Source organism: Carassius gibelio, chromosome B3, assembly GCF_023724105.1.
Source record: "Carassius gibelio isolate Cgi1373 ecotype wild population from Czech Republic chromosome B3, carGib1.2-hapl.c, whole genome shotgun sequence".
Classification (NCBI taxonomy): Eukaryota; Metazoa; Chordata; class Actinopteri; order Cypriniformes; family Cyprinidae; genus Carassius; species Carassius gibelio.
Window position 1 is genome coordinate 42,872,946 of NC_068398.1, and position 72,089 is coordinate 42,945,034.

The 72,089-nt window shown below is 39.8% G+C and overlaps 3 protein-coding genes across 5 annotated transcripts; 1 reads left to right on the plus strand and 2 right to left on the minus strand.

Annotated features, from left to right (window-relative positions):
• Nucleotides 1–17,932: 17,932 nt before the first annotated feature.
• Nucleotides 17,933–30,398, minus strand: LOC127952723 (interferon-induced protein 44-like). The gene is made up of 7 exons (XM_052551426.1): nt 30,182–30,398; nt 28,380–28,413; nt 28,079–28,283; nt 19,582–19,782; nt 19,273–19,438; nt 18,600–18,703; nt 17,933–18,425 (listed from the first exon to the last, which is right to left on the minus strand). The coding sequence occupies exons 1-7, from the start codon at nt 30,240–30,242 to the stop codon at nt 18,243–18,245; spliced, it is 954 nt and encodes a 317-aa protein (XP_052407386.1). The 5' UTR covers nt 30,243–30,398; the 3' UTR covers nt 17,933–18,242.
• Nucleotides 30,399–37,412: 7,014 nt separating this feature from the next.
• LOC127952726 (uncharacterized) lies at nt 37,413–42,138 on the minus strand. 3 transcript variants are annotated; one of them, XM_052551432.1, is made up of 3 exons: nt 41,709–42,077; nt 41,430–41,646; nt 39,779–41,351 (listed from the first exon to the last, which is right to left on the minus strand). In XM_052551432.1, the coding sequence occupies exons 1-3, from the start codon at nt 41,850–41,852 to the stop codon at nt 41,290–41,292; spliced, it is 423 nt and encodes a 140-aa protein (XP_052407392.1). In that variant the 5' UTR covers nt 41,853–42,077; the 3' UTR covers nt 39,779–41,289. The 3 variants fall into 3 exon arrangements, with proteins under 3 accessions (XP_052407390.1, XP_052407392.1, XP_052407391.1); XM_052551430.1 differs by adding an exon at nt 37,413–37,749 and having other exon boundaries at nt 40,962–42,138; XM_052551431.1 differs by having other exon boundaries at nt 41,430–42,070.
• Nucleotides 42,139–44,206: 2,068 nt separating this feature from the next.
• On the plus strand, nt 44,207–47,601 carry LOC127952728 (uncharacterized). The gene has a single exon (XM_052551433.1). The coding sequence runs from the start codon at nt 44,276–44,278 to the stop codon at nt 45,137–45,139; it is 864 nt and encodes a 287-aa protein (XP_052407393.1). The 5' UTR covers nt 44,207–44,275; the 3' UTR covers nt 45,140–47,601.
• The last annotated feature ends 24,488 nt before the right edge of the window (nt 47,602–72,089 follow it).

Genomic DNA, 72,089 nt, shown 5'->3' on the forward strand with positions numbered 1-72,089 from the left:
TAATACACAAAATAATCATGTTGATTAAAGCATTTAACATTTATGAATTAATTAAATGTTAGTAATGAACAAGATTGCACAAATTATAGCGATCACGAGTAAGGTCCGCGTACAGTAAAGTGGACAGTGTACAACATCCCATCAGTTAAATTCAGGTCAATAGTGCCACCTGCTGGCACAGATTTGTAACTTATTAGAGAAAATTAAGTCGTTATAACGAGAATTTTTTTTTCCGTTATGTCGAGATAACGAGAAAATTAAGTCGTTATAACGAGAAAACAAAAAGGAAAAAAATTATAAAGTATTGCCGCTTAGAACTTCCGTAGGAAAGAAAATTTCTGACACTGATAAATTTCAAAGTAAGCTGTGTAATAAAAGTGTTCTATTCTATGAGTTCAGTATAATGAAAGTGTGTAATATATTAAACTGATAAAGTAATTGTCAGGTAAAATACTATTACAAATATTATTACATTGTCAACCATGGCCTTTTTACGAGGAAGTAAAATACGAGGAAGTGACTGCATATTGGATAGACTACAGTATTCTATTTCTCTGCTTGAACACTGGTTTTTGTTATAGACCTAAACCATAAATATTTGACTGAAAGTCTATTAATATCTGTTTGCATGAACCTTAACTTTAAAATATTTTAACTGTTGCCCCACCTTCTACTTCTCAAACCTCTTATTTTCTATGATATGATATGATATTATTCTATGATATTATTTTCCAACCGTGAGCAAAACAGAGAAATTGAAAATCAGAGCAATAAGTAATTTTTTATGTTTGTTCAAAAATCAGACTCGGACCCAACAACCCAAGACTGTAGAATTGAAAATTAAACTGAGAAACAATTATCCATTTGTGATTTATTCCAAAGAAATGGAAAATGGAAATTTGATGGCAATTTTTCATTTGGTTAATTTTGATGGTGCAAATTGAACAAAGCACTGCAAAGCGTTACACGGACCATTGGAAGATTTAAATGACACAACATTTTTTTTGTTGTTCATAGAAATTCTGTAGAAAATGTATGTTCTTTAAAATAAAATGCAAAGAAAACACATCTTATAGCTGGTAGATGTCAGGAAGCATAAAACCAAGACATCAAGTAAATATGTTCCCTTTTTTTACAAAGCTTAAGTATTTCAAAGTATTCTAAAGTATTTAGATTAAGTTACTAAACCTGAGTAATCTAACAAAATACATTACAGGTTACTTTTTAAAGCTTGTATTTTGTAATCTGTAGTGAAATGCATTATAGAAGTAACCTTCCCGGCCCTGGTTAAACTTCCTCAGCTGGAGAAGAAAGTACAACCTTTGCTGGGCCTTTTTCACAATGGAGTCAATGTGATTGTCCCACTTCAGGTCCTGAGAGATGGTGGTGCCCAGGAATCTGAATGACTCCACTGCAGTCACAGTGCTGTTCATGATGGTGAGTGGGGGGAGTGCAGGAGGGTCTCTCCTAAAGTCACGATCATCTCCACTGTTTTGAGCGTGTTCAGCTCCAGGTTGTTGAGACTGCACCAGACAGCCAGCTCTTTTACCTCCTGTCTGTAAGCAGACTCGTCACCGTCCTGGATTGGACCGATGAGTGTGGTGTCGTCTGCAAACTTCAGGAGCTTGATGGTTTATTCACACATAACGCAAATTGAATTATCTATGCGAGTAGACTACATACAAAGTCAATGCAAAGACGTGAATAGAGGCGAGTTTGCACCACGCAATGCAAAATACGCAACATGTTTGCCTTAATCGTGTCTTTCGAGCAAGTTCAAAAATTTTAACTTGAGACGAAAATTTGCCTGACGCGTATTTATTGTCTCATTTGGTTGAATCAGAATATGGAGGAGCGCATTATTGTAGCTGTTTGCGGACAACACAAAATCTGATACAACTTCATTAGTTGATGAATGTTCAGCAGTGGAGTCCTAAAACAGCGCTGTTTGAATTGAATGAGCTACCGGCATGCTTCCCTCGCTTGTGTTGCCTGGAGAACTTGTATAGGAACACAGCTCCTCTGACTAAAATGTACAGTAAAACATCTGAATGCTCCAATGTCTGCATTAAAAAGTTATTTGGTGTGCTAATTCTGTTGTCCAGGAATTCATTCATAATAGAGCTGATCAGGAAAAATTTGCTTAAGACAGGAAAAACAAACAAAAAGTGTACAAGAACCAAGGACCGACAAACCAAGGCTGCAAGCTTTGCTGCCATCTTGAATCACATTGAAACAATTCTGAACTCGGCACAGTGAATAGTTCCTTTCAGAACAGGCTGTTTGGAGCATCTGATGCCCGTACATACATAAACACCATTTATCCTTACAAACTTTTCCAAAACATGCGAGCATCCATTGTGCAACACTTGCTGTATTCAACTACCTGAATATACTGATCTGTATTCATGCAGAAGCCACTACTTCAGATGTCATTTGCAATGTAGTGTTTATGGTCTTTTGGGGCAGGATAAGCTATATATTTAAATTAGTATTGGGCAGTGATTAATAAAAAAAAAAAAAAAAAGGATTAATCACATTATTGTCTGCGATTAATCACAATTAATCGCATTGTTATGCATTAAACTAATAATACATTCAAAAGTACTGTATTGTGCACTTTTTTCATTTTAAAGTAGTTGCATGAAGTGCCATAACATTTGGTTTGCAAATAACTTTAAACAAATAAGGTGTTTTTTACAGCGGTATTCCTTTTGCATAGTATCAGATAAAACATTTATTGTAAATCTTAACTTATAATTTAAATTAAATATAAAATAAGAAATTTTTCACAGCCAGATCATTAAATTAACGCTTTTATATAAAATATTTTATAGTTTGTTATAGAAAAACTATTTATGCTCAGAGCAGAGCCTCGATCATAACATTATAAAAGGCACCTTCCTATTAGAGACCTGCAGGATTCATACACAGGTACATTCATACACCTGAATATTAGCCTTTAGAGCTTAAAAGGGTTATTTCACCCAAAAATGAAAATTATGTCATTAATAACTCACCTTCATGTCGTTTCAAACCCGTAAGACCTCCGTTTATCTTCTGAACACAGTTTAAGATATTTTAGATTTAGTCCGAGAGCTCTCAGTCCCTCCATTGAAGCTGTGTGTACGGTCTACTGTCCATGTCCAGAAAGGTAAGAAAAACATCATCAAAGTAGTCCATGTGACATCAGAGGCTCAGTTAGAATATTCTGAAGCATCCAAAATACATTTTGGTCCAAAAATAGCAAAAACTACAACTTTATTCAGCATTGTCTTCTCTTCCGTGTCTGTGTGAGAGAAAGTTCAAATCAAAGCAGTCTGGATATCCGGTTCACGAACGATTCATTCAGTTCACCAAATCGAACTGAATCATTTTAAACGGTTCGCGTCTCTAATACGCATTAATCCACAAATGAATTAAGCTTTTAACTTTTTTTAATGTGGCTGACACTCCCTCTAAGTTCAAACAAACCAATATCCCGGAGTAATTCATGTACTCAAACGGTACAGCTGTTGAATGAGCTAAACTGTAGAACGATACTCATCTGCCTGTGTAAACCCGCAACTGAATCCACCCCGTTTCTCCTGACAGGTTTAGCTGCAGCGACGTGAATCATTGTTCTATGTTTAGGCCTATGTATGTTAACTACTGTAGTAAAGCCATGTTTATTTCCTATTTATTGCGAAGCTATTATGCTACAGCAGTCATATATAAGAAAATGTAACTGTGCTAAACCGTAACAAACAATAAATATCCACAGTTTTTGATGTAATAATCTGTTGAAGGAACATATTAGTCAATTTATTTTGGAGAATGCATGCCTGTTTTGTATTTTTTGCTTTGTTAATGTTGTATTCTGATAAATGTCAATTAAATATGTAATTACTGTTGAACATTACTTCCTAATTAAATACACATTTGAAATATTTGTTATAGAGTTAATCTCAGCAGGGACCACGTTCTCAAGAGCTCCCTGCAACATCTTCAGTATATGAAGCTGGATGTCAGATGTCAGACTCACCGAATCAGTCATCGATCACCGAAACAGTGCGCATACAGTTATCAGCAAAGATGCGATCAGTGGGCACACCACTTTCTGTTGGTACACAGAGGGATGTCCACTTAAGAAGCAAAGGTATGAAGTCTAGACATGAAATATCAGTAGTGGCACATTTAAATCATTATTAATTATAAGAATATTTTTTGCCTTGTAGGCATTCAGGCAACAGTTTCCAGTCATGATGTTGGCACTGAAACGATACTCGAGAGTATCTGAGATATATGTAGAGCCACATGACTCAACATTTCACCCAGAGTCTGTCGCTCAGATATCAGAATTGTCGTTAGTTTTAAATAGTATTTGAAACATTTTGACAGTAGTTAATGATTAATTTTGTTCACTAATAATAAAATTTGACATGTAATCAATTTTCTTATAAATGTCCATTCTATTGTTTTAGAACAGATCCTGTGTCCAGCTACAGTAACAAGAAGTACATTGTTTTTGAAAGCTGCCTTAGAGAGATTTTTGAGTCATGTCCAGTTTGTAAGGTGAAATGTGATGTCCACCTAAGACAAATCTGTACTTTTGTTTCATTCATCCAGCTTTGCGATAAATGTCTGCATTACTGACGGTGGCAGAGTCAGCCCATTGTAGGGAGTACCCCATTGGGGAACCTGCAACTGTGTGCTTCTACATATTTTTTGGGAGGGTCCTTTACAAAACTACAAAAGGTATTCCATTATTTGTTGTACTTGATTTAATACTACATTTAGTGTTATTATGTACGTTTTCTAAATGTTTTTTATCAATGTTATTTTCATAGATTTTCAAGGCCATGCAGCTCCAAACTGTGCAATATGGTACTTTCCGGAGACATGCAAGAAATTTAATAGAGCCTACCATCATCCACAAGTGGAAGAGAGATCAGCAACATGTTATTCAGCAGCTGAAAGAGAGGGGAAAACTTGCAATAGCAGGAGATATGCGTGCTGACTCACCAGGTAAATGTAGAGAACAAAATGTGTTTCACGAGTTAACATCCACGTATATTAATACAGTAATTTTATGCGTATTTGGTGTGCTGTCCGGGTGGAGGGCTCTGAGCTTGGGATGTGGCCCGAACCCAGAGTACTCACCCCAAAACAAGAGAGCAAAAGGACAGCCGCCGGACTACGAACCCCCCAAAACGCAGAGATTTGGCGGGCTGACGTTTTTAGAAGCATGGTTGTTTGACCAGGAGATCTCACGTTGCCTCTGGCAGAAGCAGAGGAGCAGGCAGGTCCTGTTGGTTAACAGTTGAGGAAGAAGTGGTTACGATGTCGGGAAGAAACCAGGGGAAACCAATAGATATTACTGCGTCCGCTGGGAGACTAGTGCTCGTTGGACAGGCAGGGAAAACTGATAGACATTTTATGTGTCCACTGGAAGACTAAGGCTAGCTGGCCAGACAGAGGAACAAAATAGATGTTTACTGCGTCCGCTGGGAGACTAAAGCTCGCTGGACAGGCAGGGGAACCAAATAGATATTTCTGCGTCCGCTGGGAGACTAGTGATCGCTGGACCGACAGAGGAGACAAATTGGTATTTTACTGCGTCCGCTGAGAGACTAGTGCTCGCTGGACGGATAAGGGAAACGAAAAGATATATATATATATATATATATATATAATTTTTTTTTTTTATATTATGTTTGAAAACGGCGGGTTATGCAGAGCTGAAAGATCGATTAGAAGTTCTGACCCCGGAATTATCCAAGTAGCCGCTCCAATGGCTAATGCAACGGGGAATGTGGGGCATCAAAGTTGATCATGAACCCTTGTTGAAATTCACGTCGCCTATTTGTGAACACTGAACAGCTTATTTCAGTGAAATGGCTTAACATAATGAAAATCAGAAAAATTGCCAACTTTGATGTGCATGATTTTTTTTTTTAATGGGGGGAGGTACAGAAAAGGCGGGAGCAGACGCTGCTGCGGCAGTGGGGAGATACGGAAAAGGCTTCCAGCGCTCAAAGAGAGCCCGGTCTTGATCGGATCGATCGTGGTGTCAAGCGAGGCGAGCTCGGGCTTTGCATGGTCTATTGGCCAAGACGTGTGGCTTGGCAAGAAGAGCAGCTGTCCTGATGACGTTTGATGGTGCTCAACGGCCGTGTTTAATGATCATAGGTGTAGCAGATCTGAAAAATCACCGGTATGGGTCTCCTTGCTGGAAGGAAAATGCGGTCTGTGATAAGATGACAGACAGAGCGAACCAGGAGGCGGAAAACTGTCAATGAACAGAGGTAGGTTCTGCTGTTATTTATACCTTGTCATAAGTTGATTACTGCGACTGCTCCTCCCGAACTTTGTTATGAAACAACATATATATACAGTACAGACCAAAAGTTTGGATACACCTTCTCATTCAAAGAGTTTTCTTTATTTTCATGACTATGAAAATTGTAGATTCACACTGAAGGCATCAAAACTATGAATGAACACATGTGGAATTATATATGGAATTATATACATAACAAAAAAGTGTGAAACAACTGAAAATATGTCATATTGTAGGTTCTTTCTAAGTAGCCACCTTTTGCTTTGATTACTGCTTTGCACACTCTTGCATTCTCTTGATGAGCTTCAAGAGGTAGTCACCTGAAATGGTCTTCAACAGTCTTGAAGGAGTTCCCCGAGAGATGCTTAGCACTTGTTGGCCCTTTTACCTTCTGTCTGCGGTCCAGCTCACACCTAAACCATCTCGATTGGGTTGGTCAAATAGCCCTTGATGCCTTCAGTGTGACTTTTGGTCTGTACTGTATGTATATACTGGTTATTTAATGTTTTTTTATAATATTTATAGTTCTGAAGTTCTCAACAATGTTATGTCTATGATTATTATTTTGTTTTACATAGGGCACATCCACAGCTGTAAATCCCGGTTTAGTTAGGAAGGTAAGGGTCCACTGAACGACATCTCATGAAGCACGTTTAGTCCAACGAAGCAATAACGTTGTAATATGGATCATAATTCCTTTTTTTACATTTAATTTCTTCAGCGACAGAATTGTTTGTGTCCGTTATGGAATAACTCACGGTCGGAAACTGCGTCTTGGTAGTAAAATCACGGCATGGTTTTGCAGCGTACAGTGTCACAAACAGAATGAGACGATCCACCGGAAAAAAGAATGAATGAAAAATAGGCGGAAGATAGTTTATTTGAATTTGGCGCTCCCTCCTTGGGACCATATGACGCGCTCTGACGCACCCGTCAGCTGATGGAGGCGGAACTTACAGCAATCGCCTTTTTGTTTGTTTGTTTTATTTTTCAACAGTTTTTATATATGTGAGAGTGTGTTTTATGTTGAATGTGAATATATCTGCATGATTACCATATGTTTGAGTGCAAATCAGCCCAAATCAGCTTGCTATTACTGAATGGTCACGGCTATCAAAGTGAACGCGTCTATATGAATAGAGAGAGTGGATTATTTACTTTGGCACATTTGGGTTATTACCATCTGTATAAGTGACCATCAGCACATCAGCACTTATTTGCATCGTAATTCATTGTAAATGATGCATTTCTAGCAATCTGAGGATGTTCTGTAATTGGAAAACAAAGTTAAATCTTTTTTTAGTTTTCTTATTATTCTTATTTTTCTTACTCAAATTATTCTTATTGTATTTTTCTAGTGCTCAAATAAATCACTAATATGATGTTTAAGTTTCTGTCTAGTGTTTTGTAATTGAAAAAAAACTATGCAGTGGTATTTTTACTGACTAAATAGTTTGTAGAAGCCTTCATTAATGTTGGGAAATATATGTTCTTATATTTGGGGGATGGAGGGTATAGACATAGTCTCATAAATAAATTAGCAGGAGTCTCATTTTTCATGATATTTTATTCAGATTTGAAATAGAAACTCATGAGACATGTGGCTTTCAACCCAATACTTTTCTAGATTGCTCCAAGACTCATTTCATGTATTTTTATATATAAAAAATATATATATATTTAAGAGTGGTAAAAAAAAAAAAACATTCAAGGCACTTCAATGTCTATAACTTTTAATATTTTTGAGCATTATCAAATCTGGTTGATAAAAAGTGAAGCCCAAAGGGTTTTCTTTCCAAAGACACCACAATTATGTTTGTAACACACTGAAGTAGGAAACTATTACAATTATAAGTTAGGTAGAACACTTTCAGCTGTGAGTCAATCATGTTTAAAATCTGTTAATCTGGATGTTAACTTGAACAAATATTTAGTCTGAGAACCTATCTGGGTACATTTTTCACAAGCTCGGAGATAAAGTCAGCGGGAGCAGGTGGAAGTGGACAAACATTGCGGGAGTGGGCAGGCCTGGTCATACATTCAGCGGGAGTGGGCGGGTTTAAGAAAACAGTCCAGCGCAGGGCTCTAATCCAAACATCCACTCTACTCAGAGATGTATAAAGTACTAGAGACCCATACTTGAGTAAAAGTACAAGTGCTCTATCAAAAAAGTGACTTGAGTAGAAGTTGAAGTGCTCTTTAAGCACCACACTTAAGTAGAAGTACTAAAGTATTCAAAAAATTTTGTACTTAAGTATTGCAAGTAGTCTATTTTCAAATTTACTACTCAAGTACTGAAAGTAAAAGTAGAAGTATTGTGTTATGTAGCTATTAAAAAAAGTAGTCAAACGTTTGAACATATTGTTTTTACTATTTCAAATGATTAACCTAAAGGACAATCACAATTCCTTTGACTGTAACTTCTTGTAAACAAAAAATGGTTACTAGGGTTAGTTCGTCCAATTTGCAAAATGATGTCATTAATAACTTACCCTCATGTTGTTTCAAACCCGTAAGACATCAGAGGGTCATTTAGAATTTTTTGAAGCACCGAAAATACATTTTGGTCAAAAAATAGCAAAAACTACTACTTTATTCAGCATTGTCTTCTCTTCAGTGTCTGTTGTAAGACAGCTAAAAACAAAGCAGTTTGTGATATCCGGTTCACGAACGAATCCGTAAACCGGATCTTTTTGAAACCGTTCACCAAATCGAACTGAATCATTTTAAACGGTTCACGTCTCCAATACGCATTAATCCACAAATGAATTAAGCTGTTAACTTGTTTAATGTGTCTGACACTCCCTCTGAGTTAAAACAAACCAATATCCCGGAGTAATTCATTGACTCAAACAGTACACTGACTGAACTGATGTGAAGAGAGAACTGAAGATGAAAACCGAGCCGAGCCAGATAATGACTCGTTCACGAGTCAAGAACCGTTTCTGTCAGACACGTCCGATTCGTGAACCGAGGAGCTGATGATACTGCGCATGTGTGATTTAGCGTGAAGCAAACCGACACACAGAGCGTCTGAACCGAACTGATTCTTTTGGTGATTGTTTCTGAACTGATTCTGTGTTAATGTTATGAGCCCAGGTGCAGTCAACGCCAATGACGCCTTTGCATCGCTCGCAAAAGAATCGGTGAACTGTTTTCTTCAACTGGTTTATTGAATTGAACAGTCAGAAAGAACTAACGTTACTGGTCATCTGAGAACCGATGCAACCTGTTCTTGACTCGTGAACGAGTCATTATCTGGCTCGGCTCAGTGTTCATTTCTCTCTTCACAGCAGTTCAGCATGCGCAGTCTTCTTAATCGCTTGATTCGCTCAATGATGTGCCAGCTTCTGCCATCTATAGTTCTGGCAGTGGTTTGTAATGGAATGATTCGTAACATTTTTATAATTGTAACGAGTAACAATGCAGCACATAAAAAAATATTGGAGTAAAAGTATTAAATTCAGCGAAAATATGTACTGAAGTAAAAGTGGAAGTAGGAGAAAAAAATAATACTCTAGTAAAGTACAGATACCGCCTTTTAGTACTTAAGTAAAGTAGTGAAGTAGTTCTACTTCGTTACTATACATCTCTGACTCTACTACACACACAAGATGAGGATCAATCTAGAGATGATGCAGAAGAGGAAAATCCTGAGGAATTGGAAAATGCACCATCCTTAACAAAGCAGCAAGTCTTTGGGTTTCATTCAAAAGGCCTCAGCGACCAGCATGAGGGTGAAGATCAGAAACTATAAGGAAGAGCTTTCACAGCAAGCCATTACTGAAGAAACAGGAATAGCCTTTTGGTTGGCAAAAAGTGACACCTTTTATTAGAGATAAAAACCTTGTGTTTTAGACCTATTGGCTATGCCAGCTTCTTTGCAGAAAGGGTTTCAGTGTCACATGTGACATCACTAGAGGTCGGCGCAATAAAGCAAGGGTCACATTGGCACAAAGTGCTTTCCTTAAAATGAATAAAACCAAACAGAACTAGAAGTTTTAATTTTTAAAATTGAAATAGCACCAAAATAACATTTTGTTTTGTTTTGTTGAGGTGTAAGAAGGAACGGGCTGTTTCAGTATGTCTGCTGTTTAACATATTCCTTATGATATAAATAATCTGCTTATTATTAACAGAACTGTTGATTCAGGTCATTTTTTTCAGGTCATGTACAATTTACAATGGCATTACTGCAAGATACTGTTTTTCTTTTTAATATTTTGCAGTTACAACTGACGACTGACGCGCACAAATAAAAAGCAAACACAAAATAAAGTCCAGGCCTGGTCCTCTCTTGTCCTTCACTGTCGTCGCTCCTGTTTTATATCCTTCCATCTCCTCTGTGAGACTCGAGACCGGTGGGTCGAGCAGGTGTCACTCATTTCCAATCACTCCACCGGCCTGGCTCTGTTCCCACGTCTCTCGGTCCCGCCCCACTCGTCACATTTGTATTACTAAATTACACTTATTAAACTAAGCTGTTTAGTCCAAACAGATGACTAAAATATGTCTAAAACTAAAATTGCATTTTAGTCAAAAGGCTACGGCTAAAATCTGCTGTGAAAATGAACACTGACACATATGAGAAGTAAACCTGGTAACGTAACTGGCATCATGTCTGTGAACCCACAAATATCATTCATGCATATATAGTTCTCTTGCACTTAACACGGACAAAAACCAAAGACCATTTTTGGCGAGCGAGTCTTAAATGAGTTAAAAAGTCTTAACTGATGTAAAGAGTTTATTAACAGTTTTATATTTACCAGTAGGGATGTGCAATACTTTTCTAGTCATTTATTCAGTTGACTTTAAACTTTCTTACGCAAATAACTTTAATAAAATTTTTGGAGTGGTTTTCTGAATTTACCATATATTTATTTATTTATGTATTATTTGTTTATTATTGTTTGTTATTGGTGATTCCAGATTGCGGTCATTCAAGAAGTCCCTTCCCCTTTTGTGGACGTGCTACACATCTTCTTAATTTTGTTTTAAACATAAAACATTTAGAGCAGATTGCAAATCTGCTAGAATTCAGACCAATATAAGGAACATATATGTATCACTATCCGGCCTGTCGTGGTCCCTCTCCTCTACTCTATAAAGCTCCAATAATAAAGCCAGTGGTTCTCAAACCTCTCCCTGAAGTACCCCATGCACTGCATGTTTTGTATCTCTCCCTATATCTAACACACCCACTTCAGGTCCTGCAGTATCCATTTATGAGCTGATGAGTTGAATCAGGTGTGATAGACGAGGGAGATGCACAAAATGTGCAGGGCAGGAGGCATGGGTGTGGTAGTGGGGGGAAAAGTGGACCTGACTACCCAGGGCCCCATTCAGGGAGAGGGCCCTTTGAAATCCCATCAATTTTTTTTAATTATTGTTATTTATTTTTTTGTAGCCTAATTCGAATTAATTAGGCCCTCCAATTGATGTCATTATTAATTTCATAATATATTGATAACACCAACTGAGAGTATGAACTCAGTGCCAGACATTCCGGCATTAACCAGTTTCCAACATTAACCAGTTTCAGAAACAAGCAGTGGCTCTGACACACCATCAGTAGCAGCACTGGCCAGTCCTGGCTGCTGTTCTGGAGATGAGGCTGAGACTGAGAGCAGAAATGAGGAAAGACAAGGTGAGAGCATTGCTCAAAGGGCGAGCTCCCCCCTTGCTTCCTAATTGTGAGTTGTTTACCTTAAATAAGTAAGCCTTTTTATTCAATGTGTGTGCTATTGCCTAGTGCTATTATATACTGTCCATGTCCAGAAAGGTAAGAAAAACATCATCAAAGTAGTCCATGTGACATCAGAGGGTCCGTTAGAATTTTTTGAAGCATCGAAAATACATTTTGGTCCAAAAATAGCAAAAACGACGACTTTATTCAGCATTGTCTTCTCTTCCGTGTCTGTGTGAGAGAGAGTTCAAATCATTCAGTTCACCAAATCGAATTGAATCGTTTTAAACGGTTGGCATCTCTAATACGCATTAATCCACAAATGACTTATGTTAACTTTTTTAATGTGGCTGACACTTCCTCTGAGTTCAAACAAACCAATATCCCGGAGTAATTCATGTACTCAAAAACTGCTGTAAAGAACTGAAGATGAAAACCGAGCCGAGCCAAATAACGAACAAAACATTGACTCGTTCACGAGTCAAGAACCGTTCCTGTCAGACACGTCCGATTCGTGAACCGAGGAGCTGATGACACTGCGCATGTGTGGTTCAGTGTGAAGCAGACCGACACACAGAGTGTCTGAACTGAACTGATTCTTTTGGTGATTGATTCTGAACTGATTCTGTGCTAGTGTTATGGGTGCGGGTAAACCGAAGGCTTGAATCAAGGGCAATCATCGCCAATGACGCCATTACGTCGAGCGCAAAAGAACTGGTGAACCGTTTTCTTCAACCGGTTTATTGAATCGAACTGTCCGAAAGAACTACTGGTGATCCGAACACCGATGCAACCGGTTCTTCACTCGTGAACGAGTCAGTCTATTGTTCGTTATCTGGCTCGGCTCGGTGTTCATCTTCACAGCAGTTCAGTCAGTGTACTGTTTGAGTGCATGCATTACTCCGGGATATTGGTTTGTTTGAACTCAGAGGGAGTGTCAGCCACATTAAAAAAAGTTAACATCTTAAGTCATTTGTTGGATTAATGCGTATTAGAGAAGCGAACCGTTTAAAACGATTCAGTTCGATTTGGTGAACTGAATGATTCGTTCATGAACCGGAAATCCAGCTGCTTTGATTTGAACACTCTCTCTCACAACAGACACGGAAGAGAAGACAATGCTGAATAAAGTCGTCGTTTTTGCTATTTTTGGACCAAAATGTATTTTCAATGCTTCAAAAAATTCCAACGGACCCTCTGATGTCACATGGACTACTTTGATTGCTGTTGATTTGATTTGACAATGCTGTGCTTAAAAGCTATAGTCAATGCTCAATATATTCATGATGTTATCAAAGCCAATGAATAGGGTTGCAAAATTCTGGGAATTTTCAAAGTTGGAAAATTTCCATGGGAATAAACAGGAATATAAGGGAATTAATGGGAATTTACAAAACTGAAAGGTATTCCTTTAACAGGGAACTTATATAGTTGAGGAAAATATATTGTAACATAATCTTGGCTAAAACAAGCAAATTTAATGAAGCACACTTAAATATCTCTGCTATTAAATCACATGCACACTGCAGGGCTACTGAGGCCACACCCCCTACATGCACTGTGCATTCCTCCATCACATGCACTGATGATTTCTTCAACCCTGGAGTACTGAGGACACACTTGAGCTTGCAAACTACATAAAGTGTAATGATGAGTAATATTTTACTCAACATTCATGTTTTTGTTATTCCGTGGAAGAATTAATGGTTCAGTACAAGAGTTAAAGCTTTAAAGTTCTACTCTAAAATAAATCTGATAAAAGATCATGTTGTTTACATTGTTTTACTATTTAAAAAATAATAATTTTTGATATTTATGTTTGGATATGATAGTTTGTTGAAATTATCACCAAATTCCAGTTAATTTCTATGAATTTCCCTTAATTCCCATCTTTTTTGGAAATTTTTTGGAATTCCCATTTTTGTGGAAAGTTTTCAAATTTGAATATTTCCAAAATTCCTCAGCTTAACTTCCCATGGAAAGTTTCTGGAAATGTACTGGAAGTTTACCAGAAATGTTCCTACCCTTTGCAATCCTATGTGACGACTGGGTTTTAGGAAAACACAAGGAGAAGGTGGATCCAATTGCAAGTATGGTTTATTGCACAAAAAAGGGAAATACAAAATAAACAGTCTTGGGAGACCAACAAAACAAAACAAAAGTGGAAACCGGATGGAACGGATGGAAACTCGGAGGAACGAGAAGGTAAGGGGAAGTCTCGGGAGATGAGAACATAGAACACAGACGGTAAGGACTCCATACAGACAACAGAGAAGGACAGCTATATATAGGGAGACTAATGACAAAGGATTTCAGCACCTGTGCGATTTAATTGGAGTGCAATTACTGTGAAGACAGGACCAGACTAGAGGAATTAAAGTGCCTAAGGAGAAGGGAGCTCACTAGGGAACACCCAGGAAAACAGAGACTGACAGCGTGACATTACCCCCTCCCCTACGGAGCAGCTTCCAGATGCTCCACCTGAAACCCAGGAAAACCCAACAGAAAAATAGGTAGGAGGGAGGTGGAGCGGCGGCGGACTAGGGGGAGGGACGGAGGGACAGAAAACAGGGACAGGAGAACCAGATAGAATGGACAGACAGAGACAAACAACCAGGTGGAATGGAGAGACAAAGACAGGACAACCAGGTAAAATGGAAAAACAAAGACGGAACAACCAGGTGAATTGGAAAGGCAGAGGCAGGAGAGGTGGAACACAAAACAAGGAGTCCAGGAGCGTGGTGGACCGGCGGAGGATAAAGGGGAGGGAAGGAGGGCCAGGTCCAAAGAAGGAGATACACAGAAAAACAAAAGAAAACAAAAACATGGGTCCATGGAGGACATCAAGTGATGCCCCCCCGTGCGAAGCAGAGGACCATCACCACCATGTGGTCACAGCAGAAACCCCTCCCAGGGCGGAGCGGAAGACCACCACGTCCTCCTGGTCAAGGCCTGAGTCTCCCAGGGCGGAGCGGAAGACCACCACGTCCTCGTGGCCAGACCCCCGAGAGGATGAAGATCCCCGGTGACTTGACTCATATCAGTCTTTGAAAATCCCAGATGACTTGGCTCAGTCCTTGAAAATCACTGGTGACTAAACTTGACTCTGAAAGGTCAGCAGTAACTAGCCTTGTCTCTGGAAATTCCATGGTGGCTAATCCTGACTCTGGCAGGTCAAAGGTGACTAACCCTGACTCTGGAGGGTCCACGAGTACCTGACTCAACTCTGAAGGGTCAACCGGAACCTGACTAGACTCTGGAAAGTCGATAGAAATCTGACTTGATTCAGGAGGAACAACTGGAACATGACTCGACTCTGGATGCTCAACAGGAACTAGCCCTGACTCTGGAGGGTGTACGGTAACTATCCCTGACTCTTGAAGGTCGACGGTGACTAACCCTGACTGGAGGGTCCATGAACACCTGACTCGACTCCGAAGGGTCAACCGGAAACTGACTCAACTCAGGAAAGTCAAAGGGCACCTGACTCGACTCGGGAAGGTCAATAGGAATTTGACTTGATTCAAGAGGAACAACTGAAACATGACCCGACTCTTGATGGTCAGCAGGAACTAGCCCTGACTCTGGAGGGTCAACGGTAACTAACCCTGACTCTGGAAGGTCGATGGTGACTAACCCTGACTCTGAAGGGTCCATGAACACCTGACTTGACTCTGAAGGGTCAACCGGAAACTGACTCAACTCAGGAAAGTCAACGGGCACCTGACTCGACTTTGGACTGCCTGTGGAGACCCACTCGGGCAGTTCTCCAAGCTTTGAGGAATGGTAGACGCCGGTCTCCTCGTCCTCCGCCCTCTATGATGGCAAGTCGGTGACACCTTGACTGGCCGACTTGTGCTGTGCTTGTGCAACCAAATCTGTGCTGTGGCGCTGGGCTGGCGGCCATCTTGTGCTGTGGCGCTGGGCTGGCGGTAATCTTGTGCTGTGGCGCTGGGCTGGCGGCCCTCTTGTGCTGTGGTGCTGGGTTGGCGGCCATGTCCCTTCTCCTCTCGGGACATACTGGGGAAATGGCGGCCCCCAACCAAATCCCGGGTCGACAGGAGCCCAAAGTGGAGATCGCTGCCTGACCTCCTCTCGACCGCTTGCTCCGGAGCGACCTCCCCTGGTCCCCCGGAACACCACTAGGCGAGAGCCCTCTAAACCATTTCTCTCCCGCTTGCTGGCTGGGGAGGAAATGGTAGTAGACATACTGTTGGATCCTTGTTGATGGAGTCCTTCTGTGACGACTGGGTTTTAGGAAAACACAAGGAGAGGGTGGATCCAATTGCAAGTATGGTTTATTGCACAAAAAAGGGAAATACAAAATAAACAGTCTTGGGAGACCAACAAAACAAAACAAAAGAGGAAACCGGATGGAACGGACGGAAACTCGGAGGAACGAGAAGGTAAGGGGAAGTCTCGGGAGATGAGAACATAGAACACAGACGGTAAGGACTCCATACAGACAACAGAGAAGGACAGCTATATATAGGGAGACTAATGACAAAGGATTTCAGCACCTGTGCGATTTAATTGGAGTGCAATTACTGTGAAGACAGGACCAGACTAGAGGAATTAAAGTGCCTAAGGAGAAGGGAGCTCACTAGGGAACACCCAGGAAAACAGAGACTGACAGCGTGACACCCTACCAGTTAATAGTTTATGTTATCTTTGTACTTGTTCGTAATGGTAGATTTCAAGCTCTTTAAAGTGCCCTATTGTTTTTAATTTAAAACTTGCATCAGTATCATGGTATCAAAATGTTAGTACACAAACCCGATGTAGCCTAATGTTTAAAGGTATTTGAGCACAAGTAGGCCAAATAGATTTAAACACTATTTATACTTGTTTATATATAAATAATTTAAAAAAATAATTCAAAATTGAATTTTCATTTTGCTAACCCGCATCGTACAATGGCATGTCTAGGGGGCCCACTGACATTGAGAGTATACAGGGCCCAGAATTTGGTGCTACGCCCCTGGCAGGAGGTACTCAAGGACAGGATCGAGAACCACTGCTTTGAACTAATAATCTGGTACATATTTTATGCTTTTTGTACTTGCCTTAACTATTTCTAATAAATATTATTTTCCTTTGTTTTATTTTGTTTGTTCTAGGATCTAAGATGTACTTCAACTGGTGGGTATAAAATTTCCTTCACTTTTTTGGGGGCTAGACTCTGCCCATGCCTTCATCTTTGGCATCAATTGCTGGAATATAAAATTTACAGATTCAAGCTACGGATGGGGCCTATTCCAAATAATTCACATTTTATGCCATGGTTTTATCAAATAAATACTTTCAAGTCTTATCACCTCCTGAGTCTCTCTGGTAGAACTTAATTTTTCATTTATGGAGCCGCTTTAGCTCTGATTTATTTGATAGAAGAACGTGCTTGAGATATAGTTCAGAGAGGAGAAATCAATCTACTTATAAAATATTGGTCACAAATTATCGGTCACTTTCTAAACAAAGTATAGTGCATCCACTTGTAATTATATATAAATAAATCTGTTTTTTTCCCCCAATGCAAATATGTTAGAAACAATGCATCACACTACAACTGCCAACCTGTATCCGATGCACACTTTTTAAAATTGATGCATTGCATCGCTAACTTTTTATGCCAATGCACCGAGCGAATCTGTGAATCTTCCCATCCCTACTTCAGTTTGTTATTCTTTTATTATGTACCTACCTATAGCAGATAATCTCTCAGAAGTCTTGATAATTCACAGAAAATAACTTGCTCCCATGTTGAAATATAAGGTGAAAATAAGTCAACTGCAAATGATCTTAACAGATATACTTTATGTCCAGTCCAGACTGACTTCAATATGCAAGATTTGCATGATACGAGTCTGATCAAGTGAAGATTGTGTTAGATCATGAATGAAGAGACAGGAGTTTGGGGTGGAGATAAGGTCTTTTATTAGTGTCACTTACTAGTCAAGCATCAGATAAGAAGTGTCCCATGAGAAGAGAAGAAGTGGCTGAGAACAGAAATTACAAGTACATATATCACCCTCCCTGTCCGCTCTAGCGTTGGCATGCATCCCAGTTCCTGGAGCTCCATGTACTGGTTTATCAGTTCTTACCAGAAACATAGGAGGCAGTTCAGCCTTGCTTATAAAGCTACAGTAATGTTACACAGCATGAGAAGAAGTAGAATTAATTAAAACATGTTCCCACAATTGGCTTTGCTTTCTCTCTTGTGTCAGATTCATATTAACAATTTCCGGAATCACTTTTTCTTCTGTTCACTAGATCATCTGCAATTTGCACAATCTGTGTGAGAGCCCTCAGGATCAGTACATCAATGTCATTTTGTGTATCAATCTCCTCATGGTAGTTCTTCACAGGGAAGATGTGGCTCACAGGGACACCAACTGAATTAGAGCACTCCTGCATCTGGAGAATGAAGAACACAGGCTGAATATTTCTGGGGGTAGTGATATAAATAAAAGAATATGCTCTTAAACATATTTATGTGTCGGCCATAGATCTGAATGAACAAATCTGCATGGTAAAGCCAGAGATCTGACCCCACATTCTCTATCTGAGAACAGAAAGGGCCTGTAATACCTTCTCTTTTATCTTCTTGCTAGTGTAGATTTTTTTTCTTAGGTCTGTTTTGACTAGAGGGCAAACTTCATCCACCCTCGTCATGATGACTGCCTGAGGAATTTCTGTTGAATGGAAAAATACATTTAAATATTTATTTATTGTGTTTCAAAAACTGAATGATCCAAATAAAGTATTGGAATTTCATTTAAATTTTGGAAAAAAAATTTTTTTTAGAATCCTACAAAAAAAAAAAAAAAAACATTAGTGAGTCTTCTTTTATGTCCACATGAAACCAGAGCTTTCCATATTGAACCCCCCCCCCCCCCATAGATTAGTTAACATAGATTAAGACAATCGTTCAGTGTTTGATCATGTGTTTGTTGCAGTTACATGACGTAACGGTGTCTGACTAGGGGTGAAACGTGAACTGATGATGTCATTGTTTCAGAAAATATATCGATTCGCTGATGTAAACGCCGCCGTGTTCAGATTTATCTAGTCTGGGACCCAGTTTAAAAAAATATCGGTTTCACTCCCCCAAAATGCTGGATTTGTGTGGATGTAATGCCTATACGATACAAAATTTATGCTTTTTCAGCTAAACTTGTCTCCCTGTGGATGGGGCCTTAGTGAGTAACATTTATGATGTGGATATTTTAACAGATTATTCAAATGTTTTGCTGATACTCACCCAGACTGCTGGCCTTCTCTCTAATGTATCTCATCTTTTGGATGACATCATGAGTCATCATTGATACTTTGTCAGCTGCTATGATGTAGACCAGACAGTATGTCAGATCCTCAAGGCTTGTTTCACTTTTGCAGTCATTTTTATTAGCAGAAGCAATTGGATTGAACTGAATGTAAAAATAAAAGAGAAAAACAAAGAGGCGAGAGGAAAGGTGTTATGTTATAATTCTGCGGTGTCAGTGAATTGTTTGAATAACATTGAAATAATTTCATAAAGCCACTTTAAAGCTGAGTAAAGTTTCCTCCTCACATTGTGTCCTTCCTTAAGGAGACCCTCAAGGGCTTTGGCAATGTCTTCTGGATGTGCACCACGTGGTTTTTTGGCTTTGGCAATGTCTCCCTTATTTGCACCACGTGATTCTTTGGGACTGTAGTCGGATTCTAAGCCCATGATGTCATTGAAGACAAAAGGCAGAACTGATGGTCCATTTCTTATGTAATAAGTTCTATACTGTAAATAAATGCAGAAGTACAACAATTAAATAAACAACTTGGATATTTCAAATGTATTTGATATAGACACATACAAAAGCAACCAGCACATAAAATGAAAACAACTTGTTTTGGAATGTGCCACTCTACGACTTAATAATGTGGCTAGACACCGCCCAGGCAGAAGAAGATCAAAGCTTCTTTAGCCCCGCCAACCAATTTTACATCACTGCCTCTTTAGCCCCACCCACGGATTCTACGCCGCTGCCTCTTTAGCTCCACCCACTGATTCTACATCATTGTCACTATAGCCCCACCCATTGATATGTGCACGAAGTAGGAGAAGAGGGAATATTAGAGAGACGCAAACACAGGATTATTCCATCAACAAAACCATATACATGACACTGCAAGATTGTAATGCTTTAGTTGTGAAAATAGTCTTTAAATTGTCTTCCTTGTGATCATGACACCCTATTTAAATCTGACGCGAATGCTGTTGTGTCATGGCATGAATCCATTTCTCTTTTAGGTCAGAAACATGCTAGTATGCTAGAAATAGAATGGGACATCAGTTTATTGTTTGGGATTTTTAGGATCAATCTGTGCCACATCACTTGCCGATTATAATGGGTTCTCTTGTCTAGTCACATGGCGCTGTTTGCATCTGGTGTAAACATGGTAAAAATAGAAAAGACTTAAAGATCCAATCAGTAAATAACGGTTTGCTTTACTTAACTGAGGATTCATTTTTAAACCAGACCATGTGATGCAGACATGTCGATGTCGAGAGCACATTATTGTAGTGCAAAAGCATATAAATATAATGCACGAGCACAAATCTCTCGGCTCGCAAGCAGATTTTCTTTGCTCTCGCACAAAAACAGATGTGCGTGCTCAGACGCTGCTCTCATCCAGAGGGTCCCCGCACTTAAAACTTGTCTCTCCCCTCACTCAAAATGTGTCCTGTACACTCATAAATCTCTCTGTGCTCATGCGCAAGAGATATTAACTCTTTTTACACCTGAACTAAACGTTGTCAAAAGTTATTATGCACTTATAAAACAGATTTTTTCAGGGCCTTTATTTGATTTTATTGTTGTATTTAAATTATACTGTATATAAACTGGTTATTGTACATTGTTTTATAGGCCCCTTTATCTCTTTTATGTTTGTATTTTGTTCTTTTCTTTGAATGCACATATGCATCTCTCTGTAAAGTACTTTGTGAACACTTTTAATAAAGCTTTAACCAATCAGCCCTCCACGACTGACTGATGAAACTGCATTAAATCTAATTGGCTGGGAAGGAAGTGAACCTGGAATTCTTTTGATAATCAAAGATGGATCTTTAATTCCTTTCCAGTTTAATAATATTTAGCAATGTTAATAAAATGTAGCCTATATTAGAAATGGTTAGGAATTGGGCGCTTGGATGATTTGTACACATAACCTCTGTACTGGTTGGTCTATCTCTGATTACATTATTTTAAATGAGTCCACTCCCCAAGATTACTGTTATAAACATGAGCCGCGTCTAAAAGGCAAAGGGGGAGGTGTTGCTTCAATTTATAACAGTGTTTTCAGGATTTCTCAGAGGGCAGGCTTCAAGTATAACTCGTTTGAAGTAATGGTGCTTCATATAACATTATCCAGAGAAACAAATGTTAATGATAAATCCCGTTATGTTTGTACTGGCTACTGTACACAGGCCACCAGGGCACCATACAGACTTTATTAAAGAGTTTGGTGATTTTACATCCGAGTTAGTTCTGGCTGCAGATAAAGTTTTAATAGTTGGTGATTTTAATATACATTTTGATAATGAAAAAGATGCATTGGGATCAGCATTTATAGACATTCTGAACTCTATTGGGGTTAGACAACACGTTTCAGGACCTACTCATTGTCGAAATCATACTCTAGATTTAATACTGTCACATGGAATTGATGTTGATAGTGTTGAAATTATTCAGCCAAGTGATGATATCTCAGATCATTATTTAGTTCTGTGTAAACTTCATATAGCCAAAATTGTAAATTCTACTTCTTGTTACAAGTATGCAAGAACCATCACTTCTACCACAAAAGACTGCTTTTTAAGTTATCTTCCTGATGTATCCAAATTCCTTAGCATATCCAAAACCTCAGAACAACTTGATGATGTAACAGAAACTACGGCTCTCTTTTTTAGCACTTTAAATACAGTTGCTCCTTTATGCTTAAGGAAGGTTAAGGAAAACAGTTTGACACCATGGTATAATGAGCATACTTGCACCCTAAAGAGAGCAGCCCAAAAAATGGAGCGCAGCTGGAGGAAAATAAAACTAGAGGTATTTTGTATTGCTTGGCAGGAAAGTAACCTATCCTACAGAAAAGCATTAAAAACTGCTAGATCAGATTACTTTTCTTCTCTTTTAGAAGAAAACAAACATAACCCCAGGTATTTATTCAATACAGTGGCCAAATTAACGAAAACTAAAGCCTCAACAAGTGTTGACATTTCCCAACACCACAGCAGTAATGACTTTATGAACTATTTTACTTCTAAAATCTATACTGTTAGAGATAAAATTGCAACCATTCAGCCGTCAGCTACAGTTTCGCATCAGACAGTGCACTATAGACCCCCTGAGGAACAGTTCCACTCATTCTCTACTATAGGAGAGGAAGAATTGTATAACCTTGTTAAATCATCTAAACCAACAACATGTATGTTAGACCCTATACCAGCTAAACTCCTAAAAGAGGGGCTTCCAGAAGTCATAGATCCTCTTCTGACTATTATTAATTCCTCATTGTCATTAGGATATGTCCCCAAAACCTTCAAACTGGCTGTTACTAAGCCTCTCATCAAAAAAACACAACTTGACCCTAAAGAACTTGTTAATTATAGACCAATCTCGAATCTCCCTTTTCTGTCCAAGATACTAGAAAAGGTGGTATCCTCACAATTATATTCATTCTTAAGAAAAAAATTAACATGACATATGATGGGTTAGTCTGGAGCGCAGACTGTGGACAGCCCCGCTGTAGAAAACACATCTCCGATTGCACAGATGTCCCGGGAATAAAGAGAGAACGTCTCACTAGAGTGGACAGCTTTTGGAAGCGCCTCTCATTTGCTTGTGGATGTTTGCGTCTCAAGTGCTATTGCATTGTACTTGCACTACTGCTTTATTTTATTAGCAGTTTCAAAATAGCTGAAAAACTCAATTCAAATTTTTACTTAAATATTATCAAAATTCGAATTATGCGGAGTCTCCAGGCCAGGACCAGCAGACTGAAGGACAGTTTCATCCACCAGGCTGTCAGAAAGCTGAACACGCTCCCGAACTTGCCCCCCCGCCCTCTTCTGCCCCAAGCACCACTGAACTATGAACTATGACTGTGGAAAAAAAAAAAATTAAAATAATGTTTATGAAACAATTTTAATTAAGTTGCTCAAAGAACTATATACAAAACAGCGTCATGTATACATTCATTGTTAAATAAAAAGGACGGAAAGCCAGTCACACAGAATATATTTTTTATTTAAATACATGAGATGCTGTGGGATGGGGGAAAAAAAACCATCATAAAGTGTCGAGATGTGTTTTTAAAAAGTTGAACATACATTAATTTTACATGACTTTCTAAACATCCAGCTCTCTTGTGCGAGATGCGAGTCCAACTGTGTCCTTCTAGTAAAAGTGAGAAATATACATTCTGTGTGAACGGCTTGGTTTCAGTTTTGATGTAAACAAGATATTCTCCACATTGATGTTCTGTTTTTTTTTTTTTTTTTTTTTTGTGATTGGATAGGCTAACATAAACCTTATAATGCAATTACTCTTACATCGCCATCACATCTTGTGAGCCACTGATAAAGGTCAAGTATACTTTGGCCGTCCGCGCACCGTCCACATTATGTAATTTTTGTCATCCACATGCAGGCGATTTTTTTTTTTTTGACCGCGCGGACAGTGTGCGTAAACGAGGTGAATGACGAGACAGAAGTGGTACTGCTTGTCGAGTTCGTCCGTCTTTGAAAGTTGTGCAGACGTGGCTGCGCGCAAGACTGAACAGAACACGGACTGTGATGAATACCCCCATGCGGCTTATAAGGCAGCCTCCTTAATAATATTCGAATGCCGATTGTTATTGTTATCTTAAATTCGACAAATTTTCGAAATTCACTACTGCGTAGCATATTTTGCAAGTAACGTTTGGTTGCATTTGTCAACGCGCCCAGTGAGTTAACGCACAAACAAACATATGGAAAGCCAAAAGGGTCAAATACACGTGAATTTTAACGTGTCAACAACACGTTAAATACGTGTATTTCGTGCGTAAACAACAAGTATTTAACGTGTTTATGCACAAAATACACGTATTTAACGTGTACGTGTTGTTGACACGTTAAAATTCACGTGTATTTGACCCTTTTGGCCTTCCATATGTTTGTTTACGACGTGAAAAATCAGCGCGTATTTAACGTGTATTTTGCAAAAATCAGTTTGAACGGGTCAATGTCAATGTCATTGGCTGCTGAGGACTTGGGTCAAACCACTTCTGTGAGCTTAGGGGGGTGTACCATTCATAGACAGGCAACCACCATTTAACATGCTATAGATCAGCTTATTCAGCCTTAATATTTTGTCTTTTTTTGTATAGCCTATAGAAGAAATATATTCAAATTGCAGTTTTATGAAATATTTTTTTTTCTATCACTCATGCCTTTTTTTAAATAAACATTTTAGGGGACATTCTAGCTTTAATAGTGGTTGAACTTAAAGGTTTAGTAATTAAGCAACAAATCTTTTTATGGATGGTAACTGTAAAATTATTACTGAAATATTATTAGTAATTAGTTAGTTACTGTAAAATAAATATTATTACAATAACTAAATTACTAGTTCCTGCTCAACTCTGACTTTCAGTGAAAAAAAAAAAAAATAGTTTGAACATTCTCCTGCTGAGAAATAACTGATAAAAATGTGTGCTCAAGAGACATTTTTCATATCCATCTTATTTGACATTCAATATCTCAGGACATAAATAAGGTAAGTTAAGATGTATATGTTTACAATTTTGTGGTGATAGTATAAAGTTTCTAAAAGTTACAGTATTTTGTAATGAAACAGGACTTTTTGTTTTGCTCTTGACTCGCCGAAGTATACAATTTAAATACTGTAACCTGTGTTTTTTTCTCAATTGAATGGTTTCATGTGCGTGATAATATCGTAAGTAATATATTTAGATCAAGTGAACAAATTACGATGAATTTGATCTCCCTTTTATCTGGAGAATTTTCTGAAGAAAATCACGTACGATTTTGCATGATCTATGAATGTTTCATGAAGTTATAAATAAAAGCGCAAAGTGAAACTAAAGTTATTTGTTGTGCTGTGCCTGTTAGGTTTTATGTGTTATAGCAATATGAGCAATATATTTGGATCTCATCCATGGATTACAGTATCTCTGGGCTCATTTTAATTGGGATAATTTTCTGAAAATAATGATCTATGCATGATTCCTGAAGCTATGAATGAAAACGAAACGTGAAGTATCGAGCTGTTTTTCTTTGCAGCCTCAGTGCGCCAGTCTGCTTTCATGTGTCGCAGCTCTATGAACGAAATCTTTCGATCTGATCAAAGGATCTATGCATGTTTGGTGAAGTTAAGAGCTAAAACGTCACAGGACTGAAACCTCTGATTTTTTTTTTTTTTTTGCCAAGATACATTACCTAATTTTTTTCTATGTTTTATAGCTTTATGAAATATATCTTTAGATCTAAATGATGTTTTATGGTGAGTTTCTACACGTTTTAATCTGCAAATAGTGACGTGTCTTTTTTATGATATAGCCTATGCATGTTTCATGAAGTTATGAGTGGAAAGCCTACATGACAGCTACCATAGATTTTGGGCTTAACTGCATGCTCGCTGTGCAGTTTTATGTGTGTTATAAATTTTACATGGAAAATCTTTAGATATAAATGACAGATTTGACAGATAGTTGAAGGCTCTTTTAATCAGGAGAATCTACTCTAAATGATGGTGCATAATTTTACACTGAAATCTTGTTTTATGAAGTTACAAGTAAAACGGTGACATCAATAGGCCTATTATTATTATTATTATTATATGGGTCTGGGGTTGACTTCTTGTACAAGACTCGCTCCAGTCTATTCAAAGCCTCAAACAATTTCTCAATGGTGCGACTAAAAGAACTCTGAGGTCGGATCGGTGCAACGAGCCATTTAAGGGGGAAAAAGTCTCTGCGGCTCTGAAGGTCTCCCTGTGGTTCAACAACAGACTAGAATCCTGCATTTTAGCATGAGCCCGACGGGCCCCGACCTTTTTTACCCCAAGCCGGTCTTTGATTGTTCAGATGTGGGCCGGGCCTCCAGTCGGTTTAGACTTCTCCTTACTTTTATATATTAGACATTCATCAATTAGCGATGAAAAAAAACTTGATGCGCTGGTGGAAACAACAAGAGACTGTGATGCCACAACTGTAAAGAGTGGCTCGACGGTGTTTTGTGTTCCGCAGCAGTGCAGCTGAACAGTTCGGCGATCAAATAATAGGCTTAAAAAGAATATATTTTAATTATTTACTAATAAACTAGTGTTTTCTGAATCTGTGTCGCAAAGATGAAGTTGCAATCCTGACTCGTCATCTCCTCATTAGACGCGTCTTTAGAGATAAGTACATCTTTATGATTATAATGAAAGAGTTTTTGATTTGTTTTATTTCTTTAAGTAGTTATTTAAAGCTTTATATATATATATATGTGTGTGTATGTGTGTGTGTGTGTGTGTGTATGTGTGTGTGTGTGTGTGTGTGTGTTTTGGTTCATTTTTGTACTCCTGTTAAAGACAACATGGCAGAACGAGCAACTGTTTTGTTGATATTGTGTGCAGTTACGAATAATGTATTACTCTTACCTTTATGAGCAAAAATGACAGCATATGCACGGACAAAAATGCAAGTGATCACGCTGCCGACTCCCTGTCCTGAAGCATCTCCAGACAAACTATTTGATATAGCTTACATTTATCTGGGTCTAACGTTTAAACATTGTCATATGCTTCAACTGTTTTATATCTATAGATTTTATTTTAGGCAAGTTGTGATGATTTGAGAAGGATAAATTGATCAAACATAGGCTCACTGTCTGCCGCTGGCAGCTTGGTCGTTACTTAAAAAAACCTAAAACGTATATTTAACAAACAAAAAATGCTCCAAATGCTTTTCTAAATTAACTTAATAATAATAAAAAAAATGAAACAAAATATAATCACTTTGCTATTACATACAAAACTTAACTATTTTAATAGCTGATCCAATAAGTATAAGCTGTTTAGGGACTGTTCACCTGTTCAAATCAGACACCCATTTTTTCAGACACGGTGGAAGATCTGATAAGAATCAGTGTAGAGGGCCAAGTCTGGAAGATTTTGATGCTAGAGAGAGTGTGGCCACCTGGTTAAACCAAGGCCAAAGATCAAGAAGGACAAACTACAGGAGTTGTCCATTTGAGGGGCATGTGACTGCAGTGGAGGATAGTCCAAAAGACATTGAGCCATGATCTGTTCAGTTTGAAGCCCTTAAAACCCTTAATTTAGATTTTCTTGTTATTTCATATATCTTGAGGTGTTTAAAGTTTAAATTTCAGCTCAGTGAAACACTTTAATCACCAAAACTTTTCCAGTAAGTTATCTTTCTTGTAGAATTGTGCTTTAAATAAAGAACATTATGTTGACAAGTCAATATTGTTTATATGGACAGCGATTTAAAAGAAGTGGACTTGTGAGAAAAAAAGTTAGGCGCACTAGTGTAACAAGTGCAAAAAATGAGCCTAGAGCCCGGTTGTTTTATTCTACTTCATGAGACCTTTCAGATGACATATGGCACATGTGTATCCGAGTTGTGTGATATTTTTTTATAAATATTAGAGTACATGGCAAAATTATTATTTTTATTTTTTTCTCAGCAAATAACGTGCCACTATTTTGGAGTTAATCAACATGCTATATGCATTGTAATGCTCAGACTCTAAGCTTTACATAATATCCTAATGATTTTTACCATAAAAGAGAAACGTATAATGTTGACCAATACAATGTATTGTTTGCTATCGCTACATATATACCTGTGCTACTTTAGTGTCTGCTTTTGTGCTCCAGGGTCACATACTGTATATATTTGTATATATGTCACAAGTGTGTTTCCCCAATAGATTCATTCTTTCTTTATAGAGTGTGGAGCTTACATAATTTAATAAAACATTTTATTTTAAATTAAAACATACAGGTTCATATACTCACTGTTTTTGTAAAACTCGTACCACCCGCACCAGCATTATCAGCAATAGCTTCTGTTGTGATTCTTCTTTGAAAAACACTATTGACTGAGTTGATGAAGCTGGATTTTCCTGCTCCCACTTCTCCAGCTAGCAAGATCCTGATGTACTTAACATTTGGATCGCTCAGCTTAAGTTCCCTCAGGTTTTTCTCCAAAAGTTCTTTATTGCTGTTGAAAAAGGGCCCTTATGAAGATACACACTTTTGCTTGTATAGATAGATAATCATTTTTCTTTTTTTAAAGAAGAATTATTTTCCCACTTACTCCCAGGGTGTTTCCCTCCATGGTTTAGCAAATTCTGTTAACGGAGATATAAATAATTTATGATTTTGATTACTGCAAAATAAAAGATATATATGGAATGGAAAATCCATTCAGTATTCACTCAAAACCAAAATCAAAGGTTTTGACAAAATCAAAGGAATATTTAAAATGTGTCTTCTTCAGAATTAGTCTTAGAATAGATATTGACCAATCTTAAGACTTCATAAAAGTAAATCCACATGCAAAATGATGGGTTAAAACAAGGAACTGATTAGACTTATTATTTAATTAAAGGTGGGGAAATAATTGTTCAAAAATGCTTTAGAAAACTGATTCTGTAACATAAATTTGTGGACAATCATCAGTAAGGGGTGTGTCTACATATGATGTGGAAAAGAGCACTTTCAGTGCACAGGACGGACATTAGCTGAGCTACAGAAAGATAAAGATGGAGGATAAAAACAAAAGAGGAAAATGTCTGTGGAACAAAACCCAGTGCTGGAGTGAACTCAAGGAGCAGAAGGCACAGTGCGGCACGTCTGTCTAGTAAACTGGACAAGACAAAGTGACCATTGAAAATCATTTATAATTTGTGTCAATACATCATATATAGAATGCAGCAGCAGATAACATCACTGATTATAATGAGTTCTGTAGTATTTTGCGGCGCTACTTGCATCCAGTGCAGACAGTGGAACATTGGTTTTGCTTTGTTTCACAGAATGAAATGCTGCCTGCATATGTGTGGGGCGGAGCTATCAAAATAGGGGCCAGACCCTTGGGGTAGGGGCGTGATTGTTTTGGTGATTTCAAATGTCAACATTGGCTACCAGAAATCACTTACCACACCTTTAAGCAAAGTAACAAATAACGAGGGAAAAAACTAGCAAGGCAACGAAATCCCAAGAACTGACCAAACAGGTCAAACGTGACATGCGTGCCCATAAAAAAATAACTTTGATGAATAAGTATTCCATTAAGCCAATTTAAAAGCTAAGTTTGGAAGTTCAAGTAGTTTTTTTACTATCATTTTCAATACATAAAGGATTCACTATAAATAGTATAAAGTCTGAGGTGAGCTCTAATTTTGAGTTCTTAAGTTTTTGAGTTTTGAGTTTGAGTTCATTTTTTAACCTGAAACTAATAATTATTTTCTGATCCATTTACTATATATATATAAGGGATGCAACAAATTGAAAATTTGGGGCATACACCAAAAATTCTGGATGCACTTGGCCAAAAACTGAAACCGAAAAGGCTTTTCAACAATTACTTTATTAAATAATATAAAATAATTTAGTAAGACTTTTTAATTTCACTCAATAATTTTTAAGATACTGAGTACAAAAATACAAGCCAATTTGTACTTTTATTAAAAGTAAAACAGTTAAATTTGACAGAATATATGTTAACATTAAATATCAATGTATTCTTTTTTTATTTTGTTAAATGCTAAATAATTCAATTTAACTGATTTTTTTAAAACTATCCAAATAAGTTGGAGTCCTACAAGGCTATTATTATCAGATCATGTGAGCTGAGCAGAGCATCATGACATTGCATTTATTTGCAATTGTTGCATGTGTTAACATAATTAAAATGCAAATGCAACTTGCACATTTTTGCTTCTGTGTCTTACAATGTCTTACAGGTTACAAGTGATCACCCTGTCATTTTGGAATAGCAATAGAAAATCACACAGTTACTATTTCACGTGTCCAGCCTTTACTCTCCCAAAATTATTTCGCCTTACAGTTGGCATGCATGTAAAAACAAAACACCAACTTTAAAATTAAACTTACCTGGTGATGGTGGTGGTGGTGCAGGTTTTTCAGATTGGGGTGTTGATCCTGATCCTCCCATTGTGATATCCTTCTCTGTTTTCGTTTTTTCTTACGAATTTGGGAAATTCTACACTAAACAGTAATTTAAAAACAAAGGTGACTTCAATTCAATACAGAGTAATAACAAGAGAAACAGAATTGCTATTCAGTGTTTTTCTCTTTGGGATGTACAGGCAAGCTGTGACAGCATCTCTGATTCCAGCCTGTATTTATACCTCCAGGTCCAACTTTCACTTTCACCTAGTAACTTTCACTTTCACCTAGTTAATGTTTTTATGACTAAGTAATGGAAAAACTGAACAAACTAATGGAATGCATAGTAGATATAAAAAACTGGATGACGAGTAATTTCTTACTGCTAAATTCAGAAAAAAACAGGTGTTAATTAAAGGACCTAAAAACTCTGCTTGTAATAACCTAGAACACTGTCTAAGACTTGATAGTTGCTCTGTCAATTCTTCGTCATCAGTTAGGAACCTAGGTGTGCTACTTGATCGCAATCTTTCCTTAGAAAGCCACGTTTCTAGCATTTGTAAAACTGCATTTTTCCATCTCAAAAATATATCTAAATTACGGCCTATGCTCTCAATGTCAAATGCAGAAATGTTAATCCATGCATTTATGACTTCAAGGTTAGACTATTGTAATGCTTTATTGGGTGGTTGTTCTGCACGCTTAGTAAACAAACTACAGCTAGTCCAAAATGCAGCAGCAAGAGTTCTTACTAGAACCAGGAAGTATGACCATATTAGCCCGGTCCTGTCCACACTGCACTGGCTCCCTATCAAACATCGTATAGATTTTAAAATATTGCTTATTACTTATAAAGCCCTGAATGGTTTAGCACCTCAGTATTTGAATGAGCTCCTTTTACATTATACTCCTCTACGTCCGCTACGTTCTCAAAACTCAGGCAATTTGATAATACCTAGAATATCAAAATCAACTGCGGGCGGCAGATCCTTTTCCTATTTGGCGCCTAAACTCTGGAATAACCTACCTAACATTGTTCGGGAGGCAGACACACTCTTGCAGTTTAAATCTAGATTAAAGACCCATCTCTTTAACCTGGCATACACATAACATACTAATATGCTTTTAATATCCAAATCCGTTAAAGGATTTTTAGGCTGCATTAATTAGGTAAACCGGAACCAGGAACACTTCCCATAACACCGTACTTTCTACATCATTAGAAGAATGGCATCTACACTAATATTTGTCTGTTTCTCTCTTGTTCCGAGGTCACCATGGCCACCAGATCCAGTCTGTATCCAGATCAGAGGGTCACTGCAGTCACCCGGATCCAGTACGTATCCAGACCAGATGGTGGATCAGCACCTAGAAAGGACCTCTACATCCCTGAAAGACAGCGGAGACCAGGACACCTAGAGCCCCAGATACAGATCCCCTGTAAAGACCTTGTCTCAGAGGACCACCAGGACAAGACCACAGGAAACAGATGATTCTTCTACACAATCTGACTTTGCTGCAGTCTGGAATTGAACTACTGGTTTCGTCTGGTCAGAGGAGAACTGACCCCCAACTGAGCCTGGTTTCTCCCAAGGTTTTTTTCTCCATTCTGTCACCGATGGAGTTTCGGTTCCTTGCCGCTGTCGCCTCTGGCTTGCTTAGTTGGGGTCACTTCATCTACAGCGATATCATTGACTTGATTGCAAATAACTGCACAGACACTATTTAACTGAACAGAGATGACATCACTGAATTCAATGATGAACTGCCTTTAACTATCATTCTGCATTATTGAGACTGTTTTCCAAATGAATGTTGTTCAGTTGCTTTGACGCAGTGTATTTTACACTGTACACAATGTATGTAAAGCGCTATATAAATAAAGGTGACTTTGACTTTGACTAAGTAGCCTGTAACCTATATTTTGTGCCATGTTACACAATAAAAACACATCTGGACAGATTCTGTTTTCAAGGTAAATTATTTAATTGACTTAAATTAAAAGAGAATTGTAAGATAAGGTAACAGATTGACAAACTCAAAACAGCTTACAAAATGGATTAACTGTGTGTTAAGATAATTTAAAGTTAAGATTTTTTAAGATATGCTTTTCACATATTTAAACCTTTCTATGAAAAGGTTTTGTTCATATCAAATAACTTTAAGAAATGTATATTTGTAACAAAATATACATATGTAATTTGAACAGGATTTTTTTTCTCTGGATCATATCTCCTCTTTTTCTCCTCAGACCACTTCTCATGTGGCTTCAGTTCTCTGTTAAATGGAGACTTAGCTGAATGTTTTCAGCAGCAAATCTGGTGATCTTCAGCTGCTTTTGGGTTGCTCAGAGAGAAGCTGTCCTGCTTTGTTTCTGTGGTTTCTTACGGACTGTCTAAACAGAACTCTATTCCGTGCACTACGTCTCTTCAGTGGAAGAAGGTGCTTTGTAATATGCACCATGGAGTCTCATTGAATTTTGAAATAGCATCACCACATCATCACACTGCTTACTCTATGCTTACAGTATATAGTGTGTATACCGCACACAGTATGTAAATTTACAGTACCAATATTACCTTCTGTAATCATTGTTATTTTCTAAATGCAGGATTTATGACCAATAATTCAGAATTAATGTGACTAAAATAGAACACTAAAATGTTCAAATTACTAGCCTAGCTCTCCTCTGCAGAGATGTTTCCATCAGGTCAAACCTTTTATTCCTTCAGTCAAACAGTGTACTTTATCAACCACATTTCCAGCTTGAACCTGTATAGTGGTGGGCTGGGGAAGGATTGAATAACTGCAATGATTTCAAGTAAATGGAAACTGAAAGGAGAATCACAGTTTATGTAAAGTCTCTCATCCACCACTTTGAAAATGAAACCAGCAAAAGTGAATACTTTTAAGTGAGGGAAAGTGAAGGCTATTTATATTGGTTCAAATGTAAGGGCAGTGCGTTAAAACCAAAACTAAAACAGGCAGTGATGTAGAAACGGTGTAGATTGACATTCAAAAGGCCCTTTTTACCGCCACACGTAAAAGTGTATAAAGTGCATTTGCAGCTTTTGACCGCTGAGTGGCACTTTAACCACAAGTTATCAAACAAGCGCATCAAAGCACATTTTCGCTAATAGATGTCAGTTTTGCCTCACTGATGTGTTACATTTGATGGCTTCAGTCAGGGAAAATGAAAGAAAAACACTGTAGTTAAAATATTTCATATTTAATATCCACAGACGAAAGTTTGGTACTTATGAAGTTATGTGCATTTTTTAGAACGAATTCAAGTAGGATAAATGTCAAGCCTGTGCCTGAACCTGTGCTTATATTTTCTAAGCTACATTAGATTTGACACATTTAAAGGTGTGCAGTATTATTTATATTATATTAATTATGCGTTATATTATTCAAAAGAAATTGTGGTTTACTTTACATTGGAGCAATAAAAGTGGTAGCCTATTTTAGGGGGGCTACATGGATTAATATGCAAAATGTCAATATTTTCATATATTATGCCTATTTCAATTTATAATTTCAATATAAATATATTTTTTCCTTTAATAAAACAATATGCATTTTTGATATTTGTTACCTGTCCTTTAACTTATTGGGGAAAAAACATTTGTCTATAAACTGATTAAGAAATTGTTGCATGTTTAAACATGAAGCACTGTATAATTTTGTTCCCATTATTTATGCCTAATTAGCCTAAAACAAGAAACGAATAAAATTAAACCTGCACGATTAAATCTTTGAAACTCTAAAGACTGGACGGATTAATAAAATGTCCTCACGATTAAACTCAAGTTCTCTCATTATAATCAACAAAATACACACAATGTAAAAAAGAGCTTCATTAACTGATGATAGCATATGGCCTAAAAAAATAAATAATCCGATTTATGATTTAAATCGATTTAAAAATCAATATTCAAATGACAGAGAAATTTTTCAAAACAAGTTTTAATATAGTTATAAACTTATAACTGAGAGAAGATGATAAAAAACTTTGATGTTATTAACTTAATGCTGGAAATACCTTTATTTTATTTTATTATTATTTATTTTTATTTATTTTTTTTGTTGTTGTTAATTCTAGCCCATCAGCTGTGCAAATTTTGTTTGTGAGGAAAAAAGGAGTACATTTTTGTCAGTTATTTTATCTAAACATATCAATTAATTTCTTCAAGATTTCAGAATCAAATAGCCTACTGATAATGTAGTAGCACTGTAAGATCACATTTGTTTGAATGCATTACTGCTAAAGCGATTGCGTGTGACTGTGCTGTATCTGTTTAAATCATGCTTTAACCCGAAAATAATCAGTAAAAGAAACAGACAAACTCATATAGCCTTTAACATCCCGCTCGACTAGTGCAGTCATTATAACCTGATCAAGCCATAGATAAATATGTTTAACATGAATTCTTGCTGAATATGCGTTTATATTCGGGCTGTTGTCATGAATTGTACTCGTGATGGAGGCTCGAGTCAGAATCACACCGCTCCGCTCATCCTTTGCTCGGCGGCGTGTCTCTGTCAGACTCGTGGTGAAGGGTTGAGCCACTCTGAACTACGGGAGAACTGAGTGGTGCGTCAGTGGATGTTAAAAAGAAAACAAACTGATGTAAATTACAAATTCGAGTTAAAAGTGATTTATCACCCAGCCCTACTTGGTTTCATATTAATTAATGAAAAAAATTATAATAAATGCAGCTGCATTTAAATGCAGGTGTGTAAAATATGTGCAAGATTTGCACTGCACTGATGGTAGATGTGCAGCTTTTATTCTTATTTATTTTATCTTCATTACAAATCTTGGTTGGTTTCATTTTGGATAATTGCACGTTAAAATTAATTTACGTTGTAATGCAAAATGTGAATTAATATGCATATGCAAGTATTTGTGCAAAAAGTATTAATTCGCATTAATGACAGGGCGCATTAATATTCAACATTCAACAATCTGTGAATGTTACATTTCTCTGTCGGAGAGAGCCAGCACTGTGAATTTCATCTTGCAGCAGACAAGAAAACATTTGTTTATTAATAAATAATTAAAATGTCTCATTTTTCACAATTATTAGGCTACTTCTGCATGTGCTTTGTTGCAAACTTAATGCATGTGCTTGAGCGCGGAATATATTAAGATTTGATTATGCAAATTTAATATAAACCTCTGATTAGTTGAATATAACAAATGAACGACTTGAACTAGAAAAATCTTATCTTATTTGTTTATAAAAAATAAAAATGGTAAAATGTCACAGTGGATGTTAAATAGCCTAAATGAACTTGTGTTAATAATATAATTCGATTTTTTACATGAAAAACTCCTGTATAAAATGGGACAGCAACCTTTATATCAAACATTTTTTAATCATCCACAGCTAAGCAATGCCAGAGACGAAATCACAGCGCCACTCCTTCCCCCGGAGGAGGGTCGGGTGGAAAATCTTCAGTTTATGTTTCTTTCTGTTCTCACAGCTGATCAACGCAGGGGCGCCCTAGCTCCACTCTGGGAAGTGGGCATCAGGATCCTCGACGACTGTCTCATTATGGCCCGGTCCCAAGAGGAGTTGTGCGATCACAGGGACTTGGTGCTCCGGCACCTCAGTCAATTGGGGCTTCAGGTCAACCGGACGAAGAGCAAGCTCTCCCCTGTGCAGAGAATCTCTTATCTTGGTATGGAGTTAGACTCTGTGAGTATGACGGCACATCTCACCAGCGAGCGTGCCCAGTCAGTGCTGAACTGCCTGAGTACCTTCAGAGGCAGGACAGTGATACCACTGAAACACTTTCAGAGGCTCCTGGGGCATCTGGCATCCGCAGCTGCAGTAACGCAGCTCGGGTTGCTTCATATGAGGCCACATCAGCACTGGTTGCACTCCCGAGTCCCGAGATGGGCATGGCGCCGCGGTACACATCGTGTCACCATCACACCGATGTGTCACTGCCTATTCAGCCCCTGGTCAGACCTTGCCTTTCTTGGGGCCGGCATGCCCTTAGAACAAGTGTCCCAGCACGTTGTTTTCACAACAGATGCCTCCAACTCAGGCTAGAGTGCGACATGCAACGGGCAGGTAGCTTCAGGGTCCTGGACAGGACCTCCACTGCTTTGGCACATCAACTGTCTTTAGTTGCTGGCAGTGCATCTAGCTTTAGGACGGTTTCGTCCGCTGTTGCTGGACAAGCTTGTGTTGGTCCACACGAAAAACACTGCGGCTGTTTCGTACATCAACTGACAGGGCGCCCGACGCGCTCTCACGACAGCTCACTTTCCCCGGGGAATGGCGACTCCATCCCCAGACGGTCCAGCTGATCTGGAGTCGATTCTGGGAAGCCCAGGTAGACCTGTTTGCTTCCCACGAGTCCTCCCACTGCCAGCTGTACTATTCCCTGTCCAAGGCCCCCCTAGGCACAGAAGCACTGGCACACAGCTGCCCTTGGGCTTTACGCAAGTATGCGTTTCCCCCAGTGAGCCTGCTTGCACAGACACTGTGCAAGGTCAGGGAGGACGAGGATGAGGTCTTGTTGGTTGCACCTTACTGGCCCACCCGGACCTGGTTTTCGGAACTCATGCTCCTCGTAACAGCCCCTCCCTGGCGCATCCCCCTGAGGAGGGACCTCCTCTCTCAGGGGCTGGGCACCATTTGGCACCCGCGTCTGGAACTTTGGAATCTGCACGTGTGGCTTCTGAACGGAACCCGGTAGACATAAGTGATCTGCCACCGGCGGTGATGGACACTATCACTCAGGCTAGAGCCCCCTCTACGAGGCAGGCCTATGCTCTGAAGTGGAGTCTGTTCACGAATTGGTGTTCTTCTCACCGAGAAGACCCCCGGAGATGCTCGGTCAGAGTCGTGCTTTCTTTCCTGCAAGAAAGGTTGGAGCGTAGGCTGTCACCCTCCACCTTAAAAGTGTATGTGGCTGCCATTGCAGCCCATCACGATGCAGTGGACAGCCGGTCCCTGGGGAGGCATGACCTAATCGTTAGGTTCCTGAGGGGTGCCAGAAGAGTACATCCTCCTAGGACACCCCTGATTCCCTCCTGGGACCTCTCTATCGTCCTGGCCGGACTTCTGAGGGGTCCCTTTGAGCCGCTGGATTCAGTCAAGCTTAAGATCCTGTCTCTCAAGACAGCGCTCCTGGTCGCGCTCACTTCCCTCAAGAGGGTTGGGGACCTCCAAGCATTTTTGGTAAGTGAATTTCAATTCAATTCAAGTTTATTTGTATAGCGCTTTTTACAAAATAAATCGTTACAAAGCAACTTTACAGAAAATTATGTTTCTACAATATTTAGTAGTAGCTAGTAGTTTGTGCACATTTGACAGGATTTTAGAAAAAATAATAATAATAATACAAGACGTAGTCAGCTAGACGATGAACTATCAATATTATTAAGTTATTATATGATTCAGTCACACATTTAGCAATAATTGTTAGTTCTGTTTGTTGATTCAAGGTTAGCATCATCTGGGGTCCTCTGAGGGTCAGCATCATCTCTTCTCAGGTGTTCTGGATCCAAACTGGAGCTTGTGTAAATCCTAGTTACCACGGGATGTAAATCCCGTGGCGAAACATAGAAACAAAATACAGACATCATTAGCATAGCTGCTGATCCAACAAAGTAAAATTAGTTTAACCCAAGCTAATGAATAGAAATGCAACTTTGAACAGATTCAACTACACTCACAATTAAAAAGAAACATTATTCGAATGCTTGGCGAAAGAGATGTGTTTTTAATCTAGATTTAAACAGAGAGAGTGTGTCTGAACCCCGAACATTATCAGGAAGGCTATTCCAGAGTTTGGGAGCCAAATGTGAGAAAGCTCTACCTCCTTTAGTGGGCTTTGCTATCCTAGGAACGACCAAAAGTCCAGCGTTTTGTGACCTTAGGGTGCGTGATGGGTTGTAGCGTGGTAGAAGGCTAGTTAGGTACGCTGGAGCTAAACCATTTAGGGCCTTATAGGTAAGTAATGATAATTTGTAACTGATACGGAACTTAATAGGTAGCCAGTGCAGAGACTGTAAAATTGGGGTAATATGATCATATTTTCTTGACCTCATAAGGACTCTAGCTGCTGCATTTTGGACTACCTGTAGCTTGTTTATTGACGAAGCAGGACAACCACCTAGAAGTGCATTACAATAGTCCAGTCTAGAGGTCATGAATGCATGAACTAGCTTTTCTGCATCAGAAACAGATAACATGTTTCGTAGCTTGGCAATGTTTCTAAGATGGAAGAATGCAGTTTTTGTAACATTGGAAATATGATTTTCAAAAGACAAATTGCTGTCTAATATAACACCCAGATTTCTGACTGTAGAGGAAGTAACAGTACATCCGTCTAGTTGCAGATTGTAATCTACAAGATTCTGTGTAGTGTTTTTTGGTCCAATAATTAATATCTCTGTCTTATCCGAATTTAATTGGAGAAAATTGTGTGTCATCCAATCTTTTACATTTTTAACACACTCTGTTAGCTTAGATAATTGGGAAGTTTCATCTTGTCTCGTTGAGATATATAGCTGAGTATCATCAGCATAACAGTGGAAGCTAATTCCGTATTTTCTAATAATATTACCAAGGGGCAACATATATATTGAAAATAGAAGGGGACCTAGGACGGATCCTTGTGGCACTCCATATTTTACTGATGATAAATGAGATGACTCCCCATTTAAGTAAACAAAATGGTAGCGATCGGACAGGTAGGATCTAAACCATCTTAGAGCCTGCCCTTGAATACCTGTATAGTTTTGTAATCGATCTATGAGTATGTCATGATCTATGGTGTCGAACGCAGCACTAAGATCAAGTAAGACTAGAAATGAGATGCAGCCTTGGTCTGACGCAAGGAGCAGGTCATTTGTAATTTTAACAAGTGCAGTTTCTGTGCTATGGTGGGGCCTAAAACCTGACTGAAATTCTTCATACATATCATTTTTATGCAGGAAGGTGCTCAATTGAGCAGACACAACTTTCTCTAAAATTTTAGACATAAATGGAAGATTTGAAATAGGCCTATAATTTGCCAGTACACTAGGATCTAGTTTTGGTTTCTTAATAAGAGGCTTGATAACCGCCAGCTTGAATGGTTTTGGGACGTGTCCTAAAGTTAACGACGAGTTTATGATATTGAGAAGCGTTTCTTCTGCTACAGGTAACAGCTCTTTCAGTAATTTAGTGGGTACAGGATCTAATAAACATGTTGTTGGTTTAGATACAGTGATAAGTTTATTTAGCTCTTCCTGTCCTATGGTTGTAAAGCGTTGCAGTTTATCTTTGGGTGCGATGGATGAAACTGAAGTGTTAGACGCTGTAGAATCTACATTCGCTATTGTATTTCTAATGTTATCTATTTTATCAGTGAAGAAATTCATAAAGTCATTACTATTTAACGTTGGTGGAAAATTTGAATCAGGTGGCATCTGGTAATTTGTTAACTTAGCCACTGTGCTAAATAAAAACCTTGGATTGTTTTGGTTATTTTCAATGAGTTTGTGTATATGGTCTGCCCTAGCAGTTTTTAGAGCCTGTCTATAAATGGACATACTGTTTTTCCATGCAATTCTAAAAACTTCTAAGTTAGTTTTTCTCCATTTGCGTTCAAGACTACGAGTTAATTTCTTGAGAGAGTGAGTATTACTGTTATACCATGGTACAGTACGTTTTTCTCTAACTTTTTTCAATTTGATTGGGGCAACAGCTTCTAATGTATTAGAGAAAATAGTGCCCATGTTGTCAGTAATTTCGTCTAATTCGTGTGTATTTTTGGGTACAATTAGCAGTTGAGATAGATCAGGCAGGTTATTTGCGAATCTTTCTTTGGTGGCTGGAACAATAGTTCTGCCCAGACGGTAACGCTGCGACATATAGTTAATATCAGTTATACGCAGCATGCACGATACAAGGAAATGGTCTGTAATATCATCACTTTGAGGTACAATATCTATAGCAGTAAGATCGATTCCATGCGATATAATTAAATCTAGTGTATGATTAAAACGATGAGTGGGCCCGGTGACATTTTGCTTGACTCCAAAGGAGTTTATTAGGTCAGTAAACGCAAGTCCTAATGTATCATTTGCATTATCAACGTGAATATTAAAATCTCCCATGATTAGCGCCTTATCAACTGTAACTAGAAGGTCTGAGAGGAAATCTGCAAATTCTTTCAGGAATTCTGTATACGGCCCTGGTGGTCTATACACAGTAGCCAGAGCAAGAGATACATTAGATTTATTTTGCATGTCTGACAGAGTAACATTTAGCAGAAGTATTTCAAATGAGTTAAACCTGTATCCTGTTTTCTGGGTAACATTGAGAATATCACTATATATTGTTGCAACACCCCCGCCACGACCAGTCTGACGGGGCTCATGCTTATAACAGTAGTTTGGTGGAGTAGACTCATTTAGACCAAAATAATCATTTGGTTTTAGCCAGGTTTCAGTCAAGCAGAGTAAATCAAAACTATTATCTGTGATCATTTCATTTACAATAACTGCTTTTGGTGCGAGTGATCTAATATTTATGAGCCCAAACTTTAAAAATTGTTTTTGTTCATTTACTTTACATTTTTCTGGTTTAATTACGATAAGATTTTTTCTAGATCCTACATTATATTTATATTTTGACCTCGCTATTCGGGGAACAGACACAGTCTTAATAGGTTTTACAGCGCAAGTACCTTTAGCATTTAAGCGGGTGGAACAAAACTCATCATAATGGTTATTTGAGAATTGTCTTACTAGTCACATGGAGCGAAGTGTCCTGGAGATGTTGTCAGAGAGAAGCTCCGCTCCAATTCTGCTGGGGTGTAATCCATCAGCGCGAAACAGTCTAGGACGCTCCCAGAAAAGATTCCAGTTATTAACAAATAGCAGTTTCTGTTCTTTACACCATGACAACAACCATTCATTTAAAGCAAAAAGTCTACTGAACCTTTCGTGTCCTCGTCGATACGTGGGCAGTGGTCCTGACACGACGATCGTCGCCGCGGGCGTCGTGCTGCGAACCGTCTCGATCAGGCTCCTGAAGTCCCTCTTCAGCGTCTCCGTCTGCCGCAGCGTGGTGTCGTTAACCCCGGCGTGAAGCACGACCGCTCTGGGGCTCTCGCCGTCCTTCAGGATCGCGGGTATCTGCGCAGAAACATCGAGAACACGAGCACCAGGCAAACAATGAGTGTGCACTTTACCTTCGGCTAACGTAGCACTTACGTGTCGGACGATGGAGTCTCCGATGATCACAGCGTCGCGTCCTGTCTCGCGGAGGGGAGCGAAGCGGTTCTGGATGGAGAGCTCGAAGGCAGGAGGGGGAGAAGTAGTCGCCCGGGACCCGGCTCGCGTCCTCCGATGTGGATGCACCCAGGGTCCGTGGTGTCCCGGCGTCGCAGTGAAGGACATCTGGGAAGATCGCGTCCTGGGTGCACCGGGCCTGCGCAGAGAAACACACGGAGTAGACGTGGTGGGACCGTTAACAGCACGCTGTATACTTACCCCGGACTTGTGAGCGTCAGCCCGGGATGATTCCAGCGCGGCTCTCCGTTCTCTCAGCTTGGCCTGCCTCTGTTCCAGGTCGCGAATCTGCTTCCCCACGGCCTCGAGCTCGAGCTGCACAGAGTGGAGACATTCATCCGCCATTAAAGCAAGTAACAGTGAGTACAGCAGTGGTAATGTGTGAGAATAGAGTATTAGCAATGTAAGCGCAGTTAGCAGCAAACACGCTTGCTGATGCTAACTGGCTAAAAGCTAATAGCGGACCCGGGAGATCAAAATAAAACTAGTGATAGCGAGGCGCTCTGATTGTTTTTGTTGTAGAATACAATAGAGGATATATTCACGCGTTATATAAACGGAAACAATGATGTATAAAATAGATTTTTAAGTTAAAAATAGTCAATGAAAAGAATATAGTGACGGAGCTCAAACGCAGTACAGCCGTCAACAGCAAACAGCAAACAGGAAGGAAGAGTGCCTTGTGTTCGTGCCGGCCTTCTCTCATGTTGTCCTGAGACCCCAGCCTGGATATGTGCCCAAGGCTCCCACCACTCCCTTCCGAGACCAGGTGGTGAACCTGCAAGTGCTGCCCCTGGAGGAGGCAGATCCAGCCTTGGCATCGTTGTGTCCCGTAACAACGCTTCGCATATACGTGAATCGCACCCAGAGCTTTAGAAGCTCTGGGCAGCTCCTGGTCTGCTTTGGAGGTCAGCAGAAGGGGAAGGCTGTCTCTAAGCAGAGGTTGGCCCACTGGATAGTGGAGGCCATCGCCTTGGCTTACCATTCCCAAGGCGAGCCGTGCCCCCTGGGGGTGAGGGCCACTCCACACGGAGTGTGGCCTCCTCCTATGCGCTGGCGCACAGCGCCTCTCTGGCAGACATCTGTCGAGCTGCGGGCTGGGCGACACTCAACACCTTTGCGAGGTTTTACAACCTCCGTGTGGAGCCAGTTTCTTTCCGTGTGTTGGGTAACAGGTAATTAGCGGGAAGGGCTGGCTGGGTGTCACGCTTGCTGCGCCATTCCCCCTAACACAGGGATGCGAGCGCCTTTCTTCTCCCAGTAGAGTTCCCCGGTTGGCGCACCCTGGTTGACCATCCTCCAGCACCCTCGGCAGTCAGACTTGGCAGAGCAGTCTGTCGCAAGGCCCAGTACTGGTGTTAGCATGCCCGGAGTTCCGGTCAGCCCCTGTACTGGGCTAGGTGTTCATATGGCTTGGTTCCCTACAGGTAATCCCATATGTATATTCTTCCACGGTAAGGTTTCCTTCTTGGCAAACCCGTGTCTTCCCTTGACAGACCCGTTCTGTCAGTCTCTTCTGGCAGCCGTTCCATCCCTACTCTAAGGTAGGACCTGCCTCAGAGACCCCTTCCATATGTAGTACTGCCCCCTGGGTCAGTCCATATCAGTATCTCCACATGTCACCTCCTTATGGGTAGGATGTGGTCTCCGTAGTGACCTTTTCCTAAGGCTCGCTTCCCCATTGTCTTGCCAAGCTGAAAGGACAAATAGGGAAGATTTGAAGCAATCTTTTCTCTGAAGGTTGAAATCCCTTCCATTAACTTTATGTGGGCAGAACAGCAGCGTGGCCTTCTCCAGCAGTGATGTACTCACCCTTTGGCCCCTTCGGTAGCAAGGTCAGTGAATTTGCGCTGGGGCTTTGGGAAGGTTACAACCTTAAGCATAGCTTTTGTGGCACGCCAGGGCTTGTCGACAATTGCAGTGCCACAGGGTTGTGATGGTGTTCAGGTTGTGGCGTTTTTCATAGGACCCCATATGTCGTTCGATATAACTCGTAGTGACTGACAGATAGGGAACGTCTCGGTTCCCTGATGGAGGGAACGGAGACGTTATGTCCCCATGCCACAACCTTGAACCATTCGCTGTTGCCGGGACACGTTCTCGGCTCCTCAGTGTAAAACCTAATGAGTGGATGAACCTGTCGCCTTATTTATACCCGTTGGCACGGGGAGTGGTTCAGGTATGTTAATCCACTTGCCAATTTTCATTGGCGTTTTCTCTTAAATTCAGAGATCATTGGCCTCCCAAGTGAGACCCCATATGTCGTTCGACAGAACGTCTCCGTTCCCTCCATCAGGGAACGAGGGTTACGTACGTAACTGAGACGTTTTAAAAAGTTTGAGAACTAATGGTTTAAAGCTTTTTAAGAACTTTTCAGTAAACCCTTCCTTCTTTCCCCTTGTAGAGTCATCAATGATCCAGCTTGTTTTTGAAACATTGGTAAGAAATTGTTCATCTGCTACATTGCAGTCACTTCTGGTAGAGATGCTTTGACCTTTTGTGATAGGTTTTGATTGTGATTAGTTTAATAAAAATGTACTGAATTTGATTGTACGTATTTTACTACACTGTATTGCTAGTGTTCTGATTAAAACAGTGTAACTGGGGGCTCTGAAAACACTGCTTGTGAATAATTTGTTAATATTGTAAATTTTCATTTGAATACATTAGATACGTGTTTAATGAATAGTGTTTAATGAACACGCTGCAGTTTTCCACAAGTTCATCAAACAACCGCAGTAAGAATATTTCATCAAGCACGGTGAGTAATGGCTTCTCCTACAATTGTTATTTGCACCTCTTGCCACATGTACAGTTTATCTATCTCTGTCGCTGATGAGGGATTCACATGTGATAAATGCAGGGAAACAGTTAGGCTGACAGAGAAGATTTCAGAATTAGAGACACGCATCCAAACTTTAATTGAGGACAGTAAGAATGTTAGGGATCTAGATATGGCTTTGGATGCGTCTAGCTCAGGGATTCCTGTACATTGTCCGGTTCCAGCAGAGCCCCTGCAGCAGGGCAACTGGGTGACGGTGAGGCAGCGTAGTCGTGGGTCAAAACACCGCTCTTCTGTTCCGATCAAAACATTAAACAGGTTCTCCCCACTCAGTGATGCACCCACTGAGAAACCTGATGAAAGTGCTCTAGTTATTGGTGATTCTATTGTACGGAACGTGAATATAAAGACACCAGCCACCATAGTCAAATGTTTACCGGGAGCCAGAGCGCCTGACATCTTGGCAAATTTAAAAGTGCTGGCTAATGCTAAACGTAAATACAGTAAGATTGTTATTCATGCCGGCGCTAATGATGTTCGACTTCGCCAGTCGGAGATCACTAAAAATAACTTTAAAGAGGTGTGTGAACTTGCAAGCACGATGTCAGACACTGTAATATGCTCTGGTCCCCTCCCTGTTTACCGTGGTGACGAGATGCATAGCAGATTGTCATCACTCAATGGCTGGATGTCTAAGTGGTGCCCACAGAATAACATAGGTTATATAGACAATTGGACGAGCTTTTGGGGCAGACCTGACCTGTTTAAAAGAGATGGTCTTCATCCCTCATGGGGTGGCGCCACTCTTCTGTCTAGAAATATGGCAAATAGTCTTAGTGTTTATACTTGACTAACTGGGGCCCAGGTCAGGAAGCAGACAGACTGGCTAAACCGACCGTCTGCTAGCTGCCTCCCGTCACAGAGGTCAGTTAATTCTCAGCACATAGAGACTCTTTCACCTAGATATCACACTATAGAGACTGTGTCTGTTCCACGAACTAGAAAATACAAAAAACGTCCAAACCAAGTTAAGGTTAACAATTTAATTGAGGTTCAACGAATAAAAAACAAATGCAATATGGATAAACAAATGATAAAGATTGGCTTATTGAATATCAGATCCATTTCTACGAAAACACTTTTTGTAAATAATATGATAACTGATCATAATATAGATGTGCTCTGCTTGACAGAAACCTGGCTAAAACCTGATGATTACATTATTTTAAATGAGTCCACCCCCCAAGATTATTGTTATAAACACGAGCCGCGTCTAAAAGGCAAAGGGGGAGGAGTTGCTTCAATTTATAATAACGTTTTCAGAATTTCTCAGAGGGCAGGCTTCAAGTATAACTCGTTTGAAGTAATGGTGCTTCATATAACATTATCCAGAGAAACCAATGTTAATGATAAATCCCCTGTTATGTTTGTACTGGATACTGTATACAGGCCACCAGGGCACCATACAGACTTTATTAAAGAGTTTGGTGATTTTACATCCGAGTTAGTTCTGGCTGCAGATAAAGTCTTAATAGTTGGTGATTTTAATATCCATGTCGATAATGAAAAAGATGTATTGGGATCAGCATTTATAGACATTCTGAACTCTATTGGTGTTAGACAACACGTTTCAGGACCTACTCATTGTCGAAATCATACTCTAGATTTAATACTGTCACATGGAATTGATGTTGATAGTGTTGAAATTATGCAGCCAAGTGATGATATCTCAGATCATTATTTAGTTCTGTGTAAACTTCATATAGCCAAAATTGTAAATTCTACTTCTTGTTACAAGTATCGAAGAACCATCACTTCTACCACAAAAGACTGCTTTTTAAGTTATCTTCCTGATGTATCCGAATTCCTTAGCATATCCAAAACCTCAGAACAACTTGATGATGTAACAGAAACTATGGACTCTCTCTTTTCTAGCACTTTAAATACAGTTGCTCCTTTACGCTTAAGAAAGGTTAAGGAAAACAGTTTGACACCATGGTATAATGAGCATACGCGCACCCTAAAGAGAGCAGCCCGAAAAATGGAGCGCAGCTGGAGGAAAACAAAACTAGAGGTATTTCGTATTGCTTGGCGGGAAAGTAGCATATCCTACAGAAAAGCATTAAAAACTGCTAGATCTGATTACTTTTCTTCTCTTTTAGAAGAAAACAAACATAACCCCAGGTATTTATTCAATACAGTGGCTAAATTAACGAAAAATAAAGCCTCAACAAGTGTTGACATTTCCCAACACCACAGCAGTAATGACTTTATGAACTACTTTACTTCTAAAATCGATATTATTAGAGATAAAATTGCAACCATTCAGCCGTCAGCTACAGTTTCGCATCAGACAGTGCACTATAGACCCCCTGAGGAACAGTTCCACTCATTCTCTACTATATGAGAGGAAGAATTGTATAAACTTGTTAAATCATCTAAACTTACAACATGTATGTTAGACCCTATACCATCTAAGCTCTTAAAAGAGGTGCTTCCAGAAGTCATAGGTCCTCTTCTGACTATTATTAATTCCTCATTGTCATTAGGATATGTCCCCAAAACCTTCAAACTGGCTGTTATTAAGCCTCTCATAAAAAAGCCACAACTTGACCCCAGAGAACTAGTTAATTATAGACCAATCTCGAATCTCCCTTTTCTGTCCAAGATACTAGAAAAGGTGGTATCCTCACAATTATATTCCTTCTTAGAGAATAATGGTATATGTGAGGATTTCCATTCAGGATTTAGACCGTATCATAGTACTGAAACTGCTCTCCTTAGAGTTACAAATGATCTGCTCTTATCATCTGATCGTGGGTGTATCTCTCTATTAGTTTTATTGGATCTTAGTGCTGCGTTTGACACAATTGACCACAACATTCTTTTGCATAGACTTGAACACTTTGTTGGCATCAGTGGAAGTGCATTAGCATGGTTTAAATCGTACTTATATGACCGCCATCAGTTCGTAGCAGTGAATGAAGATGTATCATATCGATCACAAGTGCAGTATGGAGTACCTCAAGGCTCAGTTCTAGGGCCGCTACTCTTCACGCTTTATATGTTACCCTTGGGAGATATCATCAGGAAACATGGTGTTAGCTTTCACTGTTATGCTGATGATACGCAGCTCTATATTTCCTTTTAGCCCGGTGAAACACACCAATTTGAAAAACTAATGGAATGCATAGTCGATATAAAAAATTGGATGACGAGTAATTTCTTACTGCTAAATTCAGAAAAAACAGAGGTGTTAATCATAGGGCCTAAAAACTCTACTTGTAATAACCTAGAACACTGTCTAAGACTTGATGGTTGCTCTGTCAATTCTTCGTCATCAGTTAGGAACCTAGGTGTGCTACTTGATCGCAATCTTTCCTTAGAAAGCCACGTTTCTAGCATTTGTAAAACTGAATTTTTTCCATCTCAAAAATATGTCTAAATTACGGCCTATGCTCTCAATGTCAAATGCAGAAATGTTAATCCATGCATTTATGACTTCAAGGTTAGACTATTGTAATGCTTTATTGGGTGGTTGTTCTGCACGCTTGGTAAACAAACTACAGCTAGTCCAAAATGCAGCAGCAAGAGTTCTTACTAGAACCAGGAAGTATGACCATATTAGCCCGGTCCTGTCCACACTGCACTGGCTCCCTATCAAACATCGTATAGATTTTAAAATATTGCTTATTACTTATAAAGCCCTGAATGGTTTAGCACCTCAGTATTTGAATGAGCTCCTTTTACATTATACTCCTCTACGCCCGCTACGTTCTCAAAACTCAGGCAATTTGATAATACCTAGAATATCAAAATCAACTGCGGGCGGCAGATCCTTTTCCTATTTGGCGCCTAAACTCTGGAATAACCTACCTAACATTGTTCGGGAGGCAGACACACTCTTGCAGTTTAAATCTAGATTAAAGACCCATCTCTTTAACCTGGCATACACATAACATACTAATATGCTTTTAATATCCAAATCCGTTAAAGGATTTTTAGGCTGCATTAATTAGGTAAACTGGAACCGGAACACTTCACATAACACTGTACTTTCTACATCATTAGAAGAATGGCATCTACGCTAATATTTGTCTGTTTCTCTCTTGTTCCGAGGTAACCGTGGCCACGAGATCCAGTCTGTGTCCAGATCAGAGGGTCACTGCAGTCGCCCGGATCCAGTACGTATCCAGACCAGATGGTGGATCAGCACCTAGAAAGGACCTCTACTGCCCTGAAAGACAGCGGAGACCAGGACAACTAGAGCCCCAGATACAGATCCCCTGTAAAGACCTTGTCTCAGAGGAGCACCAGGACAAGACCACAGGAAACAGATGATTCTTCTGCACAATCTGACTTTGCTGCAGCCTGGAATTGAACTACTGGTTTCGTCTGGTCAGAGGAGAACTGGCCCCCCAACTGAGCCTGGTTTCTCCCAAGGTTTTTTTCTCCATTCTGTCACCGATGGAGTTTCGGTTCCTTGCCGCTGTCGCCTCTGGCTTGCTTAGTTGGGGTCACTTCATCTACAGCGATATCATTGACTTGATTGCAAATTAAAACAGACACTATTTCAACTGAACAGAGATGACATAACTGAATTCAATGATGAACTGCCTTTAACTATCATTTTGCATTATTGAGACACTGTTTTCCAAATGAATGTTGTTCAGTGCTTTGGCGCAATGTATTTTGTTTAAAGCACTATATAAATAAAGGTGATTGATTGATTGATTGATTGTCCACTTTGTTTCCAACCTCACTGTTGCTGAACTGTAAAGTGAAAATATTGTGTGATTTATTTTGCATTCAGTTTTCAATTAAATATATTTCACAATATCAAAGTTATTGTGAAACATTGTGAACATACCTAAACTCACTGGTTAAATCTTATCTGCCCTCCAGAAATTTGCGCTCTGCAAGTGAAGGACTCCTTGTAGTGCCATCCCAAAGAAGTTCAAAATCACTCTCACTGTCCTTTTCCTGGACTGTGCCCAGCTGGTGGAATGAACTCCCAATCTCAATTCGTACAGCTGAGTCTTTATTCATTTTCAAGAAACATCTAAAGACTCATCTTTTTCACCAGAACTTAACCAACTAATATTAAAACTTTTCCTTATTTTCTTGTCTTTCTTATAAAAAAAACCTGGCTATGTGTTCTGTTCTAGACTAACTGAGACTTGTCATGGCACTTGTATAATTTTGTTGTTCTCTTGTTGACCTGACTGCTTCTATTGTTCTCATTTGTAAGTCGCTTTGGATAAAAGCGTCTGTTAAATGATTAAATGTAAATGTTTATACAGGACGGTACAGAAAGCACACGTGGGAGAGAGTGGAGGGGACGGCGTCAGAAAGGACCTTGCGCAGGGACACTTTCAAGGATCACCCGAAGGACAGCCACACTATGCACGAGGCTGTTTGTTCTAACATTTTAGAGTCCCATTCGGTAGTAATTCTGCCTTCCCCATGGTAAAGAAGACACAGTCCGGGGGGGTTCCCCTTAGTACCCCCCCCCCCCACTCGGGGTGCTCTCTCTAATGCTGGGCCTTTGGAATTGTCCTAATCTTCCCTCCCCTTACAGCGGTCCTGGTTGAAGGTTCCCATCTCTAACTGTGCAACACATTTTTATTGCACAAATGTACACATCTCTTGTAATGAGACACATTACTAAAACGTGTTTTTGACAGAAACTGTAGTTTTCCACCAAAATAAAAGATCGACTGGTTTCAGTCCTAAAGGTACAAGGGTTTGTCTTGCAAGTGCTGCAAAAAATATGCATTTATATGCAAAAACATTTTACAAAAACCCTTAAATATTATTGTATTTGGATTGTTCTACTAAATGTTTTTAACAATACATCCATGCATACTCATAATGCATAAGAAAGTTTGGGATCATTTTTGGGAGTTTTATACAGTATTTTTCCAAAATAAAACTGTTGTTTTACAATTTTGAGCATGTGGTAGTTTTTTGAAGTTGATTGTAAAGCCATTGCTGCCAGTCATCTGATTTTTAGCCTTGCATGTATCGTGTTGATCTAAATGCCAACTAGGATCTAATTCAGTGGTCGCCAACCCATCGATCGCAATCGACTGGTAGATCTTTATCACTGTCCCGGTAGCTCCAGTTTTGCAAGCATCTGTATTACTTAATCCAACTGCTTTATTTTCAATGAAGTGACCAATCAGATAAAAGAAGAGCACCCGTAAATTAACTGTCGCAAACGTCAATATGGATCTCCATGGTGATAGCCCACGCGAGGTAACATACCACAAACTAGAATGGCGGAGGCTCCATGAAAGAAGGCAAAAACATAAAATTTTCATCTAGAATGGGAACAGGAATTTCTGTTTACCTTGGTAAACAAAAACAAGAATTATGTAAAAGAGGGAATCTGGAGCGGCATCACAATATCAACCACCCAAAATTTGAAGACCGCTACCCGCAAAAGAGCGCGATTCGTGCACGAAAAGTTGAGGAGCTGAGATCTGAGTTGAAGGCCCAGCAATGACTTTTTACAAAAGACTGCTACTGAAGCATCATTTCGTGTAAGTCAATTTCTGGCTAAAAACAAAAAGCCTTTTACGGATGGCGAATTATTCAAGGAAGCCATGGCCATTACTGCAGAGACTATTTTCAAGGATTTCAAAAACAAAGACGATATAAAAGCCTCACTCCGTGCTGTGACTCTCGGCCCTGCATCAGTGGCAAGGAGGGTCGAGTCACTGTCAGAGGACGTGGATCGACAGGTGTTAAAGGACTTGTCACTCTGTGAATATTTTTCACTTGCAGTTCGACGAATCTCTGGATGCAGTGGAAACAGCTCAGCTTGTTGTTTTTGTCAGAATGGCTTTCCAGGATTCTACAACAAAAGAGGACTTCCTCACTCTTTTGCACTTAAAGGAGAGAACGCGAGGTAAGGATTTTTACACTGAGTTTAAAAAATATGTAAGCTAAAATGATATCTCCATTCATAAACTGGTAGCAATTACCACCGACGGAGCACCGGCGATGCGTGGCGTGCGCCTTGGTTTTATAGCACTGTTCCGTAATGACCCTGATTTTCCAGAGTTCAAGAATTATCATTGTGTCATTCATCAGCAGGCCTTAGCAGGGAAAGTTGTAGATTTTTCACACGTAATGTCATTGGTGGCCAAACTGATAAACTCGATACGAGCAAAAGCACTTCAGCGTCGCTTATGCAAGGCGTTACTGAATGAGCTCGATGCCGTGTACGGAGACCTACGTGCGGTGATTGAGCATTGGGAACGTGCTCCAGCGGTTTGTTGACTTACTGCCTGAGATAAAGACATTTCTATCTGCAAGAAACGAGGAGCACAAGTAACTGTCAGATGATGCGTGGCTGTGTGACCTGGGGTTTCAGACAGAATTGACTGCAAAGCTGAATACACTCAATAACGAGCTCCAGGGAAAAGACCGACACCTGCCACACATGATCAGCGCAGTGAATGCTTTTAAGTCTAAGCTTGGTGTTTGGATCACAAATCTTTCACCCTGAGAATTACTGTGCTCACCTGGACAAAGTTGCAACAGAGTTCAATATGCGTTTTGGTGAGTTAAACGAAATGAAATGCATTGCTTCATTTGTCTCAAACCCATTCATGCTCATTGATATAGAACAGATTGCAGCCAAATTCCAGCAAGTATTTTCTTTGTCAAGTGGAGTTGACATGGAGATGGTTGATTTGAAAAATGACATTGAGCTGAAAGCCAGATCAAGGGACAGTGACTTTTGGGGACTTGCCAACAGAGAAAAGTTTCCGCTCCTCACTGCATGTGCACTAAAAGTGAGTGCCTATTTTGGATCAACTTACCTCTGTGAAATGGCATTTTCACAGATGAAAATAATCAAATCAAAATACAGGAGCCACCTTACTGACAGACACCTCACAGACTGCCTCAGACTGGCTGTCTCTAGCTATGAGCCAGACTTCAGATGACTCACAAAGAGTATTCAGTCACAGCCATCACACTGACTTGAGTGAGTAACATTACTTCAGTAGTTTTGCCTTCTGGTGGCATTGAGAAAAGGGATGTTGCATATGATGGGACATAACTGCACTTAGCTTAATTGAGATTGTTGATCATTTTGTTTGCACAGTTCATTTATAAAATGTTAAGGGTAGGTAGTACCGTCAGAAACTTCAGTGAATAAGCACTTTACTGCTGACAATGGCATTTTTCTTGAGTTCAGTGCCACTTCATATGATCTGATTATATGATGGTTGCTTCCAAGTTAAGTAAAAAAAGAAAAAGAAAAGAACATTTAATTTATATTAAATTCAAATACTAAATAAAAGGGCTCAAGTTGGAAGTACAATCTGGGCTGTCTTTTTCTATCTATTCTTCGATAGGTAGATCTTGCCTTTCATTAAGGCCGAGGTCAGGGATCTTCGGCTTGAAAAGGTTGGTGACCACTGATCTAATTGAACATACAATTGTGTCTTTATACACGGTGCAAGGTACGACGGTAAAACAATGTCGTGTTATTACATTGATTAACTTTTCAAAGTCAACAGCTCATTCAGTTTTCATACAAGGTCTGCAGAACGACCCTAATTCACCCGTAATGAAGGTAAGACGGTGAAACAGCGTCTCGATTTCAACGGTGAATCCACGTCGTGATTTCAACGTTGATCCAATTTGCAAAATCGAAAGGTAATTAAACGTTGATTCAACCATGGTACCTCACGTTGTTTCAACGTTGAAATGCCGGCTGGGAAGAATACCCCCAAAATGAAAATTAAAAGAAAACATTTAGCTTCTTTATCCGTATATTATTTTTTTCACAAGACCATAATGAAAATAACAAATCATCAATTAAGAATTAATTTACGAAAATCATTTTTATTTGTGATCGTGGATGTTTGGGAAGGCTTTAAGACCAAGCGGAATCCTCTGTTCCCGCCTCACAGCGCGCGGGACTCCGAGGCTTCACTGTCTGCGGTTTGACTTTACTGAATCAGATTGAGGCGAATACAATTGATTATTGAACATGAGACCGACATTTAGCAAGCAGGAAAACATTCATTCTAACGGAAGGAAGATGTATTTCACTGAGCTAATGCTGTTAGAGAGAGAGAGAGAGAGAGGGAGAGAGAACCAGTCTAGGGCTATTAAACTTAGAGCTCATTATATTTAAGTACAAACCCAAACACCAGAAATGTTATGCATTTTATTTTTTCACATGCAATATGGTTGTTAGTATTTAGAAGTTAAAATCTATTTTTAAACTTGAATTTAAATACTATTAAACTAACTTTAAATTCTCAAAGAGTTTATAAGTAAAAATGGATAAAATGTCACAGGGCATGTTAAATAGCCTAAATGAACTTGTGAGGCTGATCAAGTCATTTTCAGATGCAATAAAAAAATAAAAAAAAACCTGGATAGCCTATATTAGGCCCAGGCTCTGCTCTGAAGTATACAATTTTAACGGATTAATTGCCTATTTTCATTTGCTGCATGTCTTCTTTATTTTTTAAACACGCTAAAAATAAATTAAGTTTGTCAGATGAAAAAATATATATTAATCGTGTATTGCATTTTAACGGATTCATCACCTGTTCTCTGTTTGATGCATGTTTTTTTTTTTGTTTTTTTAACGCTGAAAAATAAATCAGAGTTTGTGAGAGGAAAAAATATAAGTCAGGTATAAGTAGGGATGTGTAACGAAACCCGGTATTAAACTGGCCCTGGGGCTAAATTATGAAAGACCGTATCAGTAAGATCTGACGCTATCGGTTCTGCATTCTGTAGTGGAACAAGGGGAAAAAAATAATGTACTATGTATTTTTGCTTAATAATGTTATCGTGCACATCTTATCTCACCAAACATATCTAATGTGCGATTATATTAAGACGTTTGTCTGTGAGATCTGCGAGATCTCTAATGCGTGCCGCGGACGCTGTCTGTCAGTCACACACACACACACCGAGCCACAACGAGCTCTGTGCACGCACACGCATTAACATAAACTCCTGCTTAATAATAGGGCTTGGGCATCGTGACTTGGCGTGGCCACCACGTTGACAGCCTCCTTTACTGTTACTCGGACTACTGTGCAGTGTTTAGACATACTCCCTCTCATCCGTGTGTCTTAATTTGATTAATTAAAAATCTATTTCAATCATGGTAAACCGTTGTTTTATTGTGGGGTGTAATAGCGCAACACATAATCGCCATGCAGAAAACAAAATGAGAATGGATTAACTTTACACTGCTTTCCTGCTTGGAGGCACGACCACGGAGACCATAACATCTGAATATTAATTTATATAGCTTAAGTTAACATTGAAAAGAAGGGAAATTTCTTGGGTTACTCATCCAAAATACGGGAAATTTCAACATTCATCTTTTTGTTGCTATCCCTCTGCTGACAGCAAAAAGTCGTTCTACAAAACTGCTGCATTAACTAACGTTGAGCGATTTGTGAAGCTAGGTCTAACGTGACTTTAGTTACAGATTGGTGTGAAATCGTGCTCTCACAACAACCAAGCGATCTTAAAAAGCCCAACATCACGCAGAAGTATAAATTGGCCTTAAGGTTGCTCTCAAGTAAGCAAACGATGCTTTGAAAACATGTTTCGCTGGAAGGGCAAGGGGTAGCAACAGGACTTACGGGCTTACGGGATATTTTACAGGAAAATACTAAAACGGGAAGACAGCGGGAAAAGAGTTCAAATAGATGAGAATCCCGGATAAAAACGGGAGGGTTGACAGCTTCTAACTACACTTTTGTTAAAAGTAATTACATGTGTGAATGGTTGTTAGCACTAACGTTTACTAAACTAGCAGCAAGGTGTAGCGCAGCTTACCTTTGTCCAGACTACTGTAACGTATACTGTTTGCCGGTTTTATGATCTGCAACTCCTGAACATATCCATTTGTGAACTGCACATGAGATTCCAATGACTTGTTGCTTCGGAACTGTTCTGAAGTGTAGGCGCTCATAAAACAATGTAGCCGAGGATATCTGTAATGCAAAAGTGTAGAAGCAAGTAATCGTCGGTGCTCCACTCTTTGTTGGAAATTTCATATGGATTCAAACCGTTAATGCTGCCAATTTTGTGCACATACCGGTCCCTGACATCCCTATTTTGTGTATCCCTTTAAATCCCACAACCTTTTCGTGATTTTACAATCTTTTCTCTTTCTCCCAACTCTGCTTCTTCTCATTCGACTTGCTGTATGTTTACATTCGCGACCGCCACGTCCCAGAATGCAACGTTATCAGACTGTAAAAAAAATACGATGAAAAAGTCATGACAACACATTTTTAAGGTTGGCTACTTTAACTTATAGAAATAATTTAAGCAATTGAATGCGTTTTTATACTAGTTTAAATCTGAATTTTTAATAATATTAAACTGAATTTAAAATCTCATGGAATTTTAAGTTTAAATGGGTGAAAATGCCACAGTGAATATTAAATATAGCCTATATAACAGAAGACCTTGATTGCATGTTACCATGAAACTAACAGAATATATATATATATTTTTTTTATTAACAATTCATATAAAATGGGACAGCAACCTTTATATCAAACACTTTTATGTCGTCCAAAATTGAGCAACGCGAGAATGTGAAGAGAATTTTTAGGGGGTAGGAGGATTTTTTTATTCTTAAATTTTCATATGCAATGAAAAAAATGGGATAACACGAAATAAGTAAATAAAATAAATTGATATACAGTATATCCACTTAGTTTACCTGTTGGGTTTACCTTTCTCATTCTGGACACATCCAAATGTTTCCATATTCGTGATGTTGCGTATTTGCAGCTAAACTATTATTTATTAGGTAAAATAGGCTTTGTGGTTCACATGTGTTTCATTATCGACGGAAAAATATTATAATGAGCAAAAATATGCCACAGTAGACCACTGCTCATGCTGAACTGCGCTGTTTACAATGAATATGTGCGCATGAGGCACCAGCACATAAAACAGCTGAAATATACCATACTCAATTTCTGCTAGCACAGTTAAAGGGGGGGGTGAAATGCTATTTCATGCATACTGAGTTTTTTACACTGTTAAAGAGTTGGATTCCCATGCTAAACATGGACAAAGTTTCAAAAATTAAGTTGTACGTTTGAAGGAGTATTTTTGTTCCAAAAAAACCTCTTCCGGTTTGTCACAAGTTTCGGAAAGTTTTTTTCGAGTATGGCTCTGTGTGACGTTAGATGGAGCGGAATTTCCTTATATGGGTCCTAAGTGCGTGCTCTTCTGCGGGAAGAGCGCGCGCTCCCGTATAGCAGAGCACTGAGAGGCTGAGCACAGCCTGATCAGAGCGAGAGCGTCGCGAAAAGTCACAAAAGAAGTGTGTTTTTGGTTGCCAGGGCAAGACAACCCTGCACAGATTACCAAAAGAGAAACAGCATTAAGGGACCAGTGGATGGAGTTTATTTTTACAGAGCATCAACGGAGTTGTGCAAGTGTTTTTGTTTGTTCCCTGCATTTCGGATTGCACATCGTTTATTTCTTAAGGATAATGTAGTCCCAACGGAAAAGGGTCACGATCGTGTGTTGGAACCACATGAGGTGAGTAAAACTGCTTCAAATATCTCTGTGTTGTTAACTTAGCTATCAGCGCGTAAGCACATCAAGTAAACAACATGCGATGTTGTCATCAAACTGCACTTTCCACATGTACAGCTTAAAAAAAAAAAAAAAAAAAAAAGACGACATAAAGTGGAACTTAGTCATTTTCCAAAACCGCTAAGCAAATATATACAGTTTCAGTACATACCACATAGAGACGCCTTTGCTGATGCTGCTCTTGTTAAATTTCAGCCTCTGGATCTGTGTCACAGCTTCCAAACGCTCTCAACTCAAAAGCCTACTGGCGCTCGTGATTCTTTAGCTCCGCCCACACGTCACGCCTCTAGGCGCTCGTGTTTTTCCGGGAAAAATCGGTACAGACTATCTTTCTCTTATAAATATAATAAAAATAAAGACTTTTTGGAGTTATGAAGGATGCAGTACTACTCTATAGGTACTCAAGATTAACAGGATATTGAGTGAAAACGAGCATTTCACCCCCCCTTTAAGGCATAATTGGAGACAGTTTGAAAAATCAAAAACAATAGCAGTTAATAAGAATTATTACTGTTAGTGCGGTCTTAATGCTGGACCGTTCTCATTTCGTTCCTCTCATTTCTCATTCCTCTCGTTATCTCTCATTTCGACTTGAAGGATTTTATTTATTTATTTTTGCTAAGAGCAAACCAGAATGAAAATATATATTTTTTAATCCGTGTGCGTGTGTTCCTATATATATATACACACACACACATATAGGAACACACACACACTGATTAGAACATTTTATATACCTAGTAATGACTGTTTAATGACAATAGCATGCAGTAAGACTTTGTGTAAAGGTCTTTCTTTTACATTTTTACTGTAGCCTAAGACTATCCCATGTTTTTAAATTAACTCTTACTTTAAATTTTATAATGGTTTTAAAGGATGTTAAAATGTTATAATATAATGCTATTGATGTTTTACTTGTCCTTTCATCTTAGTTTACAAACCGTAATTTTATTATTACAGTAATTTCAAAATTCGTCCCTTTGCGCCACCTGGCAGTAGTTAAGCAAATTATTTTAACACACAACTAAATTCAGTTAAAAGCCCATTTAGCTTGTCCTCCTACTGTAGAATGAAGAATCCTAAATGCAGGCTTTATGACCAATAATTCAGAATTAATGCGACTAAAATAAAACACTAAAATGTTTAAATTTCTAGCCTAGCTCTCCTCTGCAGAGATTTTTCCATCAGGTCAAACCTTTTATTTCTTCAGTCAAACAGTGTACTTTATCAACCACATTTCCAGCTTGAACCTGTATAGTGGTGGGCTGGTGGAGGATTGAATAACTGCATTAATTTCAGGAAAATGGAAACTGAAAGGAGAATCACAGTTTATGTAAAGTCTCTCATCCAACACTTTGAAAATGAAACCAGCAAAAGTGAATAGTTTTAAGTGAGGAAAAGTGAAGGCTATTCATATTGGTGCAAATGTAAGGGCAGTGTGTTAAAACCAAAACTAAAATAGGCAGTGATGTAGAATTGGTGGACTGAACTTACAGAATCGTTGCTCAGGGCTAGGTAGCATTCATCAAGTTGTAGATTGACACATTGCTTTCCTTATTTTGAAACATATTTTAAAGCCAATTTCTCTTTGTTTTTCCTGCTGCAATTCTAGTGTTTCTCCAACTGGCAACTGGGGTTCTGAATGTATACATACAACCATTCTCCAATTTCCGTTTGTTTGACTCTTCTGGCATATCACAGAGTGGTCTAGTGGTAGTTTTTGCTGTTTTTAGATGGTCAATTCGACAGACTAGTTGCTAAGAGTCATATCCACTTCCCACAATCTGGGAATTAATCTCATCTCTAAAGGACTTTGGGTATGCCATCATTATTTTTCAGGCTATTTCTGATACTTGTTTTTTGTTGGACATTTACTGACTTCCAAGATTTCAGAAGCAACAGTGTGAACCAACTGTCCCCTCTCAGAGAAACTCGGCCTTTGCCCACTTTTAATCTTTCATAAAACATACTGGCATTGCTGGCAAATATTTTCCTTTGTTGCAGGAAAAATCTCAAAAAGTCCATAATCAGACAAATACAATGCAGAGTGGGGAGTCACAAGGAAGGTCACTTCTTCTATAACTAAAATCAGCTCATTCTGCCCTATTTGCAAAGTAGAATAATCCTCTTCACAATTAAGGCAAATAAAGTACCTGTTCCAGAGCCTGGTTCATTTCGCATGCTTGTCTCAACAGCTTTGTGCAAAGCATCACTGTACAAATGATTCTCTGTATATAGTCAAGTCAACAGTTTTAAACTTTATTGAAAAAAAGGATTGTGAATCAGGACCGGCCCGCGGCATAGGCGGTATAGGCAAATGCTAAGGGCACCACTCATCCATAGGGGCGCCAGAATGATTGAACGAGTGAATTTTTTATTTATTTATTTTATTTATTTTTTTTTACATATATTTTTTTTTAATAATTGGCTACTATTTAAAAACCATTAATTCGAAATACTACCAAATAAAGCAAAAAAAAAAAAAAAAGTCTGGCTCTTCAATCTTCCCCCGCCCATTGAGTGCTTGAAGTGCGTCAGAAACAGAGCGCACGCACGATCAGTTGTTGGTAATTTGTTGTGTAGCGTGCCCGACGCCGCATCCAATGTAGACAGCACTGCTTTTGTTAACACACAGCTCGTAGAAACGGGCGTGGCAGCTCGCGCCAGTTCGCGCCAGTTCTAGGCACGGTGAAAGTTTCCTGATTGTGACAGAAGGCCGAATTTACATTACACATTATAAATGAGCATAGTCTGCGATAGATACAGTGCCAAAAAGAAGAGAAGAGGATAAAGACCAGGGTTCGAAATGAGGGGGGTCTGGGGGGATCCCGGACCCTCCATAAGTCATTAGGGACCCCCCATAAGAATTACTTTTTGGATTTTGGGGGGTCCCCCCAAAAAAGTATTTTTACATAAAAAATTATTGTGAAAATTATACGTTTTAGTGACGTTTTGTATTTATAACAGTAATTAATTTATTTCCTAGCGCGAGGCATCAATCATGGCAGCTATTAGCTAAATGTGAGTTCAGCATCACAGATTGTTTTTGTGGTGCTCCCGCAGACACGTAGGCTACTAGATGAACGCGGCAAAACGAGACATCACAAAGAGTGAAATCCTGAATGAAAATTCTGTAAGTGCTTCGATTGTGTTTATATCTCCATAATTGCTTATAGTAAAATATTAGGAGTTTGAGTTTCTATATCAGAAGTTGCATTAACTAGATACCCAGTGTAATGATTAGAAGATTAACGTTACGTTTGTCAACGTTTCTTGCTAGCTGTAACTTATGTGTATGAAGCCAAATGATCTGCCAGCTAACAGCAGAACGAGCAGCTAGACAAGTTATTCAAAGCTAGCTTAACAATCTACTTGTCCAGTCAGTGATTACGAAAGATAACCAGGACTTAATTCAAGTTTGTGAGTTGATTAAAGTGAATGTGATTTGAGCATGAATGTACATGAGAGCTTGGTAAAGAAGCTAATATTATTTGTCTTAATTTGGAATCCTGCACATGGAGAGAAAAAGAGGAAAAAGAAAGATCACCGACTTTTTTCTAGGGTAAATTGTGCTTATGTGATAACATGGCTGTTGTTGGGGGAAATTGTAGATATCAGGGATGCAAAAACGGCGCGCTTTTCGGCGCCTCCCGCCTAGTGTTTATTTTACTCTCTATGGTGTCTGCATCAGATTCTCATGAAATTCTGCTTAAAAAAACTCCCTGTCAATACAGAACGAAATATGCTGTAGCCAATTTTGCCGTCAATACTGCCAACGTTGTCTTTGCTGAATCAGTAGGTTATTTTATGTTAAACATCCAAATGTAGATTGGTCTGTCTGTCGGCCCACTGAGCCACGCAGCCGCAGTCGCAGACAGCACGTGAAGCTCGTGAATACCGAATTCTCTTGTCTTTCCTACCAAATTGTGTTTGAACAAAAAAAAAAAAACTAACTAACGATGTGCTTGAAAAAATAAGTCAAAGTGTCTGTTTCAATGAGTTTCCTCGTAAACTCAATCAGAGAAAGAAAACAGATGCGTGTCATTACTTTTTGCATTATTGAGACACTGTTTTCCAAATGAATGTTGTTCAGTGCTTTGACGCAATGTATTTTGTTTAAAGCGCTATATAAATAAAGGTGATTGATTGATTGATTCACCAGTATTAGATACATGCATTCGTCTTAAAGGGACAGCAACCCAATATACCTGCAGCTGTTTGTGTCACCAAAGTTGATCAAAAAACAAAAGAGAAAGAGAAAAAATATATATTTTTGTAGCTAAGGTAAACTGTATTGATAGTATGAACCATATTTAATGTATACAGAGAAGGCAGTGTTATTTTACATTTGATTATTCGGTTTCTGTAACTTAATACAGTTAATTTCCCCGAGAAACCTAAAGCACTGCTTTATTTCACACTTATTATTTGTTCTATTGCATTTATATATGCTTGTACTTTGTTTATTATTTTCTATGCAGAGGCACTAAGCCTACCGTACAAAATTACCCCAATCATCCTAGAACTTTACAAAAAGAGCTACTCAAATCATCAGGTGAAATTGTTTTCAGGAAGAAGAGGAAGGAGTAGTAAAGCAAGAAGAAGTGATAGTTTTTCAGAATTTAATTTTACTCTATGTGCCTATAGAGGTGGGATGGCAGGAGTTGGTGTCAATGTAAGTATCTAGATATTGGCAGCAGGGCAAGGGAAAACATCCTGAGACCATCATCCCACCTTCAACACTGGTCCATATAAATTTGCCTACAATATATCGTGTAGCAAGGCAGTCTTCAGAACCTTTAAGAATTACATTTTAGGGGACCCCCCAAAAGTCCTAAGTCATTTCGAACCCTGATAAAGACCGAGGTAAAGAGATGTAGTGAAAGAACAATTTATTGCATAGGAGTAAGATACTATAATTTCATGCCAGTTATTTTTACCTTAAACTTAATGTTAGTTAGTTGTTCTGAGTTCTGAGTTCCCAGACTATGATTTTGTACAATCATGTCAGTTTTAAGACGCATTTTTTATTATCACTTTTTTATTAATGTTTTACTCTACAGTTGTGCAGTTTTGGAGGGATACAGTACAGGCCAAAAGTTTGGAAACATTACTATTTTTTATTTTTTTGAAAGAAGTTTCTTCTGCTCATCAATCCTGCATTTATTTGATCAAAAACACAGAAAAAATTTAATATTGTGATATATTATTACAATTTAAAATAATTTGTTTTCAATTCATTATACTTTAAATTATCATTTATTTCTGTGATGCAAAGCTGAATTTTCAGCATCATTACTCCATTCTTCAGTGTCACGTGACAACCAGTCTATCACATGATCCTTTAGAAATCATTCTAATATGATGATTTATTATGAGTGTTGGAAACAGTTCTGCTGTAATGTGTGTGTGTGTGTGTGTGTGTGTGTGTGTATGTATGTGTATATATATATATATATATATATATATATATATATATATATATATATATATATGGTAAAACTGCCTTCTGTGGTATTCTGTTGAAAGTTACGTCTCTGTTATGCATGGTAACCCTCGTTCCCTAAAGGAGGAAATGGAGACATCACGCAGGTGACCGACAAATCGGGATATCGCTTTGATAGACCAATCTACTTTTAGTGTAAACTAAACAAACCAATGCACATTGGCATGCAATTATTGAATCCAGCTGCCGCTGATCACAGCGTGAGTATAAGAAAGCAGAAGGTCCAATGCATACCAGGTTTTCGCTGAGGAGCCAATACGGAGACCCGGCAGAGGTACAGCAACTATGGCGACGTGATGTGATGTCTCCGTTCCCTCCTTCAGGGAACGAGGGTTACCATACATAACCGAGACGTTCCCTTTCAGTCAGTCACTCTCAACGTCACGCTGGTGAGCGACGAATTGGAACCCCTACTAAAGCGCCGTGGGTGCTGCCCCTTCCAGTGCCCCTGTGCGAGCCACCTGCTCCCCTACAGGGACACTGCGGAAGCCCCATATTTCCTGATGGAGTTTTCGGAAGCAAATACACATATAGCATCCGTTTAGGTTTATATAGAGAAATTTAAGGTGATTAAAACCTTCTAGGAAAGACAGAAGTCTGCTGGGGAAACACATGCTCCAAGGCTATACTGTGTACTATACACATATGAGTACCGCTTAGGTCTAAATATGGAACCCAGCCTTCCATGGTTCTCACGGATTCATCATGAAGGCCTGGCGCTGGACGTTCCGCCGCTTCCAGCTGCCTAGGGTGATGGAGGATCTTAACAGAGTCTACATTATGGATACTCTGGAGCAATTTTAGCAAGCCGACACTAACCGGGGCCTCTCAGTGCCACTACCTGTTTAAAATGAGAACACAGGAGGATACCGGCCCTACACCAAGGCTCTAGTGAACATGTTGGGGGTTGCCCAGCTTGCAGCTCTACAAATATCTGTCAACAAGGCACCACAAGCCAACGCCCAGGAGGATGCAACACTTCTAGGTGAGTGAGCTTGCAACCTGAATGGGTAAGGCACACCCTGTGCCTGATAAGCCAGGGTAATGGCATCTACCATCCAGTGGGCCGTCCTCTGCTTGGAGACGTAACAGACGTCGGACGGGACTGAGCAAAGCCAGAGCTGGGTCTACCTCCTCCAGGGGCAGCGCTTGCAGGTTCACCACTTGGTCTTTGGAGGATGTAGTGGGAACCATGGGCATGTAGCCGGGCCAGGGTCTCAGGATTACCTTGGAGTCAGATGGCTCAAACTAGGCATGAATTGTCGACCAAAAATGTGTGCAAGTCTCCTCCCCTTTTGATGGAGACCAGTGCAAGCAGGAGCAAAGTTTTTAATAAAAGAAACTTTAGCTCAGGTGAATGCAAAGACTCGAATGTGCCCTTCTGTAGTGATTTCAACACTAGAGTCATGTCCCAAGAGGGTATAGAGGGGGGTCGGGAAGGATTTAACCTGTAGCCCTTGCTACAGAAAGGAAAGCACGAACGCAATTGGGCATCTTTTGGGGGTCTTCTCAGCGAGAAGAAAAACACTCGATGAACAGGTTCCACTTCAAGGCTTAAGATTGTCTTGTAGATGGCTGAAGTGATGGTGTTCACTAGCTCCTGGGGTAGGTCACCTAGAAACTCTGCGTCCTGTCCAAGGACCAGACATGGAGTTTCCAAAGGTATGGACGCGGGTGCCAAATGGTGCCCTGTCTCTGAATCAGTAGATCCTTCCTCAGAAGAATAGGCCAAGGAGGGGCTGTCACAAGGAGGACCAGTTCGGTGAACCAGGTCAGAGTGGGCCAATATGGCGCCACTAGCAGGACTTGCTCCTGGTCCTCCCAGACTTGGCACAGTGTCTGTTCGAGAAAGCTCACTAGGGGAAACGCATATTTGCGTAGGCCCAGCGGCCAGCTGTGTGTCCGTGCTGAGTGTCCCTGGCAGTGAGAGGTCTCTGGGGCAGCAAACAGGTCTACCTGAGCAGTTCCGAAACGTCTCCAGATCAGCTGGAACGTCAGGGGATGGAGTCGCCATTCTCCTGGGAGAATTGCACGAGACAGCAGAGCAAGGCACACTGTTAACAACTCTAGGCAATTGATGTTCCAATGCAACTGCGGGCACATCCAAACCCCTAAGACTGCATGCCCATTGTACGTGGCCCCCCAGCCAATGGTGGAGGCATCCGTTTTAGTGGGACCGCTGTCCTGCCCCTGAATGAATTCAAGCAGGCTAGCACTGACCAAGCATGTTCCTCTGTGAGGCGTGCTGTTTGTTCAACCAACTCCATACTGAGAAAAGAGATTCTCTGTGTCGGTGCTCTCTTCCCAGTTGTCCCGAAGGCCCAACAGGCTGAGGTGCCAGAGCACCAGGTCCCTGTTCTCGCACAACTGATCCCGAGATTGTGTATGTATCAGCCAATCATCTAGATAACTATAACGATCCTAGATAGTTGAGAATGCAAACACCTTGCTCTCTGAGGGGAACAAGTACTGCCTTTGCGACTTTCGTGAAGACACGGGGAGACAGGAACAGCCTGCAGGGCAGGACCTTGTACTGATATGCCCGTCCTTCAAATTCAAACCACAGAAAAGGTCTGTGGCACAGAAGGATAGTCTTCAGATTGCGGGGGCCCTCCCCTCGGCGACGTGCAGGCTGGGGTGCTGCAGCTGGCGGACGGGTACAGGCAGCAGCTGCCCACCGGGGCAGGATGTGTCAGATCACCTCATTCTGCTTCTGGGCAGCTGAGAACTGCTGGGCAAAGCTTTCGACTGCGCTGCCGAAGAGGCCAGTCTGGGACACAGGGGCATTAAGGAACCGGACCTTGTCGTGTCCGTCATGTCTGCCAGACACAGCCAGAGATGGCGCTCCTGGACCAATAGGGTGGACATCGCATGGCCCAACGAACTTGTGCTGACCTTTGTTGCTCGGAGCGCAAGGTCAGTGGCAGTTTGGAGTTCTTTCAGAATTGCCGGATCATGACCACCCTTGTGCAGGTCCTTTGCTCCGCCCCCCTTCCTCACAAGCCACATAGGCACCACCGGTTAGACGAGACGAATGTTTACAGACCCGGGAAGGCAGTACTGCGTCTCCACACCAAGAGGAGGTGGACTTAGGACACAATTGCATTGCTACCGCGTGCTCCACCGGCGGGAACGCCAAATACTGCTGCACCTCCATCAAGAGTGGTGAGGGAGGAGGAGCTCACTGGCTGGTGTCTGGCAGTAAAAGGTGCCGTCCACGACTTGGTGGGCTCATCATGCAATTCCGGAAAGAAAAGCATTGGGGCGGGGCGGTGATTACGCAAGCCACCCCGAGAAACCAATCATCCAGCCAAGAGGGCTCAGAATGTGGTGGAGGTTTCTACTCGAGCCCTACCATCTCGGCGGCCCAGGAAAGCATAGCTGCCATATCTGGATGCAATTCAGGATTTGCCACCATCCCGGAGGGCGGCAGCGTGGCCAAATCTTCGTCCGACAGCTCTCCCTCCGATGCTGAAAGCGACATCTGGTTGGGGGTAGGTCCATTGGATACTGCTGGTACGCTCTTTGAAGAGGGCCCAGTGCGTTCTATGGGTTGCTCCACTGGATCGGAGGAGCAAGAGGAGCGGGGATCCCCAGAGGATTGGTTCCCTGTGGGGTTGTCAACCACTGTAACCCTCAAACTGCCCACGCTACTGTTGGAAGTGGTTCTCATCTATCCGCCTGAACGAACCCCAGATCGCAGCAGAGGTAGTTTTGCTTTTGTCAACTAAAATTATGACTAAATATCGTTGTCCACGATCCTTTATCACGTGACTAAAACAAGACTAGACGCAACGTTAATGCTGGTCCTGTGATGATGACTATAATTAAATGTATAATGCAATATTGTTGATGAAAAAAATTTGACTAAATGTGGTTTACAAAATAAAAACTATGCTAAAATGTCTCTTCATTTCCATTGACCAAAACTAGATTAAATTAAATGTTATAATGATATCTCATCTCGTTTAGTCCCTTATTATTATTATTTTTCAGTATTTCTGTTTCCTGTGTCTCACTTCAGGGCTGCATCAGGTCGCACTGCGCAGACGTGACTGACGTCACTTCCTTGCGGCATTATTTAGATGTCAACAAACAAAGTTAACCGGGATTTATACTTTCACCTGGCTCCCCTGACTGCGAGCACACTTTCCCAAATGGACAAGGCTTTTATACTATTCAATTAAATTACAGGGGATTGACGAGGATTAACTGTCCTCTAAAACCGTCGGGAATCACAGGTGAGAAGAAATCATTTGCCAGTTCAAGTCTTGTGATGAATGAGTCCATGAATAAATCATAATCTTAAACTATTGGCTGTAGTTCACATCATGCACAAGACAATTTTTAGCAAATAGCGTATTATTAATATCTAAGTTAATTCTGATGGCCGGAGAAAAAAATATTTTAGTTTATTTTATTTATTGTTTTTATTTAGTTTATTTAAATTTATTTGTGTACTTCTAATATGTGTAATTGGAAAAATAAATGTTGTAAATTCAAATCAGAGTGTCTTCTGTGTCTCGAATGTATGTATTCTTGAGTCTATAAGGTAACAATAATATAATAAGTTAACCTTGTTTGAAATGGGTTTGGCTAAAAGACCATTTTGGTTTCATCTATTCTACTTGGTACTTTTATTAAATTGACTTGTGTTAAATAAAATGGCATTACTAAAAAGAGACTAAAATACCATTATCAACATTTTAGAGCATTTCAAATGCTCTATTAGTGCTGAAGCGCACAGGGGAGATGGCCGCTTGCAACACGACAGAGGGTATTGCAGCCTGACGTGTGTGACACCGGGGTGGACTCGGATGACCAGCCACCCCTGACTTAGACACCACCGTGAGGAGCCCACACCACAGGTCCGCAACAGATGGACAACGCAGACAAGAGGTATTTTCAAAGGAATAACAATCTTTCATGAAAACAATATATCAATGAGCCCAAGAGTGATAGACTTCAGTGTACTCTAGGTCTTCTTTAGCTACGGATAGGTACTGATCGTACGTTGCAGTTTCGCCCTGACAGCGACTTCACCAATGGGGCGGCTCTCTTCAGGACTCAGGCAGTGAGTATACAGGTAAGGATGCTTCTCAGTCCAGGATACTTGCGTCGATACACAGTAGTGAGACAGTGGTTTAAAAGCTTACTTCACCAGCAATGCTGCATTCTTCAGGACTCCGACGGTGAATAGACAGGTCAGGATTCTTCGCAGTACAGAATAACTTCGTCAGGGCACATTAGAGAAAGAGTGATTTAAAAACTTGCTTCCTCAGCAATGCTGCATACTTCCAGACTCAGACGGAGACAAGGAGACAAGAATTTTCCCACAGCAATTTGTTCCTTTCTAGGGCTCACCAGCAATACTGCATCCTTCAGAGCTACGACAGTGAGTAGACAGGTAAGGATCCTTCCCAATACAGAATACTTTCATCGGGGCACATTAGAGAAAGAGTGATTTAAAAGCTTACTTCTTCAGCGACGCTGCATACTTCCAGACTCAGACGGTAAGTAAGAAGGTAAGGATTTTCCCCAGCAATATGTTCCTTCCTAGGGCTCGCAAACAGAGAGTGGTTTAAGAGGAGATCTCAGCGAGGCAGTATAGTACTCAGAGATCAGACAACCCAAGAGAGGATAGCGCAAGAAGATACCTCACAAGCTCAGTTGTATCACTCTGGGATTCTAATTGAGAGCAGGTATCATAACTTTTCACAAACGTGTAAGCAGGGGTTGGGACCGCTTCTCAGCAAAAGCACACCACACTCGTGTTCACCACAAATCCACAGCAATGAATCAATGTGTAACAATAAGGCAAAAGCACTGCAATTCACTCACACGGTAAGGCTGATCAGAGGTCTCAATCCATTCGTTACACTCCCATGGGGGATATTCAATCCTCAATTCCTCTTCAGCACACTCTGAAACACATAGCTTCCCCAACAGTCAGATTTACATTCACTGTATCCTCTTCAAGCTTTTCGAATGTTTGTAAGATGAAATCAATTCACTTATCTTTCTCTCTCCCTTCACAGCGCAGATCCAATCGATAAATCAGTCAGTTGTGATTTCACACAAAAGTGCCAAAAATGCACAGAATAAGCACGTCTAGTGTGTTTTAACCCAAATTGGAGTGTGTCAGGAAAGAAAATTAAGAATCAAAAATATGTATAGAAGATTTACCCATTTATACTCGTTACTATAAGCAAATTACAACTTAAAACATTTTATCAAACTCACAACAAACAATTAATATTGCTCTTAATTACAGTATATACAAAAGAAATTAATTATTTGTTAATTATTGACAGCTTCTGTAAATATTGTATTCTGTAAATACAGCACACGTGTTCACTTACAATTGACATTACAAACTTATGCCTTTTATTTATTTTCAGTTCTACAGTTACAGAAACGGAGCTAAAGACACAATAAATGCACATAAAAAATATTGAAATCTTAAACATTCGGCCTAATTAAAATATTATGAACGCTCATCCCAGCATGTTCACCTTAGTTAGAGACACACCTTTTCATTTTTTTAAAGAATCTCTATGAACAAATAAAGACTTAAACATAATATTCCAAAATAGCTAAAATAGAATGAATAATTTTATTGCTCCAGGTCTTCAGTTACAAAAACAGGCAAGGCAGAAATAACAAACAAGGACACTAGACGACACAGACACAAAACAATCGTATAAAATCACATTCTAAGAAAAAATATTACGATTTAAATTACAATTTAAGAATAATTTATAATCTATTTTTATTCAGGTTTACATAGGCTAAATACATTTTGAAATTCTTACCCTAACAATTAGTTAAAATCCAACTAATAATTCACATTTCTCCAGATCAGTTCCAAAAACAGGGCTTAATCACAAATTATTTACATAAAGCATATTGACAGCTTCTATAAGAAATGGACATAGAGATTATGGACACACAATGACTGTTTAGGAGTTCGTTTTGGTTTCGAACTACTTAGATGTCTGAGCCCGGAGAAGCCGTGATTGACACACTATGTTACTATGCTCACTTGATTGCCCTGTGCTAAACCATAAACGTATAGACGAATGTTGACGTTGAAATCCAAAGTGGTCCATTTATTTTAATACAGCGTTGTCTGTAGCAGTTTCCATCAGTGTAACAATACAAAGAGCCGCGCGCAAGCGGTCAAAAACCCTCTGCCCTTCCGGGTCAAACACCTGTAGACAACATTGTATCTGCTGCCTTTATACCTGAGACCAAGTTACAAACATGCGCCACCCAGTGTTAAACAAAGAAATTACAACCCAAATACAAAGCGGCATTTGGCTCTAACACACCGGCCCCTAATTGTTGATGGCCGGCAGACACAACAATTCAAACAAATGAAACAAAAGGAACCAAGAAAATATTGCAAAATACCATGAAATAATCAAAAAGATACCTTTACAATTAAACCCCATACACTAAACAAAGTTTGGTCACAGGTCTCTCCATGACATTAGATTTTGTCTGCAACTTCACAGAACGTACCAGACCCTGCTTATCAGGAAAAACTTCAAGAACTCTGGCGAGTGGCCAAGAACCACGAGGAGCCGACGCGTCCATGATGACCACAATATCTCCAGTCTTCAGACTCCTCTTTTTGTCATTCCACTTTTGCCTCTCTTGAAGTAGAGGCAGATAGGCTGGCTTCTCTTTAAGCAAAAGTAGATGGTTTGGTGTAAGTGATTCCAAGTCATTTGGATCATCTGATAGCTTGGTAAGGGGTCGTTCGTTGATGGCTTCTGCTTCACAGAACACTGTATGCAAACCATCATCATCTAATGTCTGCTGACGTAGGACAGAACTAAGTACTCTTCTTACCATGCGGATCATCCTCTCCCACACACCGCCATGATGGGACCCGGCTGGCGGGTTAAAACTCCAATGAATTCCAACTTGTGAAAGGACTCCTTCAATCTGCTGATGGTTAAGTGTAACAAGAGATTCCTTCAATTCTCTGTTCGCCCCAACAAAATTTTTACCATTGTCAGACACCAAGTGAGCCACTTGCCCTCTTCTGCTTATAAAGCGCCGCAGGTCATTGATATAGGCGTCCGTCTCCAAAGACGCCGCAACTTCAAGATGGACTGCTCTGCTGGCTAAACAGTTAAGTATAACTCCATACCGCTTACCAATTCCTCTTCCTTTCCTCACTTCCAAAGGACCAAAAAAAGTCCACTCCCGTGTTGGTAAAAGGGGGTAGGTCTGGCTGAATTCTCATCTCTAGAAGATCAGCCATCTTTTGTCCCAGAAGACATCCATTGCAGCGCCTACAAAAGCTACACTCAGTAATAATTTTTCGGACGGCCGCATTCGCCTTAGTAATACAGAATTTCTTCCTTACTGATGACAACGTGTGAGCACGTCCAGCATGCCCCAAACTCTGATGCACATATTTGAGGATGAGTGTTATAATTAATTTAATAATTGATTAATGCTGCTCTTTGGAGAGGATAATGGGATGTTTAACTTCCTCAGGCATTGCTCCCCTACTCAGCCTCCCTCCAACCCTCAATAGACCATCAACCAAGACAGGGTCCAGCCTATATATTCGGCTCTTACGACTCACCGCTGCATTCTTAGAGGACAATGAGGCAATCTCCTCCTCAAATCGTTTCTGCTGGCAATATTTAATCACTGCAGCCTCTGCTTCTGACAAGTCATCTACAGTCAGGGTTTTACTCCTAGACGTCACAATGAACCCTTTCCTATCAGTCTGCCTTGAACTGGATCGACTATTTTCCTCATACTGGATTACCAAAGGCCCCTTCAGCTGTTTTCTCCAGCAAGCCTTTTCCAACAACACTACCTTCAAATGGAGAAACCAAGCGGCTGTCCTCTTGAGCTTCCTCCAGTCAGAAAAGTAGCTAACGAGCTTATCAGTGGGCTTGACTAAGTCACACATATTGATCGCATTTATGGTTGCCTCTTTTCTCACCTCTTGGTCATCAGGATTCAATGAAGCATCCAGGGCAGTATTAGGCCAGTTCTCCTCCTGCTCCCACAAAAATGTAGGACCTTCCCACCACCTACTGTTCTGTAGAAAGTCTACAGCCATCAACCCCCTCGATGCATCATCAGCCGGATTGTCCTTGGAGCAGACATGCCTCCATTGCCAGGGTTCTGATGCCTCCCGGATGGTTGAAATTCTATTAGCCACGAATGTGTGGAACCACATATCCTCATTCTTGATGTACTTTATGACGGAAGTACTATCTGTCCAAAAGACAGAATCTTCCAACCTAAAATTTAGTTCCACCTTTAGCATTGAGTCTACACATACAGCAAGAACTGCTGCTGTTAACTCCAGTCGTGGAATAGTGATGGCCTTCGATGGTGTCACCTTAGCCTTGCCGAGCAGAAAGGAGACATGGATGTGACGTTGCTGGTTCAACATCCTCAAGTATGTAACAGTCCCATATCCAGCTTCACTGGCGTCAGCGAAGTGATGCAGCTGGGCTTGGGCAACCTCCCCAAAGTCCACTGGCTTGACGCATCTTGGTACCTCAAAAGCACTGAGCTGGTCAAGGTCTTCCAACCATATTTTCCATTGCTTTAAGATGTCAGATGGTAAGGTATCATCCCATGCACATCTTCTTCGACATCATTCCTGCTGCATCACCTTTGC

What these genes read in the sequence shown, in the direction of transcription:
- LOC127952728 (XM_052551433.1), top strand. Translation starts at nt 44,276, where the DNA reads ATGGCTTCTCCTACAATTGTTATTTGCACCTCTTGCCACATGTACAGT.
- LOC127952723 (XM_052551426.1), bottom strand. Translation starts at nt 30,242, where the DNA reads ATGGGAGGATCAGGATCAACACCCCAATCTGAAAAACCTGCACCACCA. An exon ending in ACCACCACCACCATCACCAG is followed by an intron (nt 28,414 to 30,181) that starts GTAAGTTTAATT and finishes CTCCGTTAACAG; the next exon opens with AATTTGCTAAACCATGGAGG. An exon ending in TCCTTAAGGAAGGACACAAT is followed by an intron (nt 19,439 to 19,581) that starts GTGAGGAGGAAA and finishes TTTTACATTCAG; the next exon opens with TTCAATCCAATTGCTTCTGC.
- LOC127952726 (XM_052551430.1), bottom strand. Translation starts at nt 41,852, where the DNA reads ATGGCGGATGAATGTCTCCACTCTGTGCAGCTCGAGCTCGAGGCCGTG.